Source organism: Ischnura elegans, chromosome 3 (genome assembly GCF_921293095.1).
Source record: "Ischnura elegans chromosome 3, ioIscEleg1.1, whole genome shotgun sequence".
Taxonomy (NCBI): domain Eukaryota; kingdom Metazoa; phylum Arthropoda; class Insecta; order Odonata; family Coenagrionidae; genus Ischnura; species Ischnura elegans.
This window is the reverse complement of record NC_060248.1, coordinates 129,580,945-129,639,514: the sequence shown is the minus strand read 5'-3', so window position 1 is coordinate 129,639,514 and position 58,570 is coordinate 129,580,945. Positions and strand designations below refer to the sequence as shown.

Below are 58,570 nucleotides of genomic sequence, written 5' to 3'. Positions count from 1 at the left end.
AAAATTTTCAAGCGCGCGAAAATGCGATGGCTAAGTAGGATTGCTGGGAAAACTCCGTGCGACGTATTTCTGGTTCCATCTGTCGCCCTGTGAGGTGACCTTGGGGCGAGGCTTTGAGTGCTGATATGACGCAGGATGCTAGCAGGTAGCAGAGTACCCTGCTAGCAGGTAGCGCTTGGCTTAATAAGGATTATTAATACCTTATCAAACGAAGAAAACTTTCCGACCTTAGGCAGTTTTAATAGGTGATTATTAAGACATGTTTCCATGGGCTCTGTGCCTCGTGAATGCATTGGTAATATCAGGCGATGTAAAACTCCTATCTACTCGTATAGAAACTAGGTCTCTGTGACGTCACATGTAGTGGCATTGCATGGGCGCCAATCTGGCCTTTTTCAAATGAGGTTAAAATTGACCATTGCCATTCATCTAAACTGGGATTTCTAAAACCAAATAATTTGTATATTATGAATACACTAATGGTGGGTAAGGAATCGCAATCAATGCATTTCGTTTTCTTTGATGAAGGAAACTACCCTATTCAAGAACAAGAGAAAGCCGATGCCAGCTTTCTCTACTCCCTATCTTTTTTAACGTGCTCTGAACGCGCAAGTGAAGTTATTTGTCGTTCGCCTTAACACAGTACTTGAAAGAGGATTCAAATATTGGCGAATTCCTTATTTCCGTCATCTTTAATAATGATATATATGCAGGGGTGCCGACTCATAAAAAAATATTGGGGAAGCCCATACCGGGGGTCTTTCCCAGGGAATATTTATAAATAGTGCGTTTAAAAGTTTAATTTCGAAGCTCTATTTTGAATCCCTAGACTGAGGTTTGTGGTGATGAACACTGTGCTTTATCACCCGTTTCAAGAGACGTGTGATAAAGCATGGTGCTCATTGCAGAAAATCATAATAATCAACAGCTTTCTAAACTAATTAATGCAATAATCAAATGCTATGTATGACCCTTCATCGCCAATCTTAAATCACTAAGTTAATACCAACGCTGGGTTTGAATGCGCCCCTTACCGTCGGGTTACGGTTACCCCTTTTGCAAATCCCTAACGTTCAAAATGTGTACTAGCAATCCATAAAAATGATACGTCAACCTTTGCCCAATTCTTAACTTGTATATTACCATTTACCATTAAAAAAAGTATATAACGGTTACAGCGAATTTAAAGTATTTGAAACCCATTATTAAATGCAAAAGGAGTTGCAAGGAAAAAAAATGTTGAAATATTAAATCCGAGCAGGGGAATCGATCCAACAACCTTTACTATGACGACGTCGCATTAACTCCACTACGCCACCACGGCTTCTGACGTTGAAATTTTTGTAATACATAATATCATACCAGCAGTGAAAACCGGAGCAAGGACACAAAGTATGCACACGAAATCAATCATTAAATCCATCAAAGATCGAAACAAAACGATAAATTTAGTGAGTAACTTCTCCCTCTTTGTTCATATATCTTCACAGGGAAGCGAAATATTTGCAGTGCGTGAGCAAGGAAAACAAATGGAGTAAGGGAAACTTAATTTTCTTGAGAGGCAGAAGTGGTGCCACAAACTTTGTCCTAAAACTTTTGAAAGTGACTGTACATCAGGTAACTGGGCGAGCATGGCTTTTAGTTCAGCGCACGTATCATAATAAATCTCCTCCGTCTTCTCATATTGTCCATCCACTAAATAACGCTCCTTCGACACATCTTCCCGCGTCACCAGCTCAAAGTGCGTGGAAGTATAATCGTTCCAATACTGCTTAAGTGAGTAGATTCTACTCTGAATGGCTTCCTTAGTGATATTTGCAGCGCCCTTCTTCTTTAAATTCGGCACTAACCTAGTAATTGCACGATCCCGTTGTTCCTGCTGCGCAATCAGTTGCTTCGTCGTCATAGACATAATGTTTACTAGGATCCTAACGGGTAGCCGGTATTGAAGTAATGCTCAAGACGAAGACGTGGGAAAGTAAACTATTAAAGTACTTTGCGCCTAAAAGTGCGCAAAACAGACGAGTAACAGCCCCGCAAGAAACTTCGCAAACCAGGGCGAGCAGCGCCCAGCTGATTTCGCGAGCGGAGGGAGGATAGGGAGTCAGTGGGAGAAGAGAGGGGAGAGACAGACAGCGAGGAGAGGGGAAGTACAGCACGCTCATTCGCGGGGGAAGAGGAGTAGAGGCTTTTGCGAGAGGAGGGAGGATAGGGAGCCAGTGGGAGGGGTGATGTACACAGTCCACCATCCAAAAGTTTGGGTATGGGTTAACTCACTGCGGCGTGACGGAGCGACGGCACGAAGTTCACAGGCACCTCCCCGGTCGAATGGCACTGTAATGCTCACTGTAATTCACAATTGTTCCTCTGCAATTGTAGCCTCATGCAGTACTTATCACACAGTCGCGAATAAACAGGTATCCGGCCCGAAGGACCATTTGTTCAGTGGGCCAATGGTTTATTCGCGACAGATACAGAAATGTTCACAATGTCTTTCCTCTTTCCGCACTCTCTTTTCCGTGCTGTCCCTTCGAGAGCGGACTGTAGACTGCCAAGAAAAAAAAGGAAGTCCACCCTCCCGCACTCAGCGCCCAGGAACGGCCCGCCGGCCAACCGCACCAACACATTCAAATATGCGGCGGGAGACGCACTCCCCAAACATTCAGAATCATAACAACAGAATGCGATTTCTATGATCACCAGCCAATTATTAAGCTGAGAATTGTTGCTTTCTTCTTTCTTCAGTCATGTTAGCAGTAGATGTGTTGCTATGGCAAAATATTAGTCCTAAAAATCACACCATGAGGACCTGCAAAGGTTTACAAGTTTATCCCGGGATAGCCACGTCAGAAGATTAAATAGCAGTGCCTCCAAAGAGCAGCTTCAGATTTTGGTTGGAGCATGTAAATATAAGCTATAAAAGAGCATTTCATTCCTAACAAATAAAATTGAACAATACGGATGTTAGAGTGGGAGGGGTGGTTAAGGAGGATTGGTTAGCCCAAGTCAGGGACTCAATGGGGGTGGGAGGGGGAGTTGGTAACCGTTCCTCGCACTCCATCATAACACCCCTTCCGAATTCACTACTCTTAATAATCGATGGCTAATTTATGACAACGCGTTTCTCAAAATTTGGCCGGTTTGAGACAGGTATCTTAAACAAAGTTATAACAGTTTCAAAAATAAAATTCAAGCAAAAAGCAACTTTTTGCTTGCAAATGAATGCTTCTTTTACAGTTTCATGAATTTTTTTGTTTTTTATTTCAGTGTGCAATTAAAAAAAAAACAAATATTTTTTTGCTCTCCTAAAAAGTTGCCATTTTTTATATATGTATTGTTAGAACTTAGCCATCGATATTTGGAAATGATAGCCTCTACAATAAGTGTCTGATGATGATACCGTGTACCGAAAATAGCGGTCCCATCAATAAATAATCGTAAAGCATGACATTACCTTTCCTGTCAGCACTATCACGAAGGAGTTCCATCATTTTTCGCCTCAGCACTATTGGCTTGAACAATACCGAATTGGATAAAGGGAAAGAAATGCAAACAAAAAATATTTTCCAATTAAAATAATAAGCAGCAGCTAAAAAATATGGCGAATGATAACCACAAGAAGCGACCGCGTAGTTATATTTAGACTACGCCGTCAGTGTTCTGGGTTGGTGTTGGGATGGAATAAAACCACGGTGAAGTGGAAGGTACCTGTTTCGGAGCACGAACCCATATTGACACTATGGTATGTCATGTGCTTCGTGTGCCACGCCAAAAGTAATGCCACAGACATAAGCGATCCTATATTTTGAAATCAAGCGATCAAAATTTTTGAGTGATCACTGAAATTTTGGATGCACAATATTTTAACGATCAAAAATTCTGTACTTCAAAAGATTTGGCTTGCTTGGATAGAAAATTAATCCAATTTCAAAGAATTGGTTGCTATTTACGAATTAAGGGTTCCTTTCCACTCGCGTTTCGAGACGCTATTGTATTACATCCTAGCATAGGCGGCCTTAGGGGGGGGAGGGAAGGGGGGCACGTGCCCCCACCCCCTAAGGCGCTTAAAAAATTGACGAGATTAGCTCAATTGTATTAGGCTCAACTATGTGGAAGTTAATACTCGGAAACGAAAAGGAGACTTCGTTGATTTCCACTGATTTATTTCGTCCGTACGACATGTTTCGAACCATAGAGGTCATTATAAAGTTGATCATTGATAATGACCTCTATGGTTCGCAACATGTCGTACGGACAAAATTAATTAGTGGAAATCAACGAAGTCTCCTTTTCATTTTCAAATGGACGAGCTTTTTAATAGGGTTAATATTACGTTCGTTTTGTTTATTGTATTACTGAGACTCAATAATTTAATTTAATATTATTAAATTTCATATTAAAATAAAGAGAATATTTCGTACAATAATAATTTTTTGTTGCTTTTAATCTCAGATATAAGAAGACCGTTTGCCAGTCAGACTGTTGCGCCACCCAGAAAAAAATTCCTGGGTCCGCACTTGCATCCTAGGTTTGCATTTGAATGAAAATGAAGCAGGAACATTTTAAACAAACCGCCATGATATTTATTTAAATAAATAAATTAAAATTAACAATCGTAGTGAGGAGGCAATAATGGTAGTGAGGGACGCGGAAAGAAAAACTAACAGAGTCGTGTACGGAGAGAGCTAAGAGATAGACGTGTTCTAAAAAGGATCGGGAGAAAAGCTAACATAGTGGTGTATTGAGAGAACGAAAAGAGAGACGTGTTCTAAAAAGATCGGCAGAAAGAAGAAAAGGACGCAAATAAAAAGGAGGCGCCTACGAGAGAGAAAGATCGCGGAGGAAGAGATACGGCAGAACTCAAGTCAGTTCGTATAAATCTTTCGCCTTTTACCAAAGATTTCCGTGGCGGGAGATCAGTTGTATTTATAGACAATTTTGATTGTGCACATTGGAACAGAAAGGGAAATTACGCAATATATTTGTATAATATCAGATTGTAAATTGGGCCCAATTAGTCTTCTTAACGACATTTTGAATATAATTTGTAAAAAGTGATTTTGGTGCATGTTATTTCTTAATTAAGTGTATTTCTGTAACCCAGGGTAACGCAAAATAAGAAGTGGAAGGTGAGTTTCGTTACAAACATGTAAATAGGTTTCAGGTAAGTTTATATAGAAGGCGAAATATCTGCCTTCTTCGAACAATGCCATTTAATGACATTTTGCTGGTGGGGAAGGGTTCTTTGAACAAATTAAGAATTCTGAAGAGCGTGGAATTGGCCCTTATTTCGGTTAAACACCCGCAAAATGTTTTTGAAAAATTACCGAAAAACATATTTAGCAGTTAGTGATATAAAACTGATGTAAGAAACATCCAATTCCGTTCGAAATTTTCCTCTTGATTTCTTTGAATCCTCCATCTGCATTTCTAATGCATCCTCTCTTCGGCTACCACGCCAAGGACTTACAAGCGCGTACTCTTTCTCATCCAAACAAGCCCCCATGTTATCTTCCACAACAATATCTCTAAACTTGGAGCACATATTCTCAGCCACCTGACCTTTTAGGATACACGTTTCCGCTCCACGCTATTCTTAATGCCGTAAAAATCTCATCACGAATCTTACAGTAAATGAGACAAACCTGTTGAAGTTAATAGTAATTATTTTAACGAAATTTTAATTTAAATCAACAACATTACGTGTTGAAGTTTATAAATAAGTAAAGGGTTGTCAAGGGTAAGAAAAAGTTGTTGTGACTAGTTACCGCAGGGAAGATGAATAAATAAGTAAAAAGAGACAACAGCATCGTTTATAATTAAGAAGAATAATTGAGTTACATTGAAACCTAAAATACGTATAAATGCACTCTAATAAAGATAACCAACACAATGAAAGGCGAAAATGAGAATCAAAACCACATTTATTATATTTAAATAACAACAACAGTAACATAACAAAAAACTTAAATAAATCATGCGTTTAAAAACTTCTGAAACTGCTCATCATTCTAATTAGGTACGCCGTAGACATGTCTGCATCTATTCGGCCACTCCGGCAGGAGATTAAGGGGAGCGTCACAGCCAATTTTCTTTCACTTCGTCGTAACTGCCAGAGATCCAAGAGGCCACCATGTTTAGCGTCGCCATTGCTAGTACGACGGGTTGTCGACGAGCTGCCACACCTTCTTAGCTGTCGACTTTGCGTTGTATTCCTCGCAGTGATGTGCCCTTCAAAATAAAAAGTCGAGAAAACTTGTATTAGCACATTTATTACAGCCGCACATTTTCGGCAACATTTTAGAATAGCATCGTACAGTCAATACGCTCGTTAACTCGGAATTACCATTTATTTCAAGCACTAGGAACTTGTACAACGTACTTATTTGTCATCGTGTCATATTTTCATGGCCACTGTCAAGTTCTATATTAGCCGTAAGTTCTAATGTGAAATTGCAAATGGATTTTCGGAGGAACTTAGAAACCTAAAGGCAACCGTATTCCGGCACCGCCACTGCTAATGAAGGCTTAATCATGATGGTTACACAAAAGTATCACGTCATCACCTGCTTTACTAGACAGATAAATTGTCCCCCAAGAAAGCCACACTAGTTTGAGTGTCCAAATAGATTATTTGGAGGAGATGAACGACAGCTTGGGTCGTTTGCACCGTGAGGAGAAGGAATCGGGACAAAGATGGAAATTTAAGATGTGCATTCGCCTGATCTACATCTACATAATACCCCGCAAGCCGCCTAAAAGGCGCGTGGCAGGGGGTGTTAGGACACCAGCCCTTTACAGCTAATAAAAATGAAGTGCCCTAAGGAAGTTGGGACTAGAGTTTTTAAAAGTCCTTAATGGTTCGGGGGAAAAACGAATTCCCATATCTATCCGTCCGGCAAAACATCTCTCTTAATTTATCGCTTCTATCGGACCTGGACATATAGTGTAGCTCTAATATTATGTTCTCCGTATCGCTCTTAAAGATGTCCATTCTCAATTGCTCAAGTAATCTAAGCCTAGCGTTGTTAACGAAAGCAGACAAGGAAACCGCGGTTCAACGTCTCATACTGCTAGCTGTCGGAGGGCTGTGAGTGAAATGAATGCGGCAACCGATCTCATCCCCGAGAAATTGAGCGAAATAAAAACTATAACGCTAACCGCGTCTAATAATTCGTGATATTTGCATGGCTTATTTTGAGGAGAGCTGTCCGTAAAATAGTGACAAAATATTAAAAGAAAATAACGATACTCCACGCGAGGAAAAAAACAACAGCAAAACAAATAGCAATCGACTAAAAGAACAACAGGTCTTGTGTACATAGTAACGGTTCCCTGGTGACCTAATTTGCAATCTCAGTTTAAGTACTTAAAGGTTATCGGATACATATTTCAATAAAATTTGCTTATTAATTATTTGGCAAAGTTGGTATCATCGAAATCGATTTCTTTCGCTGTAATTGACATGTATTTTAATGTATTAAATAGCAGACGGAGTTGGGAATCATGCCATGATCAACCCACTAACCTTGGATCCACCTACGCATATGCAAATATCTAGCCACAGTTGTACGTGAAATTTAGATAAACTGAAGTGTAGGGCCAAAATTATGAAGGATCAATTACATTTTATCGAGATGAGACAGAAGAATGAGCGTTCGACAGAAATCCTACAAATCCTTGATATATAATCCTAACTTTCGGTGATTTACATCCGAGTGTTGGGTTGCATAGGTGAGGGTAGAACTCACACAAAACTAAGCCACAGATGTGTAAATTTCACACGTTCAGGGTAGCGGGGCCAGTTCCTTTCTTTGGGCCACCTCATATTCCGATGATTCTGCTTGGTGGTGGTGTGTCCGTGGGCTTCATTCGGGATATGGACACGGAACCCCTCCATTCAGCAACCAAGCCCTCTACCCACTGGAGTACCACGCTCCCACACCTATCTTGCTTTCAGATTTTGAGTATGCTATCGAAGTCCTTAAACCAATCACAATCGTATAAAGCATCACGGATATTCTAATTGTGAAAAAAATACGGATCCACGAACGTTTTGATTCGCGAAAATCAAGGATCCATACTTCTCTGTAATCTGCGAAGCACCCTCTACCCAATAATTTATATTAAGTAAATGTAAAATAACTTAAGTGGAGGAGAGAATCAAAGAAGAACCTGGTCACGGAGAATTGTTAACAATTAGTAACAATTCTTAACAATTCTCCGTGACTGTAGGAACGGATCAGGATTGGAAATAAATAAGACGGATGTTAATTTCACACGTCTATTCGCGATCACGGATGAACAACGACAAACCGGAAAAACAAGTAAAACAAAAAACATACAAAGAGGAAGATAGTTCACCTTCATAACACTTGGTGTCTCAGCGTAGATATTACAATTATAAGATTACAAATAACAGTGACGACGGGAGAAAAACAATTGGAGTAAAATAATAATGGATAACAATTCTGGTTGACAACGTAAAATTAGACTAAAAGGGGATATTATAATAAAAATAATAGTGGCGCTCAGTCGTAGGCGTCATCGCTCACGATTTTTCGTCCTTAAAAATTATCAATTGTGTTTGCAATTTGTGTGTAATTTGATTGGTGAAGTAATGGTACGTGTTGTCTCTCCCGATTTTTTCCGTTAGTACCTAATTACCCTGGACAATTGTATTTAATTGATTTATTTATAGAGTAAAATTGAACATTACACACTGCTACCAAATACCATGCAAACATCGCTATACTTTAGACCCGCTTTCATTCTATTTGACCCCGTATGACCCTGACCATGTCAACTATTTCTCTCGCCATTTTCCTATAGCATTCAACGTTCTCTGGCTGCTTTGCTTGCCATCTCTCTGATTCATTCTCTTTTAGATACATTTTCCTGGTTGCTGCTCGGAGGCAAGTATTCAGCTTGAAAGCAACCGCGGTGACCTCGCCTCGTGTTTTTAAAGTGAGATCACTACTAAACGAAGTTTCCCTGGTCCTAACCTTCGACCTCTGTGGCTCTACCGGGAGCCATTTTTATTTCTCTCGCCTGACAAGTTCTTCCTGGGGTCATTGGACCGATCTAGCCTTTCAAGGACAACGTCTGCAGCGAAGGATAGAAACTTGGATCCAATCGCAAATAAGATAACTGTGTTTTTTTTAATACGGGCAAGATAATAGGAATACTTTCAAAATTTGTATTTTTTTAGCGTGGATCATTTTCTGAATTAACTCTTAAGAATTTGTTAAATCTCTAACGATTCCTCTCTCCATAAAAATAATGCCATTAGGAATTTTCCATTCACCATCCCTTAGCGAAAAAGCTGTTGAAATTCAGCACTTAATTGGGACCACTGTTCAATCCAGTTGAAAACTTAAATCCAACAGTAACTTCTGAATTCATCAATAACTTTTGGATTTATTAGTTACTGTCAGAGTTTACAGTTATTGTTAGTTTTAAAAGCTACTGTTAGTTTTAACAGTTACTTTTAGTTTTAACAGTTACTGTTAGTTTTAACAGTGGTCCCAATTTACTGTCGAATTCAACAGTTAATGTTGAATTCAACAATGGTTCCAATTAACTGTTGAAATTTCCACAGTTTTTTCGCTAAGGGATGTTTCACAGAATTTGCTGTTCTTTAAGACGACATAATTTATTCCTCTTCTAGAAACATGTTATTCTTTGAAAATAATAAACCCTACCTTGATCCCTTATAATCAAATCAAATATTACTGCGACATAAATCAAGTCATGAAATGGTAAAATCAAATTCTAACGGAGACTCAGATTGGAGCACTTTAATTTTTGTGTGCAGAGCTTAAGACCGTTATGTTAATACAAAATTCATGAATATTCTGCGCAGTGAAGACATTTAATAATCCATAAATTTTGGAAATTGCACATATGCTCTTTCTTTAGTTTTAGCATTAAACCGGGTAATCTAACGGTTAACATGGGAGCACATGGAAAATGACACGTAAGTTTCACTAACCACCCTCGCCTGTTCCCGCACTGAAGTCTCCGCTTATGAATTGAATAGCTAGTTTGCTATTGAGGTTAGGAAATTAGTGATGCAAAACATCATCGCCTTTCCTTTGGATTTGTGCTTTTTTAAGTTTATCGGATAGAAATATCTCGGTCGCCACACCAATCCCTTCAGTTTCGCACATGGTCTATTACCCTTTATTCTGTTCATGAGCCCTTTCCGTCCTATTCTTTTCTCTTCCTGCTCATTCTCCACACACCCAGCTTCGTTCTATTAAGGTTTTTAACACCCGCTCACTTTACGAATAATGACTTTGTCCACTATATCGTTAGATACAAATGCGAATATTTTTTATAATCCCACGAGGTTTCGTGTACTGCCTTCAGCCCTCCTCCGGAAATTAATCGATACTTGAATCTCCTACCTGGTGAAAAGGCTCCATGGTTAATGCAGAGAAAATCTTTTAAAGTTCCACTGTTCATCGTGGAACAAGAAAAAAAGTACCGGAAATCTGTCATGGAACATAGTAACGAAAGGAAGTCATCAAGTTTTCCAGCATTATAATCATGTTGTACATAGTTCGGAAGTAATCACTAATACCTATCCACAAAGAAGGTGTTTCAGGAGTAATCTACAATACTTCAGAAGGTGATAGGGGAGACAATTTTGAGCCTTTTTTGTCCTATAAACATGGGGTCGCAACTCCTTAGTTATAGAACAATGGCAAACATTTTGGGTGCACTATTCAGTTGCTATGAAAACGGTTTTCCTTGGGTATCCAGCCTTTTCGACATTCTAATTAAAACTCTGGATTTTAAGGACACTAAATAATTAAGGTTGGACGAAAATGTGCGATTATAATTGCCTGGAACAATTAATCTTAAAATGGGCGAGATTGCGCAACCATATTGTTGGATACTCGCTCAACTGTGTAAGTGTATTAAACTCAAAGACTTATTTAACACAATGAAAGTATTTTTTTCCAATCTTATTTATCTCAACCGACACAGGAAAAACCGTTTTCATGGCAACTGCAAAGCGCAATTAAAAAATGTGTGCGTTGCCATAGCTTAGCAACTAATGAGTTTAGACTCCATGGAAAAATTCATGGGAAAACAATGATTATAATTATTTCCCTTACCGCTTCCTGAAGTATTGCAGATCCCTCCCGAAACACCATGAATATCCTTCTTATTATTGCCATAAATATGTGTTGCCATGACTGTCGAATTTCGGTTCACGCACGCACTGCATCCGCTTGGTGACGCAACACTGCCGTTCGACCAACAATACCGCGCATCGATTTTCTAGCGGATTATTAGCGGACAAATGACGCAATCGTCATGAAATTTACAGGATATATACATTAGACCGTTATGAAGAAAAGTTATTTCTGATAAAAAAGTCTCTCTGGAACATTGTAATGAGGGAAAGTTTTTCATATTGCAGATAGAGATGATTATTGACATTGCTCTAATCTATAAAACCTCAACATATTGAGATGATGCCGTATGCTTCAAACAAGGAAATCACAAAGCCGTAGTTCCGTAGTGATTGAGGGTCTGGGGCTTCAAACCCAAGCTAATTCAAGAATTTCCGGCGGTTTATATTCCTGATAAAGGCTTACGAACTGTCGAAAGATGAGCGTGACTCCTCGAGATGGGTGACCAGGTGCGGCGGGCCGATGTTTAATTATTAGGGCAGCCTCCTGATGGAGAAGAGGTCAAAGGGGACTTACTATCCAACGGCGAAGAACACATTGCTCCCGGAAGGGCACACAAGGTCCTTAGATGATGATGACACTACTGCCATTGATGAAGAACCTCATTCCTAACGGTCCCTTCGCCCGAGGAATGCCCCCTGGGAATCAAATAAATAAAAGAACGCGCCCTCCCGCAGAAACCGCCAACGCCAATCGCTGAGAAAAAATAGACATTTATGGCCAGGGATATGACCACGAGCGAAACAAATCTAATTGTTCCCGGTCTGGGAGGGTGCAAAATTATCCGTTACTAGCAGATCACCCGGCGTTGCTCGGGAAGGATTGTACCCAGATAAGTGGGGAACTTAGAATTCATGGTCACATGGCAGAATTTTTAAGTAACAAAGGAGCACAGGAGGTATAATGATGGTAGGTATACATATGTAACAGCAAACATATGTGTATAAATACATATGTTTAAATGTATGGTATAATTTATTATGATGCTATACATTTTTAACAATGGAAAAAATAATTTCCGTATAGCGCACACGGGATCAGCTTACACCGCAGTTTACGCCACAACATTCATCATTGTGTGTGTTCGTATGTGCGTAGAGCAAAAACGTCGTGTGAACCCATGCCCAAGCAGAAATCACGGTAAATCTAAGCGTCCTGGTGGAGCAACTAGTGGAGCAACCAGCCGGCAACCGGGAGGTTCTGGGTTCGAGTCCCAGTCAGGCCGCAATTTTACCCTCTGATTTCTGGCTTTTCAACTTCAACTGTTCAAAATTACTCTAAATTAAGCCTGAAAAAACACAGAATGCCTTGCTGACGTTGAAAATATGACTTGTGCTATTCATTGCTTTTTACCTATTATGTACGTATTTATGCAAATTTATTGATAGGATACATAATTGCATTATTTGCATCAGGCCAAGATCCTTCCATACAGCAATAATAATGTAACTCAATTATTCTTCTTAATTATACACGATGTTGTTGTATCTTTTAACGCATTTATTCAACTGATCTGGTAACTAGTCAACAACTTTTTATTACCCTTGACAACCCTTTGCTTATTTATAAATTTCAACACTTTCCCTTGCTGATTTAAATTAATATTTCGTTAAAAAAACAATTACTCAAAATCTGCTAACTTATCAACAACTTTTTACCCTTGACAACCCATTGCTTATTTATAAACTTCAACACTTTCCCTTGTTGATTTAAATTAAATTTCGTTAAAACAATTACTATTGACTTCAACAAATAATTCCGCAGTCTGACCCGAAACAAAAAACATTGTTTTCTTCCGTGTAATATTGTGCTATTTTCGACGCATTCGAAGGATTCATAGAGCGAAAAGAGATCATTCCCTGGAGATGCCGATCAATTTACTTGCAATTGTTAACAGTGGCGTAACTATGGATGAGGCGATAGATTCCCCCAAAGCTTCAGGGAAATAAAAAAGTTATTTAAAAATCTTGCTTAGTGTTAAAATTTAACAACTATATCTGCATTAAGTTAATTTTTAACGCCGAAATGATTTAAAATATATATCCATGGATGTCATTTTTTTTTATATTTCCCGGACCCCCCGTTTCCTGGGGGAGGGGGGTCCCCACCCCAGTTCATTCCCTCACCCTCAAAGCACATTCATAGTTACGTCACCGATTGATGCCTTACAGGAAAATTGCTTTTTTAGAATTGAAGATCTAGGTGGTGTGGCAAAAGACTCCAGACAGAATAGCACTATGAATAGTTGAAATGTTAAGGATTCTATGATATATAAGGATTTGTTAATCATTAATCAATTAATAGATGACAAATATTCGCAAAACTAAATGAACAAGATGTTATTGGAAAGTAAAAACGAAATTAAAATCAAATTGATTTTTAAAAAATCTAATGATTAAAAAAAACTAGTATTTTAACGTAATAATCGAATAATGGACACCCAAGCTAAGCCATTCATCAACCGATTGACCAACTTTTACTATAAACTCACAACAAATATTTTCAAAGGAAGCATATGAAAACTGTCATGATTCGACGTGGAATTACTTTAATCAATAATATAAAAAATAACCCAAACTAAGATAGACATTTGAAAGAATTACAACTTACGATGATTCCTTCTTGCACGTCAGCGGATAGTCATAGGTGAAACACTTTAGCTTCAAAATGTTGAAGAACATGAAGCCAATGTTCTGGGCAACGATGGAATCGCTGTCCTTCAGGCAGCGGTAAAATGCTCGGTCGCATTTGCAGAGGGACCTGGGAAGAAATAGAAAAGCATCAGTTTTTCTCCATGAGTATTACCTCTTGGAAAAACCTTTTTTGCCTTCTCACACTGAAATGAACAAATGTCACTTCAAACATCCAATCTGGAGAGAAAAGTTCCTTAGAGACTTAATTTATTGCCATTGGGTTAACCGTATTATCGAAAAATCAGACATCCTTCGCCAAGAGGACAAGCAGTACGTATCACATCACTATGTCATTCAGAATGTCATAAATAGAATTTATAAAACTCGATGCTACAGCAATGGAGGGGTGTCCCATCTACCTTAATTTTATCGTGGCTGAAAGCTCTGATTGGCTGTGGTCATTACAAGGATTCAAGGTAACGATCAGTTTACCCAGTAACTATTGAAAAATTATTCAACCCATAAAAACATCATACAGGATTTTATCCAACGAAAATAATATTTTCTCTTAATATACATCTTACAAGGGTATGAAATGCAGCATCTGATAATCTTGCTTTCGTATCACCTTCTGATGATTCTTCACCGTCTGCACTCAAACCAATTCGTTTGATACAGTGCTGTAGTTGGGGAAAAATTTAGGCGGTAATCACCAAAAACTGCCGACAGCTGAACGTGTATTATAATACATCCGGCCGTTAAATACACCAAAGGATGAAGTTCGCCATGAAAAAATATTTGACTTAGCCGGGATTCGAACCCGGATCTCCCGATTGCCGGTCAGGCGTGCTACAGGCGTCCCCGACAGTGGCTTAGTAAGCACGACCCTCGCCACATGTGCCACAGTGTGGACTTGTGACGTCAACATCTTGTTCGGTAAAACCCATCCCGAAGTTCGCTCTGAGAAGATGGCTTGGTGGTGTAACTGGTAGCACGCCTGACCGGCAATCGGGAGATCCGGGTTCGAATCCCGGCTAAGTCAAATATTTTTTCATGGCGAACTTCATCCTTTGGTGTATTTAACTTTGCACCCGTGCGCGTGACTGCGTACAAAGTCACTTGTTCCTTCAGTGCTTTGACATCCGGCCGTGATTGAAATGTCAAACTCCGACTCTTACATTAGTTCCCAGTTTTGCCACGAGATAACTTTGAACAAGTAAATAATCATTTCCGCTTTTTCTTTCTGATCGATCGATCGCGAGGTGGAACGCATTCCATTGGTCACCGTGCTGGTCCATAGGTTTCGTCAGGTTCCAACAAAAACAAAGTTGGGTACGATAAATGAAAGTATAATTTCTAATGTCTGGTTCATTAAGAACTCAATAAAGTTTATTTTCACAGTTAACTAGTTCTTATTTTTTCCCGCTAAAATTCAGGGAAATGGGAAAAACATTGGGTGGAACTGTTGATTGGCTGTAATGAAATTTAGAAGTGTATGACAATCCACAGAGAAAAAATCAATCGCCTTGACCAGTATTCGAACCTGGATCCCCCGATTACCAGTCGAGTGCTTTAGCCAGTTTAACTACCCTGTGGAAATTTGAGGACTATACCGGACAAGGGGAATCTTCTACTAATCCTGGTCTAGGCGAATGTTTTTTTCCTTGTGGATTTTTTGCACAATTTGTGCATTGCGGGGGACTCCGTAAAGATATCACCGTGGCTTGTCCCGGTATTCTTAAATTAGGAGTCTATCTCCAACAGCCAATTATAATAGTAATTAATATTCCCGCAACAGGTTTTTCGGTTGGCTAGGCAACCATAGTCGGAGAGGAGAATGCGTTTTACCCTTTCCGAGAACGTGGTAATTCTTAGTAATAACTATTAAACCGGTTTCGAAATTATTAATTTCCATCACGCTTGGCTTTAGAAGATACGCCTCCAATTTCCAATGAAAGTAAGTTTTGCGAATGAGTCTGAGTTCAAATACGAAGTTTACCTCACCCTCGACCCACCTGTCGGTTTAGAGCCTTACGCAATCAATGGAGCGATGAGTCTCTCTCACTTACACGGTGTACAATCCCTCGTTCTTCACCCCGTGCTTGCTCTCTCCGGCTCCGATGCTGTCTGGGCAAGAGTCGTGGTCGCGGCAGCAGGCATCCGCCAGCTTAAACACGCCCGTTTCGTTGTGGCGGCTGGCCCGGTCCCCCACTCCACACCAATTCGTCCCTGACGAAACAAATACATTCATGGCACGATCCGCAGTGCAATCGCAATTCAAATGGAGCGAATGCCTTGGCTCTATTTTCGCGACAAAAGCGCAGACAAGGGAGATTTTTAAGAACCATCACTAATTATCATAGAGGCACCCAATTTTCGCGAATACCAAAATCTCCGAGTTCAGTTGAATGATTTTTCTTCACGTGATTGTGATATAGACCACATGGAAATGTTAAAAGTACGATTTAGACAAAGATTTTCTGTTTCATTACAACTATTTGATACGAATATTGTTGAAATAAACAGTACTTCTAATTCGCGAATACTCGGTGCCTCTAAATTTAATTATTGGGAATGCTCTGGGGTGTGCATTGTGTTCGTTTGAAAAAAATCAAATATTATACCACATATTAAAATATTTTATGAGCATCGTCGACAGCTAATGATGTGAAATCTCCAATTGATTCAAGGTAGGTATCCGGGAATTTGGAAACAGACCCCAGGAGAAATTATCATATATAACCCTACAGATATGGTACTGTACAATAGAGTATGTGCACGTTTTTGGGAAGTGATCTTTAAAAAAATTTAAACCTCAATTTGGCTAAATTCCGAGTCTGAGAATAGAGAGGTACTTTTCAAGTGAGATATTAATTATTAAAATTTGAAAAATTAATGATGCGCTGAAACACTAGTCGGCCATATTCTCAGGGCTGTGACGTCATTTTGTTCGATGTGTTCTCAGGCATACCTTGTTCTTCAGGGTGAGCCCCTCTACAGCGTATTCCGAGTTTGGAAACTGAACTAAATTAAAAGTGTGTTCATGCCATCATATATATTTTTAATTCATTTATTTCTCGGTTACGATGACGACAAGACTCTATCAACTTTTCTACCTTGAACTGCCTAATCGTATTTCTTACTCCTCGGTTCTCGCTTTTGCGTTCGTTTGCAGATTTACAGTGACATTAAAATTAATTGAGGCACTTAAACAGTGATGATCCTTGAAAATAGTACGACTTAATTCGTGAAAACTAAGTCACTAATTAGTAACTAAGTAACTTAGTAACAGTACCCGTACTACTTACTAAAAAACGGAAAATTAATTTTCGATAAAAAGGGATAGTTTGGGTATTCAAATTAATTAATTAATCTACAGTTAATAAGCTACAATTAATGCTGTTAATCGAAAGCAATGATATTTTCGATACACTTTATCGAATAAACTGCATTTCTATCGTATTCCTCCCGGGTGCACATACTCTATTATGCGGGTTCAGGGCTCATTGAGTGGCGCCTGGACACCGTCTTAGGCCCACTAATCATAAGTGTAACTTTTGAGACCTCGCTTGACCAGATATGACCCTCGGAAAGGATCCCTTAAACCAACAAAATTAGGTAACCCATCAGAGACAGAAAGTGATCGAGCAAATATTACGTAGTTGATACGACGAAAATTTTCTGCAGAACAAAAGTTCTTGGAGGCATCAATTAACATCACATATAAGAAAAACTGAACAATTTCTTTAATTTTTGGAATAGTCCTTGGCGGATAAATCGACAAAAGACTGATTGTGCTGGCCTCATTGTGTTTCTACCGATAGAGAAGACGAAAAACCAATTTTTATGCTAAATATTGGAATAAATGAAGGGTAATTTGATATGTGGGAAGATAACAGACAGAATGAAGAGTATTTCCGAGCTGAAGGCGTATATTCAACTGGGGAAAGTGGGTACATACATTCAGTGCTGTGGTTGGGAAAACATTTAGGCGGTACTCACCAAAAACTGCCAACAGCTGAACATGTACATCCGGCCGCGATTGAAATGTCAAACTCAAACTCTAATATTAGTTCCAAGTTGTGCCACGAGATACCTCTGAACAAGTAAAAAATCATTTCCGATTTTTATTTCTGATATCCACAATTTACAAAGAGTATGAGGGTTTAGGGCGAACACTTGGAGGATACAACGCACCGGAGCCGGGAACCAAGCCAGTGGCCTATACGCCCGATCACCCGGGGAGGGGCAGGAGAGGAAGGGAAACGGAAAGAGGCGCCGCCGCGATAGGAGCCCGACGACGCCTCTGGGAGAGGAAAGGTGCGGAAGAAACGGGACAAGGGAAAAAACCTCAACGCTATAGAAGCGAATAGGGCCCTACTAAAAAGCGAAACCAGGCATAGCCATTAATGTTCTAACAATCTTGGAGGACCATTCTAAGAGGAAGAATGATCCAACGATCAGATCGTTAGATATGGACAATTTACAGTAGGGCTATTTTTTTTACAGATTTAAAAAGGTATTTTAACCGGTACGCTTATAACGAGTTTGGGTTTTTGGGGGTACGCCGTACCGGCCCAACTGCAGCACTGCATGCATTCAATGAAAAGCTAATCTTTTATTTCTAGGTTTAACCCATTAGTGAATAGCGTCTGATATATCGGACGCGCATATTTAATTTTTTCTGGGCTCCAGTTCACTAGTTCTACATTTTGATACCATATTAAGTTCATATGGATGTCTGTCTTCACCGCCGCTAACATTTTAGTAGACCCCTTGAATTTATTAACTTGAGAAGCATTTACGTGAGACATGGCATTGAAAGAATTTTCAGTCACCCGCACGGGGAAAGTAAATTATTTTTATTGTAGTATTTTGCTCAATATGTTGATAACTTTTATCCCGTTTTTCTTCTAAAGGTTGATCTTTTTATTTTCTATATTATCAAGTTTTCCTGTACTATTTTGAATCTGTAATCAACACTGAAAACTAACCGTCCGATATATCACTCCCTCCACACATCGACCCCTTTGCACTTCCATTGAAATCCTTCATAAGCCTTTCCCTATCCTATCTGTCACCGAAGTAGGCTGTCACTGCAGTTTCTTGTTGTCCTTTTGTATTTGTAAATGTAATTATTGTTTTCTACATGTTATATTGCGTCATCGTCCTCTAATTTATGTATTGTTACCTGGCCACTATAAAATGGCAAGTATATGCTGTATATGGTTATATTTCTTTAAAAAAAATATCGGACGGGCTGTATTATTTAAACTATTGATTGTAAAAAGTTAAAAATTGCAGAAATAAGTTAAAATTGGGCCTTATTAGCCAGAATAATTACTTTCTAAGTGAATATTTGACAAAAATAGCTTTATGCACCAATGGGTCAACCAAGAGTTTTCTTCACCCGTTTGCTCTTGGGGTTGGAGTACTCACCAGGGAAGATGGCGGGATTGGCGGCGTTGGTCACGCTCCCGATGACATCTCCGGCGTCGTGTGCCGCTCCACTCACGGCCCGCTGCACCCCCTCCGCCACGTCCCCCACGCCCTTCCGCACCCGATCCACACCCTCCCGCACCCGATCCACCACGCCGCCGACGGTCGCACCCACGCCCGTCACCAGCCGCTCCCACCCGTCCAGCATCCCGCCGATCGCCTCCTCACCGACTCGCTCTGCCTCCGCATCCTCGGCACCCCAGTCGAAGAGGCGCGGCCGCCGATCCCTCCACGGCGGAGACGGAAGACGAGGGGGTCTCAAGGTGGCGAGGCCAACGGACGCCACCGCCAGCAGCAGCAGGACCAGACGGCACCTCGTCATTTCCCCCGACACGAACCCAGCCAACAGCTGAGGAAGAACATAATCTGAGGTTTCAGGCGACATGGAGTGGAAACGGAACGAGTACTAAGGTCAACAAAGTACTTTAAAAATATAAAACCCATGATAGTTCTGTACAGCTCTTGTCAGGAGCAGGTTGGAGTACTGCAGTGTAGTGTGGTCTCCATACAGTAAGAGATATATTGAAGCTATTGAGAAGGTTCAAAAACATTTTTTGAGAGCTGTATATGTGAAAGAATATGGGATTTATCTGGATAACCATGTACCATCCAATAAATTGTCACTAATGTATGACTTACTGAGACTTGAAAATAGGAGGCACATGAATGATCTCATGTATTTATATAAAATTGTGAATTGTGTGAGTGACTCCCAAATGTTAGAGATGATAGACTTTTATGTTCCCAAAGTGTGTTGTAGGAATAATAGACTGTTTCAGATAAAGGGAGTTAACACCAAGTATGGTGAAAATTCACCTCTAAGCAGAATGTGCAAGAGGTATAATAGACATTCCAGGGAACTGGACATATTTGGACCAAGGTCAAAATATATCGACTATGTGAAGGCCTGCTGTGAATAATGGTTTCTGAACTTTTAATTTTTCTTTAAATTGTAGTAATACCTACTGGGTACATTTATGGTTTGTCCTTTTATTGATGTTGATTGTTGGATAAACTAAAATAAATAAATAATGAAGAAGCAGGAGCAATTTCCACAATTTTAAATTTATTGGTACTATACCGGTTTCGATTACAGCATCATCAGGTACAATATATCAATGTGTGCAACGTCTTAAATAGGAAAGGCAGGATGGGGGTGGTAAGACGGGAAGGCGGAGGAAGGGGAAGAAAGGAAGGGAAGGGTGTGCAATCACAGATGCTTGGAAAAACCGAGGATGGAGTCAGTGAGGAAGTATGACGAATATACAACTAATTGGCCTTAATGTCTTCACTCCAGAGGGGTTGATGGGTTCCCGTCTTACCTCCCCCATCCTGCCTTTCCTATTTAAGACGTTGCGCACTTTGATATATGGTACCTGATGATGCTGTAATCGAAACCGATAGTACCAATAAATTTAAAATTGTGGAAATTGCTCCTGCTTCTTCATTATGGCTGAGTAAGAGGACACACAGTCATGCACGTCAAACACTAAATTTTCAAAAATAAAATTCTGTTGCGATTCTCCACTTAGGCGAATTTGCAAGTACCACACTGTACGTATAAAAAAAATTATTAGTCCCTAGGATAGATTTTAATTTCCCGAGCAATCGTATGTTATGAGTTTATAGTATGTATATAGATACTCTGAAATCGTCAATGTTTATATTGTTAAATATTGTATCTAAGAGATCTAATCTGTTTACTAGTTACTGTGTTGAGTTGAAGCAAAAAAATAACATTGTCCTGTGCGTCGTGTGAAGCTATTAGTAAAATAATTAAAGAATTAGTGCAAGCTTCAACAGGTCATGGACCCAGACACCAGTATCCACAGAACGCTTAGATTCTGATGAAAACGTAAAAAAATAGAAGAAAGAAAAAAGAATATTGGCGCAAAAAAAAATAAAAGAAGATTTAAAAAATTACGCACTCGGCAACAATGACAGAAGATCTATCAAACATTGAAATACTAAAAGGAGCTGAAACTTTCGAATTATGGAAGTTCCAAATACGAATATTCTTCCGAGCAAGCGGCCTATTGGACGTGGTCGACGGAATTCAACGTCTGGCTGATGTGAAAGATGAAAAAGACATACGTCACTGGAAGATGATGGACGCCAAGTCACAGAAGTATATAATAACGACTATTGATAAAAAGATAATGGTGCATATTATGTCTTGTATTACTGCCCATGATATGTTTAAAACCCTGACGAATATATACGAACGTGATACAGAGCAACAGAAGTGTAATTTACTGCAACAGTTCTACAATTTCCGTTTCGAGAACAGTGCCGACATAATGACGAATATTTCCAACATCCAATCAATAGTTCATAAACTTAAAATGCTGCAGCAAAATATTGATGAAACCATGTTAATAACGAAGATACTTAGTGTGCTGCCAGGTGATTATCAAAACTTCAGCACCGCGTGGGAGTCTACCGCGAAAGACGAAAGAACAATTGAAAACTTCATAGCGAGATTGGCGGCAGAGGAACAAAAATTTAAAAGCTCTAACGATGAAATAATACAGAACTCAGCATTAAGAGCGGAAACGAAATACTCGAGGAACCAAAATAAATGTAATAGCAAACCATTGTTTTGCAGCATTTGTAAGAAAAATAATCAAGAAGAAAAGAATTGTTATTTCCGAGAAAGATCGAAACATCAAAAAGTGTGTCATCACTGCAAAAGACCGGGACATTTTATTAAGCAATGCCGTTTCCTGAAGGATGAAGAAAGGAAAGATAAAGCAGGCAAAAATGCATTCATCAGTTCTACTGCATTTTTCAATGAACGAGTAAATGAAGAAATTTGGTACTTAGACAGCGGAGCCAGCGAACACATGTGCAATGAAATTGGAATATTTAAGGAATACCAAGAGATTAGCGAACCCAAGAAAATAAAAATTGGAGACGGATCAACGCTGGATGCGGTTGGTTGCGGAACGGTAAAACTTCTAGCGAACAACGGTGAAGAATGGATGGAAACAATCCTTAAAAATGTCCTGTATGTGCCTGAACTTAAAACTAACCTTTTCTCTATGGGAATCGCCCTTGATAAGGGATACAAACTGGAGTCTGATGATAAGAAATGCGTATTGAAGAACATGAACAATAAAATCTGTGCACAAGCAATTCGATCCGGTAAATTACACGTAATGGATTTTCGAACAACCAGGCAATCAACTGGTGAGTTATATTTGGCAAAGAAATCCGAAACTTTGCAGGAGTGGCATGATAGGTTTTGTCATCAAAACTTCACTTTAGTGGAAAGAGTTTTAGAAGAAAATAAGATTCCATTTATAAAAAATAACCTCAACTTTTGCAGTATATTTTCAGTATATTTTCTCAGAAACAAAAGCGAAGTGAAAGAAAAGCTGAAAGTTTTTATAAAATACGTAAAAAATCAGACTGGAAAAGGGATTAAAATGTTTAGAAGTGACAATGGATCTTCTGTTTGTAAATAAGGAAGTAAAAAAAATATTTGAAGGTGAGGGCATTTGTCATGTGCCCTACATTCCTGAGCAAAATGGGAAAGCTGAACGTGAGATGAGAACTTTGGTAGAATCAGCTAGAACAATGTTGTTGAATAAGAAACTGAGCAAAGAATTTTGGGCCGAAGCAGTTAATACTGCAGTGTATGTGATCAATAGAACTGGAACAAGCTCAATTAAAGGCAAAACTCCTTATGAGTTATGGTTCGGTAAACCATTTGGAGATTTTGAAAAGCTCAGAGTTTTTGGATCAGAAGTCTATGCTCATGTGCCATCTCAGAAGAGACAAAAGTGGGATGCCAAAGGCAAAAAAGGGATGTTTGTGGGATATGAAGATTGTTCAAAAGGAGTAGGATTATTTTTTATGGATAAAAGATCAGTTGAGGTAGTTAGAGATGTAATCTTCATTCCTGAAATTCAAAATAACTTCAAGAAAGAGAAAGAAATTAAAAAGACCATAAAAAGAGCAAAGGTAGAAAATCAAGATGAAGAAGATATAGTACAAGAAACAGACGGTGTAACAGCTGGAAGAGAAGAAGAAGATGAAGGATTACACTACAATCTTAGAGACAGAAATAAACTTAAAGCACCAGATAACTTGAAGGAATATCAATGTAAAATGGCTTTAATTTCGTATAATGAAGCTGTAACTGGACAGGAAAAAGATAAATGGATAGAAGCAATTGAAGATGAAAAATCATCGTTGATGAAAAATGAAACATGGAAATATGTCAGTCCTCAAAATGCCAAAGGGAAGTAAATTTTAACCAGTAAATGGGTATTCAAAATTAAAGAAGACGGGAGATTCAAGGCTAGATTAGTAGTTAGAGGCTGCGAACAAGAGAGAGGAATTGACTATGAAGAAACCTTCAGCCCAGTGGTGAATACAACATCACTAAGGATACTGTTTGCCATTGCAGCAAAAAATAATTACAAAATGAAGGCATTTGATATTAAAACAGCTTTCCTTTATGGAGAACTAGAAGAAGAAATTTACATGCATGTGCCAGAGGGTTTTAGTGTCAAAAATAAAATTTGTCGTTTAGAAAAATCCTTATATGGATTAAAACAAGCACCCTTGAAATGGAATCAGAGGTTGAAGAAGTTTTTACTGAACAGAGGGCTTTTTCAGTTGAAATCAGAGCAGTTTGTATTCAGAAATGAGAACAGAACTCTGTATTTAGCTGTGTACGTAGATGATGGGATCATAATAGGAGAAAATGAATCTGATTTAGACAATTTATTAGATAGTTTAGGAAAGGAGTTTGAAACAAAGACCAGAAATAATCCAAAGGTGTTAATTAGCATAGAGGTAACAAAAACTAAGGACTCTATTTTCCTATCTCCGAAGGGGTATACAGATTATATATTAGATAAATTCGAGATGAAAAATACCAAGGGAGCTGATACACCACTTCAAATTGGGAAAAGAGTTGACGAGCAGGAAGAAAGGGATAAAAGTGTTCTCAAGTTTCCTTACAGAGAAGTGGTTGGTAGTCTTTTATATTTGACGAATAAAACAAGACCTGACATGGCTTTTGCAGTCAACTATGAAAGCAGAAGTCTAGAAAATCCAACAAAAACAGACATTGAAAATGTAAAAAGAACATTGAAGTATTTAAAGAATACAGAGAACCTGGGTATTCGGTACAAAAGAACATCAAACTTGACTCTGACTGCTTATACTGACTCTGACTATGCAGGTGACTTAAAGACTAGGAAGAGCACAAGTGGATACGTCCTGATGTTCTGTGGACGACCAGTAGCCTGGTGGTCACGTAAACAACCAATTGTGGCTCTCTCCACTACAGAGGCAGAATATATTGCAGCAGCTAAATGTGTGATTAATTTTTGTTGTATTATGGTTATAATTATATGAATTAATTCTGTGATGTAATTTTCAAGAAAAGTTTTATGGTGATGAATGATGTAATTTGTTTTCTGTTGTTTCTAAAGAAAAAAAATTAAGAGAGAGTGTTAAATATTGTATCTAAGAGATCTAATCTGTTTACTAGTTACTGTGTTGAGTTGAAGTAAAAAAATAATATTGTCCTGTACGTCGTGTGAAGTTATTAGTAAAATAATTAAAGAATAACTGGAAGTTTCAACATATGTGCGCCTTTTTATTTTGCGTCTAATTCCTTCCTCCTCATTATTTTTTTATAATCTTGCTTTGGAGATATAGATACTTTGATAAATATTATTTAAAATAAATTTATTTAAAATTGATTTGGGATTGGATGGATTTACGTGTTTCACAAGGAAAACAAGTATCCGAGTAAACTTTTTTCGGTCCATTAAATGAATCGTTCGCTAAAATTTGCAAGTGCTGTTGTGTCATAAGAATGAGCATGGGGTACATATGCTTTATGAGAGTCTTCATAGATTGATCACATGTGCTGTTATTGTGAAATAACATACTCCGATAAATCGTCTACGTTGTGAACCATTTCTAAAGATAATTCACTGGCCATAAGCATAAGTCAAAGCAATGAGGACGGAGTATTAGGTAAAAATGCAATATGAAATTCACTCCTTTTTTAACTAAGAGGATTATTTACCCAGTACTTTGAAGGCGATAGAGGACTGATGGCTCTTCAGCTTTGGGAGTTCGGTAACATGGGAAACATGCACTTGTCCATAGCGTGTAGTTATTGCATCAATAAAGCAACCTCGAAAATTTCTTATGCAAACAGGGAATTCCCTCGACCCATGTCGTTTTTCTCGGGAGTGGGAAAAGTTCCTTTCCAAGTATTTAAAACACATTTTTAGTGGAAATGAATTTCCTTCAGTGGCCAAAGACTAGCACCACAATGCGGATTAAATGTTGAAAGAACCATTTTTTTAAAAATGCAATGTTTTGAGGCGTTACTTGATGGAACTCCTTCACGACTATCAGGAAAGAATATGACTTGGCTTGTTACACTATAATTTATTAACTTGCGACCGATTTCGAATATCTTCTGGCCAATATCAAAATAGCTAGTAGCGAAGACAGTCGCCAGTGAATAAATTATTTTGAAACAAGCGAAGTTTTATTCTTCCCTGATGCTCATTTATCTATAAATTGCAAACGAGCTGATTTCAGTATTTTTGTTCCATCTCTGAACCATCAAAAAATTATATTCTGTCGAGGAAAAAAACAATAAATATGTAGTAGTCGAGTATGATTTAGTTCTATTTAATTCATTAGCTGGATTAAAATTTTCCAAATAAAACTTCCTTATTTCCAGTAAGTGGTGAAAGAGGCGGTGCTTGACAGTAAATAGGAGAGGAGAATGGGACAATATATTTATGTGTGATACACCATTTACCTTGAGGATAATTTTTTTAATCAAGAAAAATGGTAAGCTTTATAGCCCGCAGTGAGAAAAATTTAGGATAGTGAATTAAAGTAACTTCATTTTCTTAATTTTTTGCAATTGTCCTAACAAATACATTGACCGTTATTATTTAAACATCATAACTTGGAATGGCAAGATTGTCGCCTTAATATCGTACCTGATGGGTTGCTATACACAGTGTAAGTAACAGTTAATACAGCATGCCAAAAGAGAAAAAAACGTGCCTAAATATCTTCAAACAAATAAATGGAAATATAGTGACCAATTATCTTTTTAATATACGAATAAGGAAACCGGAATGTAATATCCCCTATGAAAAAATTGTATAAACCTGTATAAAATTTTTATACATTCTTATACATTGTCACGACAATGTATAAGAATATATACTAATTTTATACAGTTTTATACTATTTTTCATAGGGGATTACACACGTAAACCGAATGCATAGCGCGTCGCCCTGACAAATAATGATTTTTTAAACCAATTCATTTCAGATGATGTAGTCCTCTATGATTTTGCGCCGCACAATATCACTAGAAAAATCCAAATAATTGTTAGAGAGAAGGATAATATAAATGGGAACACTATAAAAGAAGGTTGAAAAACATAGCGAAGAATGCTAAATGATCATAAAATAAAGTCAAAATTTTCGGGAGACATTATCATCTAAGATCCATAAATAGTTTTTTTACGAAATCAATGTCCCTTTTTCACAAAAAAATTAAGCGCATTAGTGTCCTACATACGCGTCTAACGAAGACCGTTAAAAATGTCGCCCGCTAAATATTGATTCGAATGTTGCCACGCAACAGCATGCTCTGTTGTTGTCTATCTGTTGCGTCATGAGCCAGGTAACAATCAACTCCATGCCCCTCCCCGCGGAAAATCGAAACGATTTTTCTGTTGAGTTACGAGTCTTTCAAAATCTTAGAAAAATATCGGAAAATTACCCAGAGTACAGATGAACACTAAACTTTAATGCCATCCGGTTGTTAAAAAGTTCAACGAAGGAACTCACTGCGCGTAATAACATGGCATCCGTTGTGTGCGACACGCCTCTCAGGAAGTCTTCCGCCACTTCCAGCAGAGAAGAAGAATGGAAATGCCACTGAATCGATGGACTGTTATGTAACGAGGAAGACGCATTACTCCTCCAGTTTATCTTTAAATTTGATCCTATAATTTAATGAATCTCCAGAATAAGTAAAATCAGAAGAAAGACAAAATATAGAATTTTAAGACTGTAATGAGAAAAAAATTTACGTTTAATTGATTGAAAAACATAGAAATTATAAGTAAATAATATCAAGATGAATAGGTCAGCAAAATCCAAGATTAAACTCAAAACCCTCAACGTAAACACTGAGATTATAACAAAGCACAGTTTATGCATGTAGTTGCGAGCAGCATTTACTTCTGAAGCAAAAAATTAAACATGTATTTAAATCAAATTAAAAGTTGTTCGCATTAAAAATATACAAAATAGCATATCAAAACGAACGAATAACGCAAGACAAAACAATACACAGTAAACAAACGAATCTCAACATGGTCGCAGAAAAACTTATGCAGAGGGAAAATAACGTTTTTTTTTTAATTTAAGGTAATATGACTTCTACAACCGTATGCAACAACAACTTGTATAAACGTGACATTACAACTCACCATGCATGTCTGAGGAAAAAAGCACTTTTAGTAATCACTCCACTGGGCTCATCTTGAAATAAGTCTTGTAAACTGAACTGTCACTTATGAACTCCAATTTTGAATTATATTAGGAGATTTGAAGTACTTGTAACAATTCTCCTTGACGACGGGAGAAAACAAAGGGAGTCAAATAATAGTGGACAGCAATTCTTGTTGATATAAACAAAAAGCGAGTCATGTAATGGAAATAGTTTTGTGGTACGCTTCGTCGCTCCCGACTTTTCGTCCTGAATACTTATCAATTATGTTTGAAATTTGTGTTTATTTGATTAGTGTAATACAGGTGAATGTTTCGTAGTAAAGCACCAACAATGGAGGGAAGTAAGATATGCGAGGAAAAGGTACGGTGGAAGGATAAAGGTACGAAATAGGGAGGATGAAAAGGAGAGGAGAGGGTAAGTAAATCGAAGCAAAACAAGGCAACAGGATTTCAACAGTGATATCTCAGAAGGATATTTCCTCAGAGCCAGGAAATGCATTTGTCACTAATCTTAGAATTGCATTAATTAAGAACACTTTTTGCAGGAGATAAATTAGAGAGGTTATGTCTGAAATGAAATTAAAGAGTTTTATTCGATTTGCAATATCATCGTAACTTTCTTTTACACTGAAACTATCTTCGAGATATATCGATATAGACTTATGGTGCCAGTTACCGGTGTGAAATTAAGAGGAGCAGACCCAGAAGGGAACGGGTTCTTTGAAACATTACCGGTTGAATTCTCTGCTGAATTTAGAAATGGATTGCAAGGAATCCAAAGTCCAGATGGATATATGAGAATACTTCGACTGTATAAAAAAAACGTACAAATAATACAAAAAATAGCAAGAGTGAGATATTGCTAGGTTATGTAGTACCAGGCAAAGTAAGATGGTTGGCGAGTGTAAAATAACAATCAGGAAGGCGAATGGACAATTTGTCTTCTATCTGAAGTATTACTTACGGTATTATTTAGTACCTATTAAAAATATCGTGTGTGCGCCATCATTTTGGGTGATTAAAAAATCATTTTGCCTACGTTTCGGAAGTTAAAGATTCCAACTTCAGTGTTACACAGATAGGTAAGTGGATAGAACACCTATATCTTATAGCTTGTTTATTTCGTTAAATAAGCTATGATAGGTAGATGTTGTGCCATCATATGATTCTTTCAATGTAAGTAGCCCTGAAGATGGAATTCATAAAAATCCGAAACGCTGTCAAATAATGATTTTTTTAAATCATCCAAGCTGACGTCCTGCACTCGATATTTTTATTGGATATGCAAATCAAGAGGTTGAGATGGAAGATTATTACGTTTTATTATATCTCAATATTTTTAAGAAAAAATACGATGATGGGGAAAGTCTGAAACTTTGGGATTCGTGGACACACCACTTGAGTGTAGTCCATATAAATTGATCAAATTTTCTAGAATATTTCCCGGTGATAACGGCACGGGCGTCGCCGCCATAATGGACATGGGGGACGCGTCCCCCCCCCCCCCCCAATATTTGAAAAGTCAGTTTTGTCCTCCCCTAAGTGTATAAAAAAAATTATATAACCCCATCTGCGTTATAAAATAAAACCCCAACCCCCCCGAAAGTGTTGATGCCGACGACGCCAATGGATAACGGTAACATAAAACCAATATGATTTGCAAAACATATTTTAAAATAGAATCAGGAAGTTGTACACTATACATTTCAATTTATATATAAGTTTCTTGCCATATCAAACAAAGCATACTGAAAAATTTCGGCTCTACGATAATATTTCAAACACTGTAGTTATTAATAAGTTAAAAAATTCGCGGGTACTCGTCATGGTAGATAAAAAAAACTTTTGGATTAATATAAGTATATAAAATTTCAAATAAGGACATAATGGGGATTTCTGGCGAACACAAATAGGAAATATACCACGAAAATTCCAGATAGGGATAATCTTCTCTCCTCACGTGCAGATTAAACATCTCTTAAAAACCGTCAAGGATAGAATTCCACTACAAGTGGAAGGGGCCTACCGAATTCCTTGCCAGACCTGTGGTAAGAACTACATCGGCGAAACAGGCAGATCAGTAAAAACACGCCTAGAGGAGCACGAGAGAGCGATTCGACTGGGGCAGTCAACAGAGTCCGCGGTAGCCGAACACGCAGCGCTTGGCCATGAAATTGACCTTAAGGAAACAAAAATTATTGCCAAAGTAATGGTTTGAAACAGACTCGTCAGAGAAGCCATTGAAAAAACAAAAGAGAAGAAGAATAATTTTAATAGGGACACCGGCCTTAAAATAAGTCGTACTTATGGCAACCCGCAATCAATAAAAACAATCAACAACCTACTCATCCAACCTCCCGCTCCCCTCCCTCAACCCCCTGACACGGATACCAGATATATGAATAAAAATCCCTACTTCATCAGATTCCCTTGAGAAAGCGACCAGCATCGGTCGGGAAACGTTGGGAAAACTGGACGCGGCCAAAATATGACCAAAAGTGTTTACTTAACACGACTGTAGTTATTTTTCCGGTTATTTCCTGGACTCAATGAATTCCACCGAAGCTATGTTTCACGAATGAAGGAAAACGTGAGCAACGGGAATCAATCTAAAGTTAAATCCTGAACACATTGCAACCAACGGAAAGTGGGGCCAAACACCACTTCAGACGGACAAAATTCCAAAACTTTTACTAACAACCCTAAAATATTCTTAAAATATTTTAGAGACCGCCTTTATGAAATGCAGTATTAAGTTTTCAATATTTTCGAGTTTTTGATTTTTTTTTCAATTCTATTACTTATAGAATTTTAAAACTAACTTGATTAGTTATAAAAATAGATTAGACATAAAAATTTGAACTAATAAAAATTTTAAAAATCACGTCAATAATTCTAGTAGTCGAAAAAAATCTGATATGAAATTAGCAACATTATTTTAGCAATATCTTTGCAAAAACCTTCATACTTAGTAGAAAAATAAAGATTTGCTCATAAGTTTGCATGTGCCATTTTTCAATGCACTAAGAAATAAAATATTGCATTGAATAGGTAGTTGATCGTAAAACTCTTTTTGCAACTCGTTGGCAGTTGATTTCTTTTACATTATTTAGCTCATTATCCAATGAATATTATATCTAAAAATCAAATTACGATTCCGTCCGATTATATAACTTTTCTCCAATTAAATAAAACATTTCATCGTGAAAAATCAACGACGTTACATTCATGATAATTAATTTCTCCACGGCTATTTTCTCCAAAATATAAATATTAAAAGAAAAATTATATTTTCCATACTTATTCCAATGGATTTAAAGTTAAATAAATAAAATCAAAAGGACCATTGTACTGTAATCATAGTTTAAAGTCGACCGTCCATTTAGGCGTCTGCGTCTACGGGGCCAATGCTTCGCTTTTCTCTCATTTTGACTCTCTTTTCTACACGCAGGTGCATACTCACCGACACTACACTAATTACACTGTTATGCAGTTTAAACATCCTATTACCCAAACTAATATTAAAAAAAAAAAAAACCATTTCAAACTTTCATTTTTTGGACTTTTGTCCACTTAAAGTGGGGTTTGGCCCCACTGTGCAACGATTCTAATATGAAAAAATGCTCTTTGCAGTTTATAAACATTTATTAAAATTTTTATTAGCTCAAGATTATTTTTGCGCCTATGGAATGCAAACAAGCTATCGCATCAGGGGAAATTCAAGCACTGGTACATATCGAACAGCCATTTCATTTAATACCATTACCAAGCTCGTGCATTTAGTGCATAGTGCTACAACGTGCATCAATTTTCCCGGAAACTGCTCAATTACAAAGTTGTTGCGCGCTCTATAACAGATGACATGATTTATGCTAAGTATCCCAAATTTCGAAATTTAACGCCACAGTTTTAAAACATAAATGCGCACTATTCATGCTTCTGATTTTGAAAAATACGAAACATGCTAATTCACTTACAATTAGTCTAAAGGTGAGAAGGTGAAACAGACCTCATGTTAGAAGCCTTTTGGAATTATTCAAAGACAGCGCTACACGATCAAGTGGGAGATGGAAGATAGTGGACTTCAGAATTCATGAATGAAAAACAGCTGCAGGCTATATTGCACAATGTTCCATTGCGATGATTTACTTCGCGCAATGGGGAAAAATCTTACGCATAAATTCCTCAAGTTCACGGACAAGTGGCGAGTGCCCAAAATCTAGAGGAGAGCATAAGCTTTTAGTCTCGTTCGCAACAAATTAAATTGGCGCAAATTAACTTACCATGAAGCAGACCTCCTCGAGGCATACTCATTCAATCACAGACCATACCGCGCATCAATCTAACACTTGGTTATAGAGTGTATATTAGCTATAGTTCATTTTTCCCTCGATAAACTAAACTATCATCTTTCGCAAATGGTTATTTTCAAGAGGAATTTGAATCAGCTAATAGGATGGTTTCCTATTATTTTTTAATGCCTAAATCGAAAGATTATTACTCCTTGAGTACGAATTTCACACTGTTAGATTTTTAAATGACGATATCTATTTTTTGCGATGAAATGAAAAGTGAAAAATTTCAAGCGTGCGAAAACGCGACGGCTAAGAATGAATGCTGGGAAAATGCCGTGTTACGTCATTCTGGTTCCCGCTGTCGCAAAGTGAGGTGACCTTGGGGCGAGGATGTGGGCGCCGCTGAGCTGCAGGTTGCTAACAGGTAGCGGAGTACCCTGCTAGCAGGTAGCGCTTGGCTTAAATAAGGATTATAAATACCTTATCAAACGAAGGAAACTTTCCGACCATAGGCAGTTTTAATAGGTGATTATTAAGACATGTTTCCCTGATCTCTGTACCTCATGCATGCATTGGTAATCTCAGACGATGTAAAACTCCTATCTACTCGTGTAGAAACTAGGTCCCTGTGACGTCACGTGGAGTGGAATCGCATGGGCGCCAATCTGGTCTTTTTCAAATGAGGTTAAAATTGACCATTGCCATTCGTCTAAACTGGGAATTCTGAAACCAAATATATTGTATGTTATGAATACACTAACGGTGGGTAAGGAATCGCAATCAATACATTTCGTTTTCCTTGATGAAGGAAACTACCCTATTACAATGCTATTCACGCTATTTTATGCTGCTGTGGTCCAGCAAACGCTCAAACGCTTACAAGTCCTTAGTTTACGTCAAGATAAGTTGTTGTGGCTTTACGCTACGGAGTGATTCCCCCTCCATAAGCATCTGCATTCACTGAGTATGGAAACTCGGAGGTCGAACGCATTTGCAGGAAATCGTCGCACGGGGTGTGGGTGTGCATTTGAAATCACGACGTCGAGTCGATTGAGATCGAGGCATTCTTTTTATCCAAGGGCGACCGGATTGCCACGTTTCTTTCCAGGAGGCAGACGGAAGAAATTTTCCATACAGCGCGAATTCCACCAGCTGTCACGCAACCCGACCTCTCTCGATATTCGAAGCTTCCGACGCAACTGGATGACGACAGGGCCTCCCCCACGTCACCGATAGAAACTGACATCGTCTCGAAGGAAATATGAATGAGAGCTCAAGGTGGCAGCGCATTAACTAAAAGTAGAGACATTCACTGAAACCCCATCTTCAGTATTATTAAGGCCGTTTTACACGGGACACGGAATTGCGCAGGTTAGAGCTGCATTAATTTCTAAAATGGCGTGGAATTGCGCGAATTCATGAACTAAATTAGAACAGGGGCTATTTTTCCATCTCACGTCCGCGCATTCTCGCATGTGTTCTAGCAATTCACCGCTTTACACGACACAATTTTGCGACTGCGCCTTCGTACACACGTCAGATTGTGCAAGTACGTGCCCCGTGTAAAACGGCCTTTATAGGATATGGAAACAGCAATGGGGTCGTTCACTCAAACACTAAGACGCAAATTGTTAAAATAATTCGGTGGATGAATGGGAAAGATAAGTTAAAGGTACGTGGTTCACGACTGTCGTCGTTTTCCTACTCTCAGCTTCCATTTATATCTGTCTAGTCACTCTCATTTCTGTTGTTGCCATTGCTCTCTGCATTCCCTCTATTGCCTAATATGGTTGTTTCCTATTACTTTTTTATGGCCTAAATCGAAAGATTATTACTCCTGGAGTAAGCATTTAACGCTTTTAGATTTTTAAATGACGATATCTATTTTTCGCGATTTAATGAAAAGTGAACATTTTCAAGCGCGCGAAAACGCGACGGCTAAGTATGAATGCCAGGTAATCTCCGTGTGACGTCGTTCTGGTTCCCGCTGCCGCAAGTGAGGTGACCTTGGGGAGAGGCTTTGAGCGCTGATACGACGAAGGATGCTAGCAGGTAGCAGAGTACCATGCTAGCTGGTAGCGCTTGGCTTAAATTAGGATTACTAATACCTTATCAAACGAACAAAACTTTCCCATCCTAGGCAGTTTTAATAGGTGATTATTAAGAGATGTTTAAGTGTAGTAAGATGTAAGAAGTAAGATGATTAAGTGATGTAAAACTCCTATCTACTCGTATAGAAACTAGGTCCCTGTGACGCCTCGTGGAGTGGCTTCGCATGGGCGCCAATCTGGCCTTTTTCAAATGAGGATAAAATTGACCATTGCCATTCGTCTAAACCGGTATTTCTAAATAATTTGTATATTGTAAATACACTTACGGTGGGTAACGAAACGCAATCAATGTCTTTCGTTTTCTTTGATGAAGGAAACTACCCTATTCATTCTAGGTCTTCCTCTATTAAGTATTTCTGGAGGTCTCCAGTCCAATAGTTGCCAGGGCCATATGGTTTCATCCATCCTATTAACACTGCTAAACCAGAGTAGTTGCTTCCTTGCTACCTCATCATTGCATTTTAATTTCTTACTTTAACAAGTCTACACCTTCCGCAACTCCTTTTCATACAATCACTCTCAATAGTCAATAGCGTCAATCGTCAATCGTCCCTACTTTCAAGTCTTAAAAAAAGTTATATTTTCCTCGCTGGATAATACCTTTGCCTAAAACCATTTATCTTTATGAACATCTGGATGTAAATAAGTATTTGGTGCCACTCTTGGAAAAACACGACACATGGAATATGGGACTGAATTACCACTAAATGAAGCGTATTGGCATAAAAGTAGAGATGCAGAGAAACAACTTTTGGGCAGCAAATTGGCAGTTAAACGATTGAGCATCGATTTTTTTAAACTCATGGTAGTTATTGACACCAAGTAACACTGTGTTTTGTAAAAGGTGTGCAAAGGGTAGACCACGTAAAGAACTTTCTCCCGAATCGAAGAATAAAGTGGTTGGGAAATTCTCGATGCAATTCTTTGCTGGATCCAACACCTGTGTACTTAAGAAAAATTTTCACGGTCTTCCGCAATCCCCAAAATTCTCACCAGGAAAGAGACGTTCTGTGCGCAGACTATTTTGATCCAAGGGAGTTGCGCACAATCGACGGACTTTTGCGGAGACTTTTGGCAGAATGACGCAAACAAATTTTGGCAAACAAAGGCTAACTCACTGTACCTAGGGCTTTTCCGGCGAATTGATAGTAGAGGTAGTTCTCGGTATGGTATGGTATACGGAGGAGGCGACTGCCAGCTAAGATCATCTTCAGCGACATTAGGGAAGGGTTAGGAAAGGAGGGATTAGTGAAATCCACCAGCGTCCGCATCAACCTGCTCCCAAAGAAAGGCGCCAAGGGGAACACGGCTGAACGTCCCATCCGACGGACGGAGTACTGTATTAAAGTACCCTCCTCAAAGCATTCAAGTACGGATAACCAATGAAATCAATAATCGGGATAACCAATGAAAAATATCCGCAGCCTGAATCTAAACCCGGGCCAACGGAGTGCGAAGCCACCACTCTAGCCACTACACCAGTGGCGTAGCCAGGGGGGTCCGGACCACCCCCCCCGAAATATAAAAACACAATTATTTTCCTTCACAACAGTAAACAATATACTAAAAATCATGAATTTACAAAATATTTTTGAATAAATAAAGTTTTTTCGATTATTAAAAGTGTTAAAATTAGTTTAAAACCCTTTACTTAGTGCATTGTTTTTCAAAAATTTTCCCCCCTGGTTTTGGACCCCCTCCCCCCCCCCCCCGAACGAAATTCCTGGCTACGCCGCTGTTAACTACACCAACCCGTTCCCCGAGAGTTTTCGTTTATCAATCACCCTGAATACGATGAAAGACTACGCCTCGAACGGGACCAATCAACCCATGGACCCGGTAGGAGACCCGAAAACTCTCCCTTCCAAATCTCTGGCTCAATAAATCCCAGCTGAATGCGATAGCAACTGATTGTCCTCTAAACCTAGAAGTATCGCGAAGTGCGGCGAAATGTATCCTTTGAAGATGGCATGCCTCGTTCACATTACGATTGCCCGAGCGATCGTCCCAACGATAGTTGGCCGAATTAGCCGTGTGAATGCATGCCCTGACTATAGTTGACGTAGTTCCGAACGTTGTCACTTTACGATGGTTAGAAGCTGGGAGACCGGAAACGGAAGCGACAAGAGAAAGACGACAAGCTCGTGAAGCTCTATTTTTTCATGGATTTGTCCTAGGAAGGAAGAATATGGGCGGAAGAAATATTATTCGGTAAATACACGTTGAACACAGTAATATCTTGTCCCTGTATGCCTCAACAGCTTTGCTAGCTGTCAATTTCCCGTTTACTATAGATGTCAGCACTAGAGGGCTGCACAGGTTTTAACAATCGTCGTGTGATTACACGATAGTTCTGACAATCGCTGGAACAATCGTAATGTGAATGAGGCATTACGGAAGTAATTGGATCGGCTAATTAGACGAACTCACCTCCTTAGCGGTTTTCTGCAGATCTGCCGGGCACGCGTCAGCCTCTCCCCAACTGCGCACGCTCCTTCCGCGAAGACCACGAGCGGCGGACTGCAGACAACAATGTTGTGAACCAGCAGCGCCCTTCGCCGCGCCGCGTCGACCAAGAGAAAAACAAGAGAGTAGCGGATCGAGTTCCGGAAAAAAATATCTCCTCATCCCATCTCCCACCCTTCTCCTCCGTCCATTGGAATCTCTCCTTTGCCATTGCTCGAGAAATCTGTGACACAATGGATAGCAGTGAAATAGTTATTGCATCAAGGAAAAGTATTGCGTGCAGTGGCGTAATATCAGTCTTAAACTTGGAGAAGCAAGGACTACCAGTATGATGGGGTCTGGAATAACCTCAGGGGGGCCTCACATTCCCTCGATAATTTTTTGAACGTAAGAGTGATTTAAACAATATCGTAAAGCGTTATTTGGTGAAATTGCTTCGTTTGAAATAAAATATTTCTATATTTCTTCTTATATGACTTCGCATCGCGACGAAACCGGTCACCCAAAATTATAAATGTGAAATTTACATTTTTTTTATTTAAAAAAATATAGTTATCGCTGTAGCTTTTACATCCATTCCGAGCAAATTTACATCGCAAAATAAATGCTTAAGTTCTGCAGGTCACCAAAAAACATACCATATCAGTCATTTGAGAAAATGAGAAATGATTTATGAGAAAATTTTGGAGACAGAAGAAGGGGGTAGGCGCTCGTTTCCACGACCAGAGCGGAGGCGCCTTTGATCGCGAGTGATGGTGGATAAAGCCGCCGCAGTCGGCTGACTTAATCAGAGCCCTTAACTTCTTTTATCGTACTCTTGGATCTAGTCCGCATCTGCAAGACGTTTTTTTTACCAACTGAAGCAACACACGCAAAAATGCCAATGACACTGTAAGTACTGGCATAAAAACGATTTTCTGCGATAATTTTTAACCAGCAAAATGAATTCTGATGTCAACAAGACCAGGAAACTCCGCTCACGGAAACGTTTCCACCAGATGGCCGATTAGGGGCGAGAAATTTAAAATGGGTTGATACAAGGGTGGTGACAATATATCCCGAGGGATGGGTAGTGTCGGACATCTTCAGTGTTCAATGAATCATATTCAGCTCCGCGTTTGGTCCAGCTAATCAGTGGCGCAGCGAGGGGGTGTTTTGGGGGTCAAACCCCCCCCCCCCCCAGAGCTAAGAGAAATTTTTAACTTTAATCCATTTTACTTAATAAGATTGATATTACTAATAGAATAGCGTAAGGATTAATAAATACCCCTCAGAAAGCTGTAAAACTCACAATTTTGAACCATTTATCATAAAATTCTGCAATTTATTAATCTCGCACTTACCGCTTATCCTGGTGGGTATTCCATACCCCCACACACCCCGGTATTAGTTGCACCAACCCCCCCCCCCCCCCAGCCTTAAATTCCTAGCTGCGCCCCTGGTCCAGCCAATGACATTTCGACTCGACAAACAGTTACGACATCGTCAACAAGGGATACGTAAAACCTCCAACATCACAGTATTTTATGGTGAGAATCGAAGAACGCGGGTGCGGCCAACCAACAGTAAATAATATCACGTGACTTCCGGTATCACTCGTTGCAGTGTTCCATTTGACAAGCAGTGCTCCAACATTCGCGGCAATAGGTTCGAAGAACTCGGAAGCACTGGTCTCACAATACAAGGTCACTTCCTCGAGCAACACCTTTCCATCCCACATAATTCATGCAACATATAGAGGTAGTCGCCTACTCCTCTGCAGCAGCTCACAGTATTTCCCCATCGGCCTCTTTTCAATCGTTCCTTGCCTGCAGAGCGGTTCACTCTGGTTTTATATAACAGTTTGTGCTGGGACGCAAGTCTTCGAAGCGACCGGGAGCGCCTCAAAAAGCCGGTGGGAGACCTTGACTCGTCAACGACCAAGGTCGAGAGATTTGAAAACATACGAAATAAATGACACTGAGAGAGGGTAGGTTTGTGCTCATCTTCCAACGCTATCGCAAAACACAAACGGGGATCCATCTTTCAACACGATAACGAAACCAAATAATAGATTACGTTTCCAATGAATTAAGATGAGCCGATAAATTTTAAATGATGCGAATCTCACTTGAGCAATGACTTCTCACCGCGATCAATCCAGGACAGCGCTCCGGAATCCATAAAATTTACATCGGTGGCCCAGGGGATAGAAACTTTTGGCTCCTCACCGAGGAGGGTACGAGATCGAATCCCGAATGAGGCCTTCGGACACCGCCAACCAATTTTTTTTTCTTTAGCGCGCGATTCGACCCAGAGAAGGGAAGTGGCTATCCCATTCTGAAAAAGCGAAATTCCCGTGGCTTGGTCTGGGGTGAGCCATACCCTTACCTATCCCAAACAACCGTCGGGTTGGAACACTGAAGGGGTGAATGATGCGAAACGTAGCGATCATTGCGAATCCACAGCCGGGCGGTCGAGAATTACCCCCCTTCATTCCCCCCCCCCCCCCAACCCTCCACCCTCTCCCTCCCTCGCAGAGAGAAAACCGGAATGACGACGGAGGCCGTCCGCAGCGCGCGAATGCCTTGAGGTCCGATGGCGTCACTCCACAACACCCCCGCCCCCTTCCTCCGAATGCTCACCAGAGCAGTAAATACTTCTACATCTACAAAATACCCTGCGAGCCTCCTCTATGGTGTTTGGCAGGGGATGACAAATCACCAACATGCAGCATGCAAGAGGATCGCCACATGCACACCGCACGGTCATAGAAATATTACGCAGAATAGCAAAATATACATGCTTAATCATAAAAAATTGCTAATGGTTAGTAATTCCTAGAGCAAATACATGCAAGGTTAGAACTATGAAAAAACATGCAATGAGTGATCCTAGCGAGCGACGCCATTGATCCTATCAATTGAGACAACGTTGCTACCCTTAATAGTACGAGGGAAGAATGACATTTTAAATCTCTCTGCTCTGCAGTCTATTGAGTTAAGCCTATCCTTCGATCTTCGCTCCTGTAAAGATTCCCATCCTAACTCGTGTAACATACCTGAAACGCTGCACTTTCTGTCGTAACACCTCATCACAAATATGGCCGCCCTGCGCTGTACTCGATTGATTTCGGCAATTAGTCCTACCTCGTAAGGGTCCCACACGCTAGCACCATATTCAAAGTGAGGCAATTCCAAGTGAGTTAGCGCCCACGATGTTTTAGTCTCCGGGGAAGACAACATTCCAGTAGAAACGATTTTTCTTGATTTCAAAAAGGCGTTTGATAAAGTACCCCACGGAAAGTTAATAATAAAACTGAAATCTTATGGTCTAGACGAAGATGTCATTTCCTGGATTAGAGAATTTTTGAGCGACCGCGTCCAAAGAGTAGTATTAGACGGTGCAGTCTCCAATGAGGTTAGAGTCACTTCTGGCGTTCCTCAGGGTAGTGTCATTGGCCCACTCCTATTCCTTCTTTATATAAACGACATTGGTGAAGTAGAGCAGAGTAAGTTACGATTATTTGCAGACGACGCTGTAGTTTACAGAGAAATCCGTTCCAGCAAAGATATAGATGAACTAACGAATGACCTTGCTGCTATCCAAGCTTGGTGCGATGCTTGGCAGTTAGAATGAAATTTCGAAAAATGCGTCGTAATGAATTTCTGGAAGAAGAATAACTCCCTACAGCGTAACTATATCATTCGGGGCACCCAGTTAAAGGCAGTTGAATCCGTGAAATATCTAGGGGTTAGACTCAATAATGATCTATCGTGGAATAAACATATTCGAGAAATAACCGGTCAAGCTAATCGTAAAATGGGTTTTGTTAAAAGAATATTAGGAAAGTGCGACGACAAAGTGAGAGAAATTAGCTACTTTTCCCTCGTTAGACCACATTTGGAATACGCTGCCAGTGTTTGGGACCCTCATGAAAAAGGCTTAATAACAGAGTTAGAACGCGTGCAAAGAAGAGCTGCCAGGTATGTGAAAGGTCGTTACGATAGTCTTGTTAGTGTAACTGACCTCTTAGATAAACTCGAATGGGAATCTCTGTCGGACCGTAGATTGAAAAATAGACTAAACCTTTTAGATAAATTCTAGAGCATTGTCTTTTCTGACGAAGTTAACCATATCTTACGGACGCCAACGTACTACGGAAGATCAGATCATATAAATAAAATAAGAGAGATAGATTGCAGAACAGACAGATTCCGAATGTCATTTTTTCCACGATCAATAAGAGATTATAACGGCAGCAATAGAACTCGTAAATAGATTGCATGACTTGTAGTTTAGCCTACTAACCTATGTAAAACTTAATGCATGTTCCTGAATTTCTATTCTGTATTCTATTTCTAACAGCATATAGTAGTATAGTTTGTTATTATACGGGACGTTTTTTGGACGGTGTGGTGTGCATGTGGGAGTCCAAATGCATGCTGCATGCTGGTGATTGATCACCCCCTGCCAAACACCCTAGAGGTGGCTCGCAGGGTATTATGTAGATGTAGATGTAGATGTGAGGCCAAGGTGAGCAAATACTCTGTTGAGGTGCTGCGAATACGCATATTCCTGATGCCCGTTGCCGCTCTTTGTGGTAACGATGAATTTCTTTAGAATCGTGAAACTCATTGTACACAGTTTTAGTTTCTGAAGACCATTTTTAAGACGATTTGAATTAATTACAATATTTAGAGAAGGAAAAAGATTAAAATCACGTTTTTTCCCATCGAAATAAATTCGCTCAGACCAAGGCTGCAAGGGTATCCGGTATACATATATTGTTCACAGGAAATTCTTAATCGGTGTAAATTAATTTCAATGAATAAATAATATTCCTAAAATTTCCCTCAGCATGAAAGTAATCCAGACTCTATTTTTTGCTTCAAATGAATGCCTCTTAGAATAACGAAGATCAAATATGGAGGGAGTCATAAATGCAGAAATCTAATGAAGTGCGAAAGACAAGACCAAGAGGGAACTGAAACGGCTCCATTTCGAGACTTGATGACCTTATGGAGGCATTTATCATCAAAATATTAAGTAACCGGTAAGTACGGCTAAGTAATGTTTTGCGTTAGATTTAGGGATTAAGATACTAAGCACATGATTCAAAATACATGAGTTAAACGCTAAGAGTAGCTTATGTGGTAGCTCCAAAGAATTAGATCATTTGACCGTCCAAAAGACGGTCAATCGGTGAAGACCTTAGATGCTGGTTGGATACAGTGGAGTGAGGTACCTACCGAAGGGACCCCTTACGAAACAAATTTGGCTGCTTTTGTTGACATAAGGTGTGAATCGTTCACTTTAAATTCAACATATGAAATGAACACACTTTTCCAGGAATTGGACTTACGAATATAATCGGAAGCAATAGCAAGTACTGTTACTTCACAAATCAAATTAACACTAATTTTAGATGCAATAGGGTAGTTTCCCTCATCAAAGAAAACGAAAGGCATTGATTGCGATTCCTTGCCCGCCATTAGTGTATTCATAATATACAAATTATATGATTTTAGAATTCCCAGTTTAGACGAATGCCAATGGTCAATTTTAACTGCATTTGAAAAAGGCCACATTGGCGCCCATGCGATGCCACTCTACGTCACGTCAAAGGGACCTAGTTTCTATACGAGTAGATGGGAGTTTTACATCGTCTGAGATTACCAATGCATTCACGAGGCACAGAGCCCATGGAAGCATGTCTTAATAATCACCAATTAAAACTGGCTAAGGTCCGAAAGTTTTCTTCGTTTGATAAGGTATTAATAATCCTTTTTTAAGCCAAGAGCTACCCGCTAGCATGGTACTTTGCTACGTGCTAGCATCCTGCGTCGTATCAGCGCTCAGAGTCTCGCCCCAAGGTCACCTCACACGGCGATAGCGGGAACCAGAACGACGTCACACGGAGCTTTCCCAGCATTCATACTTAGCCGTCGCGTTTTCGCGCGCTTGAAAATTTTCACTTTTCGTTTAAAGGCTAAAAATAGATATCGTCATTTAAACATCTAAAAGCGTGAAATACGTACTCCAGGAATAATAATCTTTCGATTTAGGCAATAAAAAAATAATAGGAAACAACCCAATGTCGAGGAAAAATACACACGAAGAAAGCCGGGAGCGGCAGCACGTACTTCACAAATCAAATAACACATGCATTGCGAACAAAATTAATAAGTACTTAAGGCGAAACATCGGGAGGGACGATGCGTAAAACCGAACGCCACTATCCTCATCTAAAAACTTCCATATTTGTTTGTTTCGCGTCGTCAACAAGAATTGTTGTCCGTTATCACGCTACTCTCATTGTTTCTTCACGTCTTCAACAAGAATTGTTACAGGCGATTGAATTAATATCGATAATTTTTATTTTATTAAGGAAAATCTTGGAAGATTTCTCCAATATATTTTGTTGACACATTCATTAAATTTCAGAGGAAATCAACTCATATTTCTGCTACCTCTACACGAACGATTTCATCGTCCAATTAACATATACTTCAGGCAACAACCATGGATGGAATTTCTATTCGCTTTTACGACTATAGCTTTTCGCTTCACCAACAGTTTATGCTCTTGCCTAAAAATTCATGTTCATAGGTTTAGCATGAATAACCCATGCACACGGATTTTCTTCTTTTTGTTGTCTTAACTATTAATGCACTCACAAACGATGTAATGGATATCATCATAAGTAGTTTCACGGATTAATAGCACATCTTCAATGGTTTTTGACGACATCGTACAAATTGTAACGTACAAAACCCATATTTTTATGCCAACTTGGCGTTATTGTGCAACGAGTGCGACAAAGAAAACGAAATGTGATTTAAGACCCGGAAATAGTGCTTCGTAGAGGCGATTCCCGTTGATACAAAACATTAGCTGCATTCCAAATGGATTCATCATCTTCTAGAAATTTTCAGAGATTTGTTAATTCCAAGTAAATATAATTTTATGAACGCTGAGTAACATTTTTTTACTGCGGGAAATAACAAGTCGTCGGAATCATTAAGTTTCGACAGCAACGTAAGCCTTCCATAGTTGCCATCATTAAAAGACGTTTTCACTGTGCCACTCCACGTGACGTCACAGGGACCTAGTTTCTATACGAGTAGATAGGAGTTCTACATCGTCTGAGATTACCAATGCATGCATGAGGCACAGAGCTCAGGGAAACATGTCTTAATAATCACACATTAAAATTACCTAAGTTGGGAAAGTTTCCTTCGTTTGATTGGGTAATAATAATCCTTATTTAAACCAAGCGCTACCTGCTAGCAGGGTACTCTGCTACCTGCTAGCGGCCTGCATCGTATCAGCGCTCAAAGCCTCGCTCCAAGGTCAACTCACACGGCGAAAGCGGGAACGAGAATGACGTCACATGGGCTTTTCCCAGCATTCATACTTAGCCGTCGCGTTTTCGCGTGCTTGAAAATTTTCACTTTTCGTTTAATCGCGAAAAATAGATATCGTCATTCGAAAATTTAAAAGCGTGAAATACGTACTCCAGGAGTAATAATCTTTCGATTTAGGCAATAAAAAATAATAGGAAACCACCCTATACGCCCCAATGCGGTCGTCTCCTGCGGCCTCCTCCACATTCGAATCGAAAATACTCAAAGACTTCCGGAAAGAAATCGCCAGCCAGACACAAATGCAACCGGAGATCGAAAAACCCGTTCGACTTGATAGGCGCAGTGTCGTGTGAGACGATTGCCTTCGCAACGGATCTGCCGAGCAAACAGACTCATAAAGCTTCCTCCAAATGATTTATGGCTTTCTACTCTCCATCTTAAAGAGCCCTCACTCGCCATTTACCATCGAATGACCCGCGGAGGAAATCATCGCGCGTGATCTTCATGAGTCATCAATTTTTTCCAACTCGCTTAAGTTAATTAAAATTGGAGGTATATGAAGTCATTTTATAAATAGAGGAAATACGTATTTTCCCTTGTCATGCCATCCATATTCTCCTCATTTCCCTCCTTCGGCAGCCCTCCTTTATCAACTTTAGATCCCCACAATACATGCATGCGCAATACTCAATGTTCCTTCTCGCTCACAAATATCCTCTTTTTACCCACTCAATGTCGACTGACCCCACAGTCAACTTCCTCTCCATCCATCTCACCATTTCCACTCAAGGCTATAATGTTTTGAGGGGCATTTCTTCAGATTTTCATTTTGTTGCAATTTATTATGGCTGAGAGTTATCATAGTTCCGAATTAACAATTTAATGCATGCATAAAATATTCGCTACATGCATAATATAATGTACAGTTACTTTCAAATGTTTTAGGACGTTTGTGGCGCCACTTTTGCTCCTCGAGGAAATTTAGTTTCCATTACTTCTTCGGTTGTCATTGGCTACGCATCGCAAATATTTCCTTTTACACGTGAATACATATGCACTCAGAGGGAGAAATCACAAATTTATCATTCTGTTTCGAATTATGTTGGATATAATTATTATTTCGTGTGCATTAACTGCGTACTTGCTCCGAATTTCACTGTTGGTTTGTATTTTACGTCATATTAATGAACCCACACTAGTAATTACGGTGGCCTAGTGGAGTAAACGTGCTGCTGAGACCAAAACGGTTACTGGATCAAGTCCCAGTAGCGGAAAACTTTATTTGTATTTTTTTTCAACTCGTTCACTCGTTTTGTATTTCTTGAAAGTTTCAAATCATTTAAAATTCGCTGCAACAGCTTGAAATACTTTTTTACGCTACTGAGTTATTTAAAACTTATGGATGCGGCAGGAGTTGTTTTATTCTTTTTCAAAATGGTTTTCACATTTTGAAGGTTTGGGATTTGCAAAAGAGGGTTACCACAACACGGCGTTAAAAGGCGTACGTATAAAACCACGTTACACGTCGAAGTAAATGTAATTGTTTAAGACTGGCGACAAAGGTTCTCACATATCAGTTGATAATTGCAAATTTATTAATTGTTTTCGATTTCTATTGGTTTTAAAGATTTCTTGTGACGAACGCCATGATGCTCAGCCGCCTCATGAATAGGGTAGTTTCCTTCACCAAAGAAAACGAAAGGCATTGATTGCGATTCGTTACCAACCATTAATGTATTCATAATAAACAAATTATTTGGTTTTATAAATCCCAGTTCAGACGATTGGCAATGGTCAATTTTAACTGCATTCGAAAAAGTTCAGATTGGCGCCCATGCGATGCCACCCCACGTGACGTCACAAAGTGGGCTGAAATCGAAAAAAGCTGGCCAAAAATCATATCTTCCATATTTTTATAATTAACTTGATGAAATTTTTACTACTAATCTTGTTTAGGCTATATAACATGAATATAATAACATTTTGCTGAAAAATTGATCCGGGGAGTTTTTTTTAAAAACAAATTCGCGTAGACGGAAAAAAACAAAAATCGACTATTTGGACCGCTTCAGTAGATAGGGAACATTTAATTGAAATTAGTAGTTAGGAATAAAAAAGTAAGTAGTTTTTTATTAAATTTAGAAATTCAAATAAAAAATTTCTAATTAAATGCATAAAATTATGTTTTTAAACATTATTAATGATTTAGTCAATTAACTTTGCGTCTACATTTTGTCTGAGAGAACACACATAAGAAATCATTTAGCAAACAATTTATACCATAAACCGCAATACCACATGAAATTATTTATAAACCATTACAAATTAACATAAACATTTGAAACATAAGTCGACATAAGGGATAAATTTACCAGCCCACTACCAGTTTTCATCGGATTCCCAGCTGTCACTATCCTCATCAGAAGTTGGCTCCTCTAACAAATAAGTCTCGTATATCCTTTGAAGCATTTATTTTATCATTTATACATACATAACTATTGGATATTTGAGGATCCGAAGTAAGTAGGAGCCTTCGGAAAAGATCTCCCATTTCAGTTAAGCGCGAAAATTTTTCGCGTGTGGTGCGCTCGGAATCCTCTGATATCTTTGAGGCGAGATTCCAAAGCTTCCTCCGAAAGTTGGCCAACTGGAGGCACTGCTGCCTTGGCAATTGATGCTCCATGAAACATCAATTTGCGCACCGTGGGCGGCGCGGGCGTACAGTACCACGGATACAAATCCACAAAAAGGGATGCAGTTTCTAAGCAGTATACGCTGAAATTGGCGTTATCTATCTCAAGTCCAGATGTCAGAGCTTTTAAAATTGAGGCAAACCTCGAGATAAGATCCTCGTTAATCCCTATTTGAGAAGGAAAATAAAGTCCTCGCCAAATCCTTCTTCCAAAAAAATTCTAAATATTCATAACAAATTTTGGAATAATGAATAAAAATCTTTATAATGTTAGTTTTTGATGGTAAATATACCGATATTAGCTTAGGATCAGAAAAAAACGTCCGGCAGTGTTCCCATCATTAGTCGTGCCTTTACCATGCTTGAACAAGGAGTCTCAAGAAGAGATTCATGCATATCTGTAGGGATCAGTTTATCTTTCTCTAACCAACATCGAAATTTTACTTCAAACCTGGCTCTGTTTCTCTTGCATTCTTCACATTTATGGATATACATATTGAAAAAGTATTTATTCATGCCTTTCTTCAACATTTCCTTTGTCTTCTCGTCTTTCCCCAAGTATAACTCATCATGAAGATATTGAAGGGCCAGTTTACGTTTCGACGACAGCGAATTTTCACTTCCATTAATAATAACGTCATTTATTTCTTTGCGGGTTACTTTCATGCGCTCCATTTTCTCTCATCCATAATATCAACAATCTAAATCACGGGACAAGGAAAACGAAATTAGAGCATTATTCCCTGAATAATACCCACGATCAATGAGATATTTTACTTGGAAAACATACCTTTTTATCGTTCCGAGATATCCTTCACTAGTGATAGTTAGTGATAACCTCAACGCTGAAATGTCACGATATAGGGAAAATAAACTCTGGTTCTTCGCTTCCGTAGCACAAACGCTCACATCCTCCGCACTCAAGAAGACAAACTAACTAATTTCCACGGTAAAATCGTGAAAGAGAATATTTTTCAACCAATTGGAAAGAAGCATTTGTGGAAAACCTCGTGCGAGATACTTCGTAGAAACCGTTTGCGCGGATGTCGAAGGGAAGCGATCCTCAACAGTGCAAAAACCTCTTCATACACCGAGGCAATAAAGCAATAAGCGCCATTTCTACAAAAGGACAGTTATGAATCGAGTACTGTAGTTCTTTAACGCTAGATAAGAATCATTGCACGGTGGTTTCGGCGGGCAGGGAATTATCCTCGACTACAGCTAAGTATGAACAAATGTTCGCATTTAACCACCGCGTCGAGCGGTTGGACATTCACGCACATAACTTGATGGGAGAGGCGGGGTGGCAAATCGGGGCAGGATTTTTCAATTGATAAATAAATTTGACACTTTATTTAATAATTTGGTGCTAAACACTTCGTGAAGCAAAGTGAAAAACATCAAGTTTTTCTCTGCATTATGTTAAAAATACGTGAAAAATAGGACAGTTAAATTGTTTAAATAAAAGTAATAAAAAATATCGCTATAAAAAAACTTTCACTACAACGGATTCTTAAAATGTTCATTTCTATTACGTAATTATTTAAATTTAGGCATTTTAAAACATAACGCAACAGTAGCAAAAAACTTCAATTTTTAAAAAAAATCGGAAAAAAATTTGAGATCATTTTTCATTAAATTGACAGACGTCTCCTGCTTTAAAAAAATGTATTATAAATAAAATTATTTCAGTAATGTGCTCACTGATTATTCTATAATTTGAAAATATAATAGTTTTTCCAAATTAAAAAGTGAAAAAAAATCATTTTTGGCCAGCTTTTTTCGATTTCAGCACACTGTGCGTCACAGGGACCTAGTTTCTATACGAGTGGATAGGAGTTTTACATCGTATGAGATTACCAATGCAAGCATGGGGCACAGAGCAGAGTTATGTCTTAATAATCACCTACTAAAACTGGCTAAGGTCGGAAAGTTTTCTTCGTTTGATAGGTTAATAATAATCCTTATTTAAGCCAAGCGCTACTTGCTAGCAGGGTACTCTGCTACCTGCTTGCAGCCTGCATCGTATCAGCGCTCAAAGCCTCGCCCCAGGGTCATTTCACACGCCGATATCGTAGACCGAAAATAGATATCGTCATTTAAAAATCAAAAAGCGTGAAATGCGTACTCCAGGAGTAATAATTTTCCATTTAGGCAATAAAAAAATAACACTCTCACGGCCTTAGGTATGAGTGGACCTCAGTTACAGTCACTTGCAAAAGTTTTAGAACAAAGCTTTCGGCGCCTTTACCTGCTTAATGGATAGGCGAAGAAGCGGTAGACTTCGAGCCACCAACGATTTCCAGGACATCAGGGTTCGCCATTTGAACGAGGCTCAGTGTAGGTCAGTGGCGTAGCCAGGAATTTCGTTCGGGTAGGGGGGTCCAAAACCAGGGGTAAAATTTTTGAAAAACAATGCACTAAGTAATGGGTTTTAAACTAATTTTAAAACTTTTCATAATCGCAAAAAACTAATTTTTTTAAGAAACATTTTGTAAATTCCTGATATTTCAATATTTTGTTTTTTTTATGAAGGGCAATAATTGTGTTTTTATATTTCGGGGGGGCCCGGACCTCCCTCCTGGCTACGCCACTGGTGTAGGTGGAGTAGCTATCATATCTAGGAAGGCGCAGTTTAAATGCAGCCACGTAACAGTTAGAAGGGGGGCATGGTATTCAACACCACTATCCTGCTCTAAAGGCTTTCTTTACACACCAAGACAAGTATTCTAAGCTGTTGTTCAGCTAGAACTATTTAGTAAACGACCAGGCTTTTAGGTACTGTCACGTCAGAGGAAACTGAGTGATATTTCATGTAATAGGTTATCAAATTAGAGTTTTATGTTTTCTGTTCATTTATAACTCGCTGAAATACATTTACTAGGCACAACAAAAAAATTAACTTTAGTATAAGCTTTATTTTTTTTAAGTTGCTCAGAATAAGGTTAATAACGTAAGGAAAAGAGTAAATTCTTTCCGCCCGTATTGCAAGAGTACGTTAACACCGAGACCAGATTTTTATCCAACTTTTACCAACGGCTAGACCTCATTACCCTAGCTCGAGGTTTGTGGTGATGAAGACTGTGCTCAATCACTTAATAGGGTTGTTTCCTATTATTTTTTATTGCCTAAATCGAAAGATTATTACTCCTGGAGAATCTACGTATTTCACGCACTTAGATTTTTAAATGACGATATCTTTTTTTCGCGATTAAATGGAAAGTGAAAATTTTCAAGCGCACGAAAACGCGACGGCTAACAAGTGTAAGTGTGTATGCCGGGAAATAACCGTGTGACGTCATTCTGGTTCCCGCTGCCGCAAAGTGAGGTGACCTGAGGACATGTGCGCCGCCAGGCGCAGGCTGCTGATGCAGGTAGTAGATAGCGCTTGGCTTAATTATGGATTATGACGGCTTGTAAGTGTGAATGCCGGGAAAAAACCGTGTGGCGTCATTCTGGTTCCCGCTGCCGCAAAGTGAGGTGACCTGAGGACATGTGCGCCGCCTGGCGCAGGCTGCTGATGCAGGTAGTACATAGCGCTTGGCTTAATTATGGATTATTAATACCTTATGAAACGAGGGAAACTTTCCGACCATAGCCAGTATTAATCGGTGATTATTAAGACATGTTTCCCTGCGCTCTGTGCATCATGCATGCATTAGTAATTTCAGACGATGTTAAACTCGCATCGCATGGGTGCCAATCTGGTCTTTTTCAAATGAGGTTAAAATTGACCATTGCCATTCATCTAAACTGGGGATTCTAAAACCAAATATATTGTATGTTATGAATACACTAATGGTGGGTAACGAATCGCTATCAATGCCTTTCGTTTTCTTTGATGATGGAAACTACCCTACTCATTCATGCGAATATCTCTCGAACCAGGGCCTATGTGGAAGAAAGCCATGGCACTCTTTCTACATTACCTATATAGTTTCAGAAAATAACATCCGCACCCAGATCCTGAACATCACTTTGGCCATGTCTCTTTGTTAGTGACCATGTGAGATTGCTCTAGCTGCATTTAAATACATACATACAATACTGGATCTTACTGCATCTGGTTTTTTGGGGTAGCTACCTTACCCTACAAAGAAGTGACAATCTATAAATATAACTAATAACTTACCATCATAGGTGGATCTAGAGGGGCGCACGTGCCCCCTACGACCCCTAAAAAATGCAATATTTTTAATACGGTCCCATTATCATTGCGTTCGCTTTGTATTACGAGGTATCCTTGTGCCCCTAGAACATAATCCTGGATACGGTCGCGCTTGTGCCTCCCCAGAAAGAAATCCTTCATCCGCCCCTGATTACCATTATATGTATAATTACTTCAGTAAATTCCTCTATGAGGTGTATAACACAAAAATCTCCCAGGTCGGGCGTACACAATAAAATACACACTTAAAGATGAAAATAAATAAATTTTCAGGGGCACCTACCACCTTCCTTAGAGCTAGGAAAGATTTCCATTAAAATGTCTTGTACTGTGTGTGCCCCACCTGGAATATGTTCAACTTATATGTATAAATATTTGAGGCTGATATCCCAAAGCCCCTTCCCCTCCATCTTACTGTCTAATAGTGTTATATATTTAAAAAGTACAATGCAAATTAGCTATGCAAATGAGGCTTTGATTGTCATGGTTGAACTGACCTGGCAGATCACTGCTTAGTTCTCAGTCAGCCACATAGCCAGAAAGGTATGAAGAGTTTGGGTGTTATGTGGTTTGCCTGCACTGATACTCTTTTGTCGTCGTTTGGAGGTATCAGACAACGATACACTCGTCACAAACTTTTCTGCTACTTAACGATGAAATAATCTTTCAGCATTATAGCAATTCATTGATTACTGAAAGACATAATGAAATATAACCTCATAATTTGAAAATTGGAGTGCTGGAGGGCTTGTGGTCTCCTCAGCAGATGCGTTGCAGTCACCTCCAGGGGAAAAATATGGGGTATGTTTATACCCCCAAAACACCCCTATGGTTATTAAAAATTACGTACATTATTGAAAACAATTTATACTCATCAAGCATTAACAGTACTATTACACTTATTCACAAATTCACATACATCCATTGTTAAAGCCCTACCTAACTAAATACCTCAACATGCACGCCTGAATTAATCTAACGCCATAATACGGACTCATTGTCACGATTTCCGAAGGCCTGCCTAGTCTGAGTTATTTATAATCAACAGCTTTATATAATTAATATAAAACCCATATTCTCCTGTTCCAAATCTTAACTGTAGCCGGAAAAATACATGTTCCTAATCTTTTGGTGTAACTATGTCATATTATCATTACCATAAATGGATTAACAATGTTAACAAATTGCCTATTTGCATACAATTGAATGAATTAAAAATTGTTATGCACACAATATATGCCCAATGTAATTGCACCTTGATGGATTCTTTCTGAATATGTTCACTTTATTTAGGTTAATTGACAACTGACGAATGTAAAATTTTGTCAATACCTTAACGACAATCCATTTTACTGGATTTGTACCAGCACTTTAATTTTCACAAAAATTACATGTAAAATGTTTTATTTTATGCCATCAATCACAAATATATTAAAATGTTTTATTTTTAAAACATCTTCTTAGTAACATAGTCAAAGGTATATAGAAAATAGTTTTATTGCCTTTATTTGTACAAAGTAGTAGGGAGAAATTACATGCACACCATTAATTAGAATTTAAAATTGTTAAATTAATAGTTTTAAATGCTATTAAAATAATATCATTTTAAATTGGAGACAAAATATCAACAACAATAATACAAATCTACCTTAGCAATGGGTACAATTTATTCTGGTCAGGGTGTTACTTAATTATATTTTCATGGTCGCAATTCTGAGTCATTTCTTAACAACTTTAAGATGCAATATTAAATCCCTACTCTCCTGCCCCAAGCATAAACAATAGCTGGAAAAAATACATGCATTAGTTACAAAAATAAAAAAGGCTCTGTACAATATTATCAAAAAACATCACAAAAACAGTAATGCAAATAGTACTAAGCACTGGAATAAAGAATACAGCAACATATCATATATTATATTCAATGGTTTCACATATTTAAATACAAATCACAAATGCACCAACTGTTTTAGCCAGGGATAAGTCATATTTGCATGTTATCAAATAACCTTTACAATTTGCAACTCATGCGGAAAAAACCACAACATTTGGAAGAAAAAATATTCATCAAATCAAATATCACATTCCCAATAAGGGTGCAATTTTGTAAGCATTTGGTGACAATAAGCAATGACTTATCCCTGTTACACCCCCTCCCCACGATGAGGGAACAGTTTGGATTTGAGGGGGGCATGCACTACACTACGACCAAAATTAATAAGAATAAAAAAACTACACAAAATATAATTGGCAATTAATAACAATCAAGCACTACTACTACTAATATCATTCATTCATTCATAAACCACATTCCATTCATTCATTCATAAAATCACATTCCATTCACTCATTCATCAAAACCCCAATCCACACTCTCATTCATATAATCACATTCCATTCACTCATTCATAAAATCACATTCATCCATTCATACAGCCCTGCCTACCTAAATACTGCTTTAAACGCCTGAATTAATTAAACCCCTAAATACGGAATCGTGGCCACGATATACGAAAACCTGCCTAATCTGAGTCATTTCTACTCGACGGTAGGACGCAATATAAAACCCCTACTCTCCTGCCGCAAACCCTAACTATAGCTGGAAAAAATACATACATCAATAAAAATATACACACACCCTGTACAATAATTGCAACAAAAAATGCAAAAAAACAACTATCTTCCGGCTTGGCGTCTTCTTACTTCCAAGCTTCATTCTTCTTTCTTCACGATAAAATCCTCAAGGCTCTAGTTGTCGGCGTAGTAACCCTCAGGTGTCCATTTCATGGACCTCCACAGTTGTCTCCAAAAGCAATCGCTGCGTTGTCCACAAGCTTGACCTGTGGTAATATAACAAAAACATTCTCATACTCCAACAAAGGGGAGACCTAAAAAGTTAACTCTCAGCTCAGAAATATCATTTCGAGGAAGACGTTCAGAAAATATCAACTTTTTAAGTGTCAAGAAATTTTTAAAATTAAAAAAATGCAATAGTGGGTAATTCGAAAATATTTGATTATTAATAATTTCTTATAAGATGTAATTTAATAATTAAGTCTTGTGATACGAAAGAAATAATATAAGCTAATTCTCAAGATCATGCAAGGAGCCAGAGGTCAAAGTATCACTTCAATAGAAAAACAGCCGAAAAAAATGAAAAAGATATACTGATTTTTCCAAAGCCATGGGCTTAGTAAATATTTAATAGCAAGAAAAAACGCGTCACCGTAAATTAAGTTTCCACATATAAACAAAAAAGAGTATCAATCATTGTAACATTATGGTGGCGAACTTTTTTGAAATACGTTACTCATACTCATTAAATTCTCGGAAAATTCAGAAAGTAAGAAAATATGACCGGAATCTAATGTTTCCCTCAGGTAGGGTCTCCGAAGAAGGAATTACTTGATCGCGCATGGCGGTTGCTGAGTTACCAAAACCAAGGTCAATATGGAAACCTCGACCTCCACGTTACAATAAGAAAATTAAACAGCAAAGTAAATACGTATGACAGATTCACGAAAATCCCCATAACTGTCCTTCATTCGAATTATTAAATTTAATGGAAATGAAGTTTCAAATCGAAATATATGAAAGCAAACCCTATCGTCGTCGTCTCCCAATCAAAACCTTGAGATTCAGCGTGGGATTTAAGTTTTGTGAGTGACGCAAAAAAAACCGCGAGATCTTAATTTTGGGTGGGGTTTAATAAAATATTTTCGCGTTGGATAACTAAAATATTTATTTATTTTTTCACGCAGGCATTACGTTTATCACCGAGGTTCCTGAATGTAAAAATTATAGTGTACCTATGTGATATCTAAATATTGGTTCTGAACTGAACTCAAAACTTGGAAGAGGAATGAATGAAACTTACCGTCTTCCTGGGGCAACGAGCTGTATTCTTTCGATCACTTTGCACGTGCGTTCATCGAGGCCTCCTGTAGTCAACTCACACAATTCTATCCAAAGAACTCTGCAATTGAAAAAAACGAACACTGATAAAGAGACAAAGAAATGTCCTAGAAAATCGACTTCATGGCGGAATCAATTAATAAATTTTCCTAAGGCGCATGAAAGTTACAGTGTGATCAGGCTCACCTTTTGATTAGATTTAAAACACTTCAAATGAAAAATAAAATTTCCCGTATTGCAGAGGAAATTAAAATAGTATTCAATTAATTAACAATACTTATAATAATAAAATAATTCCAATTAAATGTAACTATATCTGTATTTATATAGGAAACATTTAGGATTTATGTTGAACTGGGTAACCTTTCACAGGATAAAAAATAGATAAATTCTTCTGATTCAGAATGAAACATCATGATAGAAAGTAAAATTTGGAATGAATAAACAGGTAAATAGGAACTAATTATAAATAAAGGTTATTCGGACTGCTTTATAATGTGAAAATATTTTGCAGAGACTGTTAAGGGAGGTGATATTTTGACTCGAAAACATTTATAAAGAAAATACGTTGACGTGTGATTATGAGTCATCAAGAAAAATGTTGGCACAAAAAATATTTGCCCATTCGAATATTTTATCATAACTTTTCAATTCAATTCAAAGTTAATAGGTCAATGAAATATTTCTTCCTGTTGGTAAGTACAAAGTAAAATTTTCAAACTAAGTAGCGAATGACTAAATTGAGCAGGGTATTACGTTTATTTGTTAATTTTGATGGCATTATTGGCAAATTAGAAGTTCACTATAAGTATGAGCACAATTCAGTGCCGTTAATAAATGCAAAGTTGAACATTCTCAAGCAACTCATTAATTAAAAAAATTATATGGGAAAAATGAACCAAATTTGAATGAATATTATGAGAGCATACCGCTCCTTATCTGCTGCAACTCATTTAGAGCCGCAAGAAGCCGGCTCGGTAAGGTGCACCATCCCATCTTCTTCCAAGTGTCTTCTTTCTTCTTATCATCATGTCCAGCGATGACTCGCGCCTAAGGAGAGAGCGGGTTAGTGCATACACAAATAAATAACCCTTCCGAGGATTTGCACCACTCCAAAGCAGCACACAAGAATGTGACAATGGCATCGATAGGAAATCATAGACTCCCTATCTAGCCACAGCCACATTCCTGCATGACGCAATGGAATCCGTAATGCAAAACCACGGCACAAAAAACTACAACTAACGCGCGAAAAAAACGCCTATCCTTACGCAAATTTATGTTCAACGGCCAGAAGGGCCCAAAGCAAAGATGTCGTCTTCTTCTGGTCCCGCGATGCTATCCTCTTCTGTCTTCTCTTCTTCCAATGAATCTTCATTCTTCTCTTCACATCCAGCGATGGCTTGCGGACCTAGGGAGAGAGCGGGTTAGTGCATACACAAATAAATAACCCTTCCGAGGAATTGCACCACTCCAAAGCAGCACACAAGAATGTGACAATGGCATCGATAGGAAATCATAGACTCCCTATCTAGCCACAGCCACATTCCTGCATGACGCAATGGAATATGTAATACAAAACCACGGCACAAAAAACTACAACTAACGCGCGAAAAAACGCCTATCCTTACGCAAATTTATGTTCAACGGCCAGAAGGGCCCAAAGCTAAGATGTCGTCTTCTTCTGGTCCCGCGATGCTATCCTCTTCTGTCTTCTCTTCTTCCAATGAATCTTCATTCTTCCCTTCACATCCAGCGATGGCTTGCGGACCTAGGGAGAGAGCGGGTTAGTGCATACACAAATAAATAACCCTTCCGAGGATTGCATCACTCCAAAGCAGCACACAAGAACATGACGATGGAATCAATAGGAAACCACACATTCCCTACCTATCCACAGCCCTATTCCCGCATCACGCCATGGAATACGTAATGCAATACCACGGCACAAAATACTAAAACTAACGCACGGAAAAAACGCCTAGCCTTACGCAAATTTTATTCATTGGCCAGAAGGGCCCAAAACTAAGCCGCAAATATCGCACACGTCTTCTTACGATGCTCCTCTTCTTTCTTCTGTGAATACTTGCGTATTCATTCTCCTCTTCCTCGTGTAGTCTTCACTCTTCCTTCCTTGAAGTCCAGCGATGGCTTGAATCTGTGAAGAGGTAAGATTAGTACATGCATAAACAAATAAATAAATAAATAACACTAACATGCAAGCCCTAACGCGACGCTTCGGAAAAATACTCGCATCACACGCAAATATAAATAATCACACGCTGAAAAATGTCACACGAAATCACACGATAGATAGAAAACACACGCAATCGGATTCTTGAAGTTCTTCGAGCTCAATTTGATGTCTTCAATCTTCATGGCTGGAAGGGAAAGAGTTACAGACATATTACAATTAAGTACAAAAAACACTCAGTTCAGGCGAGGGATTATCAATGTCCACTCATTCCCGATACACACAAACATTATCTTCCTTCTTCATTCTTCGAGGCCCCCTGCGATGTCTTCAATCTTCGGGGCCTCAGCTAGGTCTTCTTTCTTCATCCTTCACTCCTGCAATAAATGGTGTTAGTACAAACCCACCCAAATACCTTAAAAAAGGACTGCACACACAAAAATACCCACTTAGATTTCCTGCCTAAGAATGCATTCTTTGTCACCTAGGACCGGTCTCATTCGTAGTAAATAACTTTAAAGTGCACTTGCTGGTACCTTTGTTTCAGCGATGTTTCGAAACCTTTTTAAACTTGCTCCTTCGAGCCGTTACCTTTTGTGTACTGTTGTTACCTAGAGCTTGTGTTTCGAGGGTGAATTCACTTTCCACCAGGAGTCTCTTATAACTCCGGTTGTGTGGCTCAGGTTGGCCCTAATTTACCATTTCACGTTCAAGATAACCTGGCGTAAACATGATGAAAATATACGGCAAGGCACAGCGTCCGAGGAAAACTGCACTCTTCCCAGCCTTCAACTTATGTCGATGGTGTTCTAATTCTTCCATATTCATTCTGCAATTGAAAAAGCAAAAATGTGGATTAAAATTCGAGTCAAATCTCTCCGAATAACATAAAAGGAATTAGCATTGGATGTCCCGCGAGGCCATCGTCTTCTTCTCCTCTTCATTCTTCCTGCTCCACCCTTCATTCTTCCCCTCGCGTCCAGGAATGGCTTGCACCTAAGGGGAGAGCAAAAAAATCAATTAAATTCGGCGGTTAGATTATTAAAAATGAGTCACTCCACCTTAATTCAACAAGCGTTTGCCCCTAAGAGACTCAGATTTTTATATCTGTATTATGATAGCTACCTCAAACTAAATACCCTGAGATCTTTTTTTAAATGTTGTTTTATTACGTTATCGATTAAAGAAATGCCTTAAATCATATAAATCCCACAATCTAACTATCAAATTGTCGTAGAGCCATTATTTATTCCTTACTTTACAGTTAAGTCCTTTCGGAAGTCACTCTGAGTAGAATATTTATAAAGTGCTCTTCCCTATTATTGTAATATTTAAATGATTAAAACATTGTTAACCAACTTTTCTCAAACAATACATCTCAGAATTGGCCCAAGAATTTATTCTTTAGAATGTAGGCTCATTCAGTACAAAACTCATTCAAATACAATAATTAAATATAAATCAACTCCTGAATGATATTTTTTGAAAATATTTAAACGTTTACTT

General features: G+C 38.7%; 1 protein-coding gene and 1 pseudogene across 3 annotated transcripts; one reads left to right on the top strand and one right to left on the bottom strand.

Moving 5' to 3' along the window:
* Nucleotides 1-4,850: 4,850 nt before the first annotated feature.
* Nucleotides 4,851-4,961, top strand: LOC124156668 (annotated as a pseudogene).
* A 945-nt stretch (nucleotides 4,962-5,906) lies between these two features.
* On the bottom strand, nucleotides 5,907-36,923 carry LOC124156567 (phospholipase A2 hemilipin-like). Of its 3 annotated transcripts, none has more exons than XM_046531192.1 (5): nucleotides 36,711-36,923; nucleotides 19,283-19,691; nucleotides 15,913-16,072; nucleotides 13,821-13,970; nucleotides 5,907-6,231 (listed from the first exon to the last, which is right to left on the bottom strand). In XM_046531192.1, the coding sequence occupies exons 1-5, from the start codon at nucleotides 36,906-36,908 to the stop codon at nucleotides 6,153-6,155; spliced, it is 996 nt and encodes a 331-aa protein (XP_046387148.1). In that variant the 5' UTR covers nucleotides 36,909-36,923; the 3' UTR covers nucleotides 5,907-6,152. The 3 variants fall into 3 exon arrangements, with proteins under 3 accessions (XP_046387148.1, XP_046387150.1, XP_046387149.1); XM_046531194.1 differs by lacking the exon at nucleotides 36,711-36,923 and adding an exon at nucleotides 27,853-27,955; XM_046531193.1 differs by lacking the exon at nucleotides 36,711-36,923 and adding an exon at nucleotides 27,206-27,341.
* Nucleotides 36,924-58,570: the final 21,647 nt, after the last annotated feature.

What these genes read in the sequence shown, in the direction of transcription:
- LOC124156567 (XM_046531192.1), bottom strand. Translation starts at nt 36,908, where the DNA reads ATGAGGAGATATTTTTTTCCGGAACTCGATCCGCTACTCTCTTGTTTT. An exon ending in TGCAGAAAACCGCTAAGGAG is followed by an intron (nt 19,692 to 36,710) that starts GTGAGTTCGTCT and finishes GTTCTTCCTCAG; the next exon opens with CTGTTGGCTGGGTTCGTGTC. An exon ending in CAATCCCGCCATCTTCCCTG is followed by an intron (nt 16,073 to 19,282) that starts GTGAGTACTCCA and finishes TTGTTTCGTCAG; the next exon opens with GGACGAATTGGTGTGGAGTG.